Source organism: Vigna angularis, chromosome 1, assembly GCF_016808095.1.
Source record: "Vigna angularis cultivar LongXiaoDou No.4 chromosome 1, ASM1680809v1, whole genome shotgun sequence".
NCBI lineage: Eukaryota > Viridiplantae > Streptophyta > Magnoliopsida > Fabales > Fabaceae > Vigna > Vigna angularis.
The window spans coordinates 38,742,263-38,814,351 of NC_068970.1; the positions used below are offsets into that span (position 1 = coordinate 38,742,263).

Sequence of the window (72,089 nt, forward strand, 5' to 3'; positions counted from 1 at the left end):
TCCTCTTCCTAACTCCATTATTTACAATTTTTTTTTCTCATTTTTCTCTATTTTTTTTCTTTTCTCATCCTGTCTCTTTTCTTTTCTCTCTTTAGCACACAACTGCAAGAGACAAGATATAAATCATATTCCCAAAACCAAAACAAAAAGAGGAACCAACTAGCCAACTCATCAGAATCCCCAGGGAGACCACAGTTGTTCCCAAGACACTTCCAAAGCTCCAAAATTCCCTAAGGTTAAGATAATCATGGTTTTTCACTTAGGGCTAGTGTATGAGCTTCAAAACAAAGAAATGGGGAAAGTATAGGCTCAAAAGGGGTTATCAAAGGATTAGAACAAGGTAGGCTTATTTGGCTAGAGAGGCTCAAGAACAAAACTGCCTTTATCACTTCCAAACATGCATATCGATCAAGAATTATCAACAAGAGTCAAGCCAAGGCATATGTGCAAGCAATCAAGAGACATATCACACACAAGAAAGAACATAAAGTGGCTCAAATCTCACACAGGGTATTTGTCACAATCAAATCAACCTCTCAAACATCATAATCATCTTTCCAAACAAAGAAAAGCAAAGGATTTCAAACCGTGAAGGAAATGACAAGTCTACAACCCAAACAAAGTCCAGAAAGCAAGAGAAACAGGAAAAACTGTACACAAGACAGAACAAAAACTACCTAGAAAACAAGACCTAAACAAAGAAAAATCTCCCCTAATACACCACACTTAAACTACACAATGTCCTCAGTGTGTCACAATCATCAGATTAACAAACAGAACAGTCAAAAGATATAGATAAGTGCAATAAACGTGAGGAGGGAAGGAGAAAAGAGAACTCCCTGAGTCAGAGGGGAAAAGAGGCGGGGTCAACCAAAGACATCTCCTCCACCACTGCATCCAACAAAGAAGGATTGCTGAGGAAAGGCTTTAGTCTGTGCCCATTAACTTTGAAGCTTTCAACTGTGGATGGACCTTGGATCTCAACTGCACCATAAGGATAAACATTAGTCACAACAAAAGGTCCAGTCCACTTTGATCTCAGCTTAACCCCCATGAGTCCGAGCCTAGAGTTATACAATAAAACCTGTTGGCCAACCTCGAAGTCCTTTCTAACAATTGAACTATCATGGAAATTCTTTGTCTTTTCCTTATAGAACTTCGAGTTTGCATAGGCCTCCAACCGGATCTCATCCAATTCATTCAGTTGCAACTTTCTTTCCTTTCCAACTTGGTCCATGGAGGAGTTGCAAGACTTCACAGCCTAGTATGCCCGATGCTCAATCTCAACTGGTAAATGACATGCCTTTCCAAAGACAACCCGATAAAGAGATATCCCTATAGGTGCTTTGTAGGCAGTCCTGTGGGCCCAAAGAGCATCATCCAACCTATTACTCCAATCTTTCCTATTGGGTTGGACAATCTTCTCCAAAATCCTCTTTATCTTCCTGTTTGAGATCTCAGCTTGCCCATTTGTTTGGGGGGTGGTATGGTATAGAGACTCTATACAGCACGCCATATTTCTTGAGCAAAGCTTGCATGGATCTGTTGTAGAAATGGGTTCCTTGGTCACTAACAATTGCTCCGGGCACTCCAAACCTGCAAAAGAGGTGAGATCTAACAAAATCTACAACAACCCGAGCATCACACTTTTCCTGGCAAAGTTGTTCTCTTGGCAAAAATTATATGACTTGTCCAATTAGTTGGCAAGCTGAGCCAATAAGAGACTGCCACATGTCATTCTCCTTTTCACTCAAAAGCTTTATCACACTTCTTCATCTTCTTTCATCACTGTAATCATCGTCACCATTAACCAATTACACTTCTTCATCTCCTTCCATCTTCTTCGGTTTCTTTGTTGCTTGAATCAAGTGTTGACGCAAATTGAGAAGAAGAATTTAACGTTCTCTGCTGTGAAATCCATAATGGCACGCTGCTTCCCAAGCCCCAATACCCTTTTCCCCTTTCTGTGTTCACCGTTGAGGTTTTGAGATCAAAGAAATGAACTTCGCTTGGGTTTTTTAAGCTCTATATGTAGCTTCAGTTCAAAAATAATTTAACCGATTTTTATTTGTTTACTCAATTGTGTTTTACTAGGATAAAAAACCTCACTATCTTCCAATCTTAGTGTCACACCCTTGCCGTAAACCAATATCGCCGCCGTCACTTGCGCCTCTGCTCTCTCCACTACTGCGCCGCGCCCCATCTTCCTGCCATTCCGCACGATCGCCACACACCCGCTCACGTTCACTCCCATCGCACCAACGCCTGGTAGAGGAGTGTGGTGTAGGTCGCCGTGTGGGTGAGGGCATCAAAACAGTTTCAATCAATACAATCTCTACGCATATACGAGAAAGAGAAGAGTATTACATGATCTGGAAATATACAATGGCACAAGATCTAAGGAAATACAGTATTACAAGATCTGGAAATATACAATGACACAAGTTCCTTTTTCCAAATTTAAATTCAATCTCAACCTCGCTTTAATCATGCGCCACTAAGATGAACTGAAACTATATCAGAAGAACAAAAATGGAAAGTCGGGAAGGACTACTTCCACTCTAGCAATTGCAGCTCTACCTATGTTTATGTCTCTCTCCTCCCTCAACACTTCCTTGTGCCTCTTCTCTTTCACATGTTTGTCTCCTAATACCTTTTAACTAAATTTGAAAATTAAGTAAATAATTTCCTTTTAAAACACAATTTTGTTCCGGCGAGGTGAGGGTGCAAGGTGAGGGCACAGAGGTAGGAAGAAATGGTGGAGTTTGAGGAAGTGGAGAGAAAAATCTTTTCCACCAGAGAGAGGTTTTCAGAGGAGGAGAAGGAGGAAGGTGTAGAAGAGTAAGGGAAATGCAAAGCAATGCCACGTAATAAGAAACTGTACAGCTCATTAAGGTTTTGCCGGGTAGGCAACTCTGCTGTTAATTTTTTTGATACCGTAAGAAAAAAGAACTAACGTGAACGGTTTTTGCAAAATATAGGACAGTTGTGAACTTTTGAAAAAAAGGAGGACAACTTTGAATACACCTTACAAACTGATGAACCAAAATAGGTATTAAACCTTTTTTTTTATTTAAGATCAAAAGTGTTTTTACGTAGACATTAATACCGTATATTCATATTTAATATGACAATCAAATCATTAATGTCGTATATTCATATTTGATATGACAATCAAATCATTAATGTCGTATATTCATATTTGATATGACAATCAAACCATTAATCATTAATACCGTATATTCATATTTAATATGACAATCAAATCATTAATGTCGTATATTCATATTTGATATGACAATCAAACCATTAATGTTCTATATTTATATTTGATATGGCAATCAAACCATTAATTAATCATTAATATCTGCTAATATACCTGCTAACTACCCATAAATGACCGTTGCTCTCTTAATTAGACTTTAATTACCTAAAGTTGTTGCCTTGATCGATCGGCTACCCCCTATCGGTAAGTTGATTCTCATTGTAACTTCGACCGATATTTTTCATATAGTACAATTGTATTGAATCAAATACTTTGTAATTTTTCTTTTTATACACTAAATGAAATTATATTTTTTTTTACAAAGATTCAAGAATCATGCACCAATGCGCACGAGAAGTCTATACAATGCAAAATATATAATTGAAATGTTCAATATGAAACATTTATTTGTAAATTGTTTAAAGTGTAATGATATATAATTGTAATTTATATACTATTGTATATAGATTATGGCTAATTCTCATTGTCATTTATATAATATGTTAGTTCTTGTATAAATTTTGTCTAGATTTGATATTTAAACAGAAAAAAAATAATTCAAAAAACATTTACACTAGATTTCACCTATTACTAAAACTAAAGCATAAGGATTAGACTTCGATTATGATAATAATTAAAGTTTAATCCCTTTTTAATTTTAAAAGTAATTTAAGTTTAAGGATATTAGATTTCTTTTATATAAAAAACTGAAACTTAATATACCTTTAAAATTAAATTATTTTTAAAATAAAAGAAGTATTAAGTTTCCATTATTAAAATAATCAAAATCTAATATTTTTTGTCATTATTTAATTATAATGTCATGTTTCGGTTTCTTGCAAAATCAAAGTCTATAAAAATTTAGAATTCGATTCAAAAATCTACATGTTTCTACTTCCCGTAAATATGCTTTAGTTGTTATAACTCATAATTTTTTCTCCAATGTATATTCATTACCTGGTTAAGTGGTTCCAATTAGTAAGAATGAAAAGTTGTTCACACCATGCAAAACGTCCCCACTCCTAAATGCAATAATTCATTGCTGAACCTTATATTTATGAAAAGAAAAATATGATTCTGTAACTACAATAGGTTATTATATATATATATATATATATATATATATATATATATATATATATATATATATATATATATATATATATATATATATATATATATATAACGATAGATTATGGAGCCCACGTTTTTTATATTCATAATCGCAAGAGTCTATCTTTACACATTGAAATGCACCAGAATCAAGATGGTTCTGTTTCATAAGTGTTCAGATAAACGCAAATATCCATTTTTTATTTCAGTGGTGAAAGTGCTTAACTGATAGGGAAAAAAATTGAGGAATGAAAAAAGAAATTATATGTAAAAGCAAAAAAAAAAAAAATATTTTATAAGCTAAGAGTAGATTACACTATTTGTAAAACATGAGCAATGTTTGCAAAAGGGGACAGTTAATTTGAACTATTGAATTAAATTTATGCCCTGTAAATCAATAATCACATCAGTAAAGACCATGCGACAACCTAGCTGTTCTTTCCTGAATGAATACCACCATGCCATGCTTAACTTGTTCATAACCTAATAATAACCTAAATAATGGGTATAAGTGGTAGTTGCTTAAAATAAGGTTATAAACAACCAAAGGCTCCTTCAACCTCTGACAAAACTGTAAGCCTCCCGAAGATCATACAAAAACTAGGAGATAATGGATACAATGAGAGAGGAAAAGAAAACAAAAAACCATGTGGCTGTGGCTTCTAATGGTGCTCTAGAACTGTCAGGGAATGGAGTGCTCATTCCAGGGGTTAGTCCACCGCTATTGCCCCCACCGTAGAGTGGTGTTGTTGTTGTAGATGATGGCACATTAGGGTTGTTCATAGGAGGTGTTGTTATTGGTGTATTTGGTCCTCCCGCAGTACTGAAAATCAAATAATAAATTTTTTTTGTTAAAAGTTTGACTAACATATTCAGCTATCAATGCAAAGCATTTTCATGGCTTAACACAAAATTCAGTTCCCTAAATCTAGTTTGGAGTTAACCTTTCCCACTATGGAAAACTGTTTTAGTTAACATTTCAACTTATCATTTGAAGGAAAGTTGTGATGCATCTAACTTCTACATTGTAATAACCATGTGGGTGTGATCCCTCTACAAAGAAAATAAAGATTCATCAGGACACGTGAGAGGACAAAAGAACTAGACCAGCATGCCATATAGTTGTCCCTGGTCTTGATCAGCAGTTTTTTTACGCGTTGAAACATGAGAAATCAACACAAAAGGGGTCAAACACATCCCAAGCAATGATTAGATCACACCCGGCATCTTCATGTGATCTCCTATTGTGTACAACAGGCATGATTCCCTTTTTGCTCTGTCTAGGTGAATACTTTTTTACCACATCAATTAATTAAACTTGCTAATCAAATAAACATTTAATTGATTATTCACATAGTTCATAATAAATCACCCGTTATGTATCTAAATGTGATTATCCATCTAAATATTCCTTTCATGTAATGTAAGTCACCTTACTACCAAACTTTACCTAACTGTGTCATGTCAAATCCTACTAGGTACTCTATCTTCTTTTAGGCTTTCTTTCTTTCTTTTATCAGTTAAATTTTGATGGGCTAAAGGTATATGGAAATTAATCTCAGACACATTTGTTTTTATTAAATTGCGTTTCAATAAAGTTGATGTTTTTACAATCAATATATTTTTACCAAACAAAGATTGTTTTTTTTTTTTATTTCAATTGGATCTGTGACTCCACTACACAGTTCTGATTTCTAGTAAAAATAAAAAATCAATTATATCTTTTCTTATCATTCGCTAATGGATTGATGCTATAGTTGCTATAAAGACAAAAACCTGAGCAACTAGAATCAAATATATGAAAAGTGTTGGTGAGTTTATTTCACCCATTGATGCAAAGTACTCATCTAACAATGTCCATAGAATCATGTGTGGATGAGTCAATTTCAGGATCGAGAAAGAACATCCGAACAAGGTACTGGTATGGTATACCATTTTCCTTAGATTATTTATTAATGTCCGAAAACAACATCTGACATAAAAATCAATTACTGAAACACTAAAATGTTGCATCAGATACACTCACTTTACCACACCATAAAGCAAATACCGCATTCTTTTTTAAAAGCAAATACCATAGATAATGCATGATTCATGATTATGAAGCTCAACAGCGTACGATAATGGTGAACCTGAGCCGTTGGATGAAGTGGGCCACGCAGAAGACTTATCCAACGGTCCAATGACAAAATGGAGAAAAAGTAACCAACACATTCTGGGAGCACACAGTGTGTCAGTAAAATAGTACCATCAATATTGTGCAGCCCAAGATTTTGAAAATTTGAAGAAGCAAGAGCACAGATGCCGTTTGGTTCCAAAATTAAAATTAATTCGACGCTTTTTTTTGAAAGCTTTTACACGGTAATATATATATATATATATATATATATATATAATATTAAATTATTTTTAGAAGTGAATTTTAATACAAAATTAAATTTTTGATAAAATTTTATTTAAAAATTTAGAAAGTAAATAAACATAATATTTTAATTTAATTATATTAAATTTTTTAAAATAACAAATACATTTTATACCAAAAAAAAACAGATTTAATATATACCCACATTTTCAACATTCAATTTGAGTACTAGAAGAAAATTATTGTTAATAATCAAATTTCAATTAAAATGGTTTTTAAAATAGATAATTATAATTGTATAAAATTTTGCTTTTTAGTCGCATGCTTTAACATAAGTTCTTTTAGACCTTATTTATAATAATAAGGTTAAATAAGAAATAACATGATAGAGAACAAAATGTTGATATGCATGGCTATTAAAATAAATAATTTTTAAATAAATGAACCCAAATGTAGAGTTTACAAAATAAAATTATAGCTAATAAAATATGTCTAAAATAATTTAGTTTGAAATTTCATATAAAATTGATTGAAAGATGAAAACTTCAAAAAGGATATTTTTATTCTTAAATATGAATTTATCTTTTATTTCTAAAAGAATTCAACAATCATGCTACTTTTCTTACCGAGAAACTGTTAGTTAAAAAAACACTGGGTTAGTGAATGCAGCACAGATACAACAAATTTTGAACAGAAAAGAGGAAAATTAGGCTACCATACGACAGGAGTCACAGACCCATCTTCCTCAATCCACTCATGCATTCCCATTCAATCCACTCATTCATTCCCACTCAAACAAAGAAATCCTCTCTCTCTCTCAAAACAGCCATTTTCTCCACCACCATTACGTGTTCCATGTCCTCTCTATCGTATCAGACACGCCATATCAACCAGACAGACGAAAAGGTACCAAAGAGAATGAATGAATGAAAGAAAGAAAGAAAGGTGAAAATAAACCGCAAAAAATACTGACAACAACAAGAATGAGAATCCACTTACTTCAATGTCAAGAAACACAAACGGCTTCACTTTCACCAATTGTAAATAAATACACTCTCCAAACCATAATAAAGTAAAACTCTTCGTACCATATAATAATATCAGCAGTAGACACATTTTTTATTAACATATCTTTAATATTAATATAATATTAGTAACACAGTGAATTTAAACCATACAGAAAAGGCCATACCTTGCAGTAGAAGGATACACACAAGATCCATAACCTGCAAACACCGACACAAATCCGAGAAACAAATGAAACTATTAAAAAAAACAGCTTAAGAGTAAAAACATGTAAAATCTCATCGATGTGAGATGCCCTTGTCAAACTCAGGAGTAATCGATGTGGGATTCCAACCCAAAATAGAATGACTGAGTAATAGAAAAGAATGTAAATGAGAACAAGAGAGGAGAGATACTGGGATCACTGGTGGCGATGGTGGCAGTGCCAGCAAAATCACAGGACCCAGGAGCTCTGGCTCTGCGCTGATAGTAGCTGTTGAAAGCATAAGAAGCGTGGGCCTGAATGGTGTTAGGGAGAAAACAGAGTCCCTCAGCCTGAAGAGGAAGACAATCAGCACCAGCCCCACATGCATAGTCCAACGCCGTTTGCAGTGCATCATTGCTAGCATCACTCCTGGCCACACACCAACTCGCTGTACCTTGACCAACCACATTCTGGACTCCCACCATCGTGGTTAATAATAGCAGATAAACAAACTTTGCTACTGCCATTGGAGAAAGTTATAGCTGAGTGTTTTGCTTTGCTTAGTTGGTAAAGGTTGAGAGAGAGAAAGAAGAGGGAAGAAGTCTTTGGAGAAAAAGAAGAGATTATATTATGGTGAGTGAGAGAATGGGGAGATGAGAATAGAAGCCACTTTCGATTTCTTTTTCGACTCTCTTTTTCTTATTATCACTACACAACGCATCATAGTGCATCTCGGGTTTCTGTGTTCTAACGTTAATGTCTGCCCCCATCATCAAAATCAAACCTCGCTTCGTATCTTGTGAAACCACTATCAGCTAGTCCTTTTTCTTTTCTCTTTATTCAGGAGAAAAAACAAATGTCATTTACCCGAAACCTGTTTCCTAATAAATACTGTCAGCTTTTATATTTTTTTCTCTTTGGTGCAATCGCTCTATGGAATTATGTTTTTATAAATTTTGACATAATTATGAACATATCAAAAATTAATTGTATATTAATATTTATTATTAGACAATATTTAAGATAAAAGTAAATAAATATTTATAATAATCTGATTATTAGTGATGAAATGAAATGATTTTAAAAGTTTACAAGATGTTTCAAAAATAGTGTCTTTAGTTTTCCTTAATTTGTAGGTTTAAATTACGTTTGAAATTAACATGCGATTTAGCTTTAAAATTAAAAGGTTTAAATTAAATAAAACCAAATCAAGTTGTATACTTCAATTTGAATTGGTTTTGCATTTTTATTTTATAACTTTTATTTCAATTTTATCATTTTGTTTTTATGATAAATAGTTTTAGTTTTAATTAGTTTTTTCATCCTAATATTTTTTATATTTATTTAATATGATTTTTTTTAATTCAATCTTCATAAGTATTAAAAAAATATTAATGTAGTCGTTATATATATATATATATATATATATATATATATATATATATATATATATATATATATATATATATATATATATAAGAAGTGAAATTAATTTTTAGTATTTGTTTTCATAAGTCAAGTGAGTGTAAACTCAGAGACTAGGACTAGACTTGACACCAAACAAGTAGGATGTGTATGGTGATCATGAAGAGTTGACCTTCTCTTATAATAGGCGTATAAGAATGTTAGGAGATCAAGTTAGGGTCTTCTCCTTTTCAAGACATCTCATTTTGATTTAGTTTCTAGAATCTTATTTGTGCTTTTGCTTGTATACCCTTTAGCTTTGTGGTTTTGCTAAGAGACCATTTACCATCACCTATAAAAGAGGCTATTTTATGTAGAGGTTGAATATTTGGAGCAAGATTACCTTATATTTGACTATCTTTGTGAGTATGCCCTGTAACATTCCTTCAGAATGCTACTAAAAACTTAAATATTTTACATGCATATACTAAAAGTAATTATTTTTTTATCATTAAAAAAAATATTAAAACGCTCATTTATTTGATAAAATAAATGTTTTACTCATTAAAGTTTATTCCAATAATAAGAAAAAATGTAAGAATACTCAATCATTAACGTTTGTCTAGACAGTAGTGCAAGAAAATGTGCTTCCAAAGCAATTCCCATGCTTCTCACTATTGTGCATCTAAACTACCATATACAACATTATCTACTTGCGAATAACACAAGTCATACAATTATCACTGGTGGAAACCACAACCATAAACATACAAGGATGAGCTAACTTAAAAGAAACACAATAATTAAAGCTTATAAATAAATAATAATAACATGTCCTAATACAACTTATTTAATCTTTCGTTAATTTATAAATAGCACATTATCAAATATCATCCAACAACAATGAATCCATGCATAGACTCGGCCCAAGAGGTTCAATTATCAACATAGTCCTCGCTTGTAGCTTACCATCCAAAATCAGTTTTTAAGTGTCATTTCCCATCACTCTTCTAGAGAGCTTCCCTAAGCAAGTACACCTTTAGAACTACTATGTCGAGTCCACCACTCCCTACTACTTGTTTAGAGACCACAATTGGAGTCATCAAGGTCAGCTCCCAAAGCCTCCTCACCTCTAGCAGAGACACATGTTTCTCATCTGCCCCATCACATCACATATGCAGGCAATATGTTCATAATAACACATATTTTATATCATATTATCCAACAACTACATAATTTATACCTACATTATTACTACATGCAATATAGAAATCAAATCATATCCTTCAACATATTTTAACTTGTTAAAAAATGAGTGCTTAGTTTCTCACACCAAGAGGGCGGTGAATTGGTGATGCGTAAAAACGTTCACTTTCAAAATCTTTTTCGCAAAGAAGGATGTCTTTGAACTTTTCTTGAAACGCAAGCAAGTTTGTATGTAACGCAACAATAAGCTTAATCGAATACAATGACAGATTAATCGATTATATGCAAAGATAGGGATCAGAGAAATCAAACACTGATTTTTATACCGGTTCGGCCAAGCCTACATCTAGTGTCCTTCCAATCAACCTGAGTTAGAAGTCAATGCACTATAAAGATCTATATTTTTACAACAAGGTTTTTACAGCGACCTCATGTCAAAATGTAAAACACCTCTCTAACCCACTAATCTAAATATAGGCAGTAAACAATACAGAAACGCAACAAGAACACCCTCTTCTGTTGTCAAACCCTTTGAGTTACCCTCAAAGTCAAGAACACAATTCTTCTTCCTGTAATCACAACAGGGAACACCAGCCAATCTTCATGATTGCAGATTTCCTGATCATGCAGTCCACACCTCTTTGTGTAGATAGATCAGACGTTCAAATCCAGTAAACCTTGCTTCGCAAGAAACCTTCAAGTCTTTAATCACCATGGTCAATCTTTGGTTCTTGGAGCTTTTCTTTTCTCTGTAAGATCACATAGCATTTTCTGAAATATATGAAAGTGTTAATTCCCAAAAGTTCTTACAGAATTCAAATCAGCGTCAATTTATAGTATTACACACATCAGACGCATTTTAATCGATTTAGCTATTAATGTAGTCGAATACATTTGACAGTTGTAACAGAATAATAGTAGTCAAAAGCATTAATTGAATACACATTTAATATAATCGATTTGTCATAAATGCTTGGTCAACATATTCAAAAATATGATCGTTGTTACAGTTATGTCAGGCATTTAAACAGTTTTCAAATCAACAACAAACTTAGTTGAATACACATTGCATGCAATCGATTAAGTGAAAACACTTAGCACACTTTTTGAAAACTTTTTGATAGAAGCGTCCTCCATCTTCAAGAATGGAGTGGCTTCTCGGTCCAGAAGTGGCAGCGGAATGAAGAATGGATGGAGATATTCTGGTGCTTGCAAGGTGTTCGATGGAATGTCTGGCAGTGTTTGGATGTGGTGTGGTGAGGAATTCTAACTCAGACGGCCTTCCAAAGGGGAAGGGAGCTAGAGGGAGACAAGCTAAATCAACTATCAGCAATGAACTTGAGAGAATGGCCGGATTTCAGCAGCATTTCATTATCAAACTCAAGTTATCTTTTACAGTGAATCAAGCTCTCTTTTATAAAAGAAGAGAAGCTTGGAGAAGTACAAGGAAAGCTACATATTGAACACGTGCATGAATCTAGAAGAAGTGTGCAGGAGAAGTGTCACGGTTGGGTTGCATGTTTCATGTGCAAAGCATTCAAAACGTGTTCAAGGTGATGAAGTTGGTCTACTGTCGTTGAGCGGCAGGTGCGCTGTGCGCTATGCGGTGGCAGCAGATGCACTCTTCATTGCTTCCTTTGTTCTCCTTTGCTTGGCTAGCCTATCAAGGTGTATAGGCATGGTTCTCCACCTTTATTAGTAACTACAAAACAAGGTAAAGATATTTAGTTTAAAGAAGAACATGCTAAGACTTAGAAAGAAAAGATCCTTTTGTTTATTGAACTTCCCTTTCTTAATCTTAAGTTGATATTTCTTTGGATGGGAAGTCCCTAAAGGGGTTGCCATCATTCCCTTCCTCTTTAAAAACGATTTGTCCTCAAATCGGGTAGAAAGAAAGAAGCACAATTGTGGTTTTTATTTTCCACCTGGGTCAAAAATATATCTACAAAAAATAGCAACAATTAGTATGATTAAAAGGATGTATGCAAAGATGAGAAGAGAAAATGAAGGCCTTTTGACAAAAAATTTATTAGAAGAAGTCTTGGCCTTTAATATAGTTTTGGTTTCACTTTGTTTTGAACATTCCCCATGAGAAAATGAAGAAACAAAGTGATGTTTTTGAGAAGAAGAGTCAAGGTATTTACCTGTTAATGAAGAAGTTAACAACATGCATACCTTTGTCTCCTTCTTCTTTTCTTGAGAAGGTTGCTTGTCCAACCTATTTTCTTGTATTCTTTCTTTTTCAATTTTTTCTTTGATTTTTATCTCATCCTCTTTCACTTGTTCAGGTGTTAGAGGAATCAATGTGATTTTATTTCCTTTATGGAGGAAAGTTATTTTGTTGGTATAGCCATCATGAGTGGAGTTATGATCATATAGTCATGGCCTACCAAGTAATACATGCCCAGCATCCATTGGAACAACATCACATAAAACATTTTCTTCATAGTTGCCAATGGATATTGGTATGGTTACCTGTGTATTCACTACTATTTCTTCATCCTCTGTTATCCACTGAAGCTTATAAGGCTTGGGATGAGAAATAGTAAGTAAGGCCAATTTGTTCACCACTCTAGAACTACAATAATTGCAAGAGGAACCACTATCCACAATCAATGAACAAGTGTTTTCAAAGATTTTGCATCTTGTTCTGAATAGGTTTTCCCTTTGTGATTGTTCTAGTTCTTGGGATTGACTTCCAAGAAGTCTTCTTACCAATAATAACTCACCTTCACAAGGTAAGGCTTCTTCCTCAGATATAGAAGTATCTGAGTCACTAGAAGAATCTTCACTTTCATTTTGATGGTCTAAGAGATAAGTAGACCGTTTATGAGGACACTCAAAAGAATAATGTCCTCTTTCTCCACACTTAAAGCATCTGGTCTCTCTACCCCTTGTTTCTTTTGAAGATTCTTTGTGAAAGGTATTTCTTTCTCGCTCTCTCTCTTTTTCTTTACCTCTAACTTTCTCTTTCTCTTTTTCTTGAGGTTTTTCATACCTTATAGGATTACCCTTCCTCTTAGGATCTTTCCTATACTCGGAGGTGGTAGGATAATTCCTTTTAGTGGAAGTTTTTCTTCTAATTTGTTCTTCCACTCTCACACATTGCTGCACAAAGTCATTGAGATCTAAATAAGGTAAAAGCTCTACCTTATCTCTGATATCATAGTTAAGACCGCTTTGGAACCTAGCTATGGTGAATCTCTCTTCCTCTTTGATTCCAGCTCTTAACATGAGTAATTCCGACTTTTGTCTATATTCCTCAACACTCATGTTTCTTTGTTAAAGTCTATGGAGCTTGTCCATGACCTCTCTAGCATAGTAGGCTGGAACATGCCTCCGATGCAAGGCTGCCTTTAACTCATTCCAATATTGGATGGTATAGTCGCCATGCATCTTTTGATCTCTAATTATGGAGGTCCACCAATAGAGGGCTGCACCTTGAAAAGTCAAGGTGGCTAGGGTCACTCTCGTCCTATCATCTATGTGGTAACACTCAAATATTTGTTCAACCTTCATCTCCCACTCAAAATATTCTTCCACATTGTCTCTGCCATAGAATGTGGGAAGGTCTAATTTGGGTTCCACATGATGGTCTCTATGATGGTGGTGTCTCCTAGGAGGGTGTTGATAGTGATCATAAGGATGAAAACTATTGTGATCACTATGTTGGGAATGATCACCATGATCATGGTGTTGCCTATGAGAGTGTTCCTCATGATTTTGTCCTCTCTGATTGAGAGTGAGGTTATTAACCATCTGTTTGAGTTCATTTAACTCAACTTTAGTTTTATTAAGTTCCTCTCTCAATTGCATATTGTCTTGATCATGATGAAAGGTACCTTGAACACTAGAGTTACTCATACTTGTGAAGTAGAGAAAAGATTTTCAAAAGAGTTTTGAAAGGCTTCACAAGTGTTGAGTCAAAAACTTTTCAAAGATTTGTTTTTGTATTTTTGGTGAATGACTTCTAGAGAGATTCTAAAGGTGAAGAAACCGAATAGCTTCTAGGAAGGAGAGGTGAGTCTCAACGAACAAGCTTAAAAACCTTGTCCTTCCTTAGCCAGAGTTTCTCCTGTTTCTTACCCAAGTTTCAATGGAGAAGTCTTTCAAAAACTTTTGGAATGCAACAGTGAGATGTGCCTAGAAACCAAAAGAAGGCTTATCTATATGAGCGCGCACCTAGATATCACGGAGACTTAAAACAGAAATTAAACATCAAGCAAAATTATAAGAAAGAATGCAAGTGGAAAGAAGGAATAAGACACGACCCTAAGTGAAAGTGTAAGTGACACTTGGAGCCACTTGACACACTTTCACACTAAGATGCGTGCTATTACAATGTTTAATGGAGTACTTGGAATTGCTAGCTAAGCATTTTTCCAAGCCACTCAAGTTTTAAAAGTAAAAGAAAGTTGAACTCAAATGTTCTGTGATATAAAGCAAAGTACAATTAAAAAGTGTTTGCAAATGAAGAACCAAATGTGGCTGTTGTTTCAGGGTGCAAGAATGGCCAATTTGCTGCGTTTAGCTGCAGAAGAATAGGTGCTGGAACTGGGTGTTGGCCAGCAAAAGAATGTGCTCTTTGGAGTCCAAGCTTGTAGCCACTTTAACAAGTCTTCCACTCCTTAATATGCTACCCCTTTGGAGAAGCCATCTGGATGTTTAAGACTTCACCACAACATCACACCAAACATACAAAACCAGCAAAACAGTGAGCATCAACACACTTTACTGCACCAGAGTTTTTCAGTGAAAACCAGTTTTATAGCACAATGGAAAGCCAACAAAGTTGAATTCTAATAAATTTGGGGCTGGAAAAAGAGATAGCACTCAAAGGAAACCTAAGAGAGGATCTAGAACAGATTATAAAAGCAATAAAAACTCAAAAACAGTGATGGAGTTGTGTGCTTCGAAACTGTTTGATAAAACTCAAAACTGTTTGATAAAATGCCACAAAGAATAGCAGATTATTGTGTTTTCTGGTTTGTACTTTCAAAACTGGATTGCTGGGAGTAATTGGCTTTTTATATCATTTATTTTCATTGGTATAAGGAGTGAAAAGTATATGGAAACAGAATCCCAGCTCTTGCCAATCCAGAAATGTAAATCAAACAAATGAACAATATCAAACATCAAAGAATTTTGTGACTGCACCAGAAACAAAGGCTGGAAAAAATTGGAAACAATAGTGGTCAACTTGAATGCTGCTGTGGTTAATGCTTAATTGATAGTTCCAGCAAGTGTATATGATGAAATTGAATGTGTGCAATCACTTAGGCAGCAAAGAAAGTAACCACAACAAAATATCACTGGTTCACTTCCAATTTTAGTCAAAATTGATGGTTTAAGAAGTGATTTTGCATATTGTCTGGAAAAGAACCAAATGAACAGTGCACACAAGTTTAAAATGGTAAAATAAACTTGCACAAACGGTAAGAATGCATTGAAACAATCCTATTCATCAAATCACATCAGCTGTAGCCAAAAATGCAGCAAAATTTGGTGGTTTAAAGGTGAATTCTGCATATAGGCATCTTAATGACCATTTGACCAGTGCACACAAGTTTCAAATGACAAAATACACTTGCTCAATTGTTGAGAATGCATAGAAACAGCCAGTAGCTTCGTATGACAGTAGCAGTTGCCAAAATTCAAGAAAATTGGACCAAAACTGCATCAGATTTGAAAACTAAGTGGAATCAAAGCTGGAAAGCACAAACAAAGGTTATGGAAGTCCTAATTGACTAGATCTAGGTTTAAAATATGAGCTAGCAGAGATTAGGTGACCTAAAACACAGCAAGGAAATGAAGCACGGTGCATAACTTGGATGAAACAGTAACAACACTTTGTTGCAACATTTGAACGACTCAACCATACTTTTTGCAATACAATGATTAATATGAGTTGCTACACCTTTAGCAATGCTTAACAACACCAAAGAGACTTGCACAAGGCTTAAGAAGCAAGAAATTTGCACTGTAACAGATTCAAACTAGTGCACCAGAGTTGGAAAGTTATGCAAAATTTGTAAAACAGAATCAACTTGTTGTCAATGCTTTAGCTCATGTGATCAAAGCTAGACAATGTCTCATTGCTTTATATGATCCATGTATAGCTATCAGTGCACTGAACTCATTTAAAACGAAAAAAATTAAAGGCTGAACAGAATCAAACATTTGACAGAATGAAAACTGCAACACTTTTGCACATGACAGTGGACAAACTGGAAAATTACAATGCAGGCTGAATTGAACCAAACACAAATGATTTGCACCGATTAAAATGATTGAAAAACTCTAAGGAACAGTGAACGAAAACAATTATTCACTCAAACATAAAATCAAATCACAGAATATCAGAAAAAAAAAAATCAAACAGTTGGTGACAGAGAACGGCACAACATGGACAAAACTGGGAATGAATGAAAGAGAAACTTAGCTCGTTGAAGCACAGCAAGGAACCTGGATCTGGATGCCAAATGATAGAAGCGTCCTCCACCTTCAAGAATGGAGTGGCTTCTCGGTCCAGAAGTGGCAGCGGAATGAAGAATGGATGGAGATATTCTAGTGCTTGCAAGGTGTTCGATGGAATGTCTGGCAGTTTTTGGATGTGGTGTGGTGAGGAATTCTAACTCAGACGGCGTTCCAAAGGGGAAGGGAGCTAGAGGGAGACAAGATAAATAAGCTATCAACAATGAACTTGAGAGAATGGCTGGATTTTAGCAGCATTTCATGATCAAACTCAAGTTATCTTTTACAATGAATCAAGCTCTCTTTTATAGATGAAGAGAAGCTTGGAGAAGTACAAGGAAAGCTACATATTGAACACGTGCATGAATCTAGAAGAAGTGTGCAGGAGAAGTGTCATGGCTGGGTTGCAAGTTTCATGTGCAAAGCATTCAAAACGTGTTCAAGGTGATGAAGCTGGTCTGCTGCGGCAGGTGCGCTATGCGCTATGCGGTGGCAGCAAATGCACTCTTCATTGCTTTTTGTTCTTCTTTGCTTGGCTAGCATCTCAAGGTGTATAAGCATGGTTCTCCACCTTTATTGGTAACCTACAAAACAAGGTAAAGATATTTAGTTTAAAGAAGAACATGCTAAGACTTAGAAAGAAAAGATCCTTTTGTTTATTGAACTTCCCTTTCTTAATCTTAAGTTGATATTTCTTTGGATGGGAAGTCCCTAATGGGGTTGCCATTACTTTTCTTCTCAAAATATCTCACAACACACTTGTAAAGTATTTGTGCAAACCCACGAGTTTTAATCGATTTTACCCATAATGTAATCGACTTAAAAACTGTTGTTTTGCCACACTTTAAAGTTAAACATAAGTGCTTGTGATTTTTCATATCTGAAAACATATGTTATGCATACGCAGATAAAATCACATATCAATCACAGTGGTATGCTTTAATCAACACAATAATGTTCACATATATGCTTTTAACAGATATAACACAATAATCAAAAGCATATTACATGTATAACACTGCATACATGTGTTATTATTAATTATGTGTTGTCATCATCAAAAACACAGTTATCACTGAGATTGTGGGTTCAGCTAAACTTGTGCTTCCCCTATCAACAATCTCAACAATATCCCCCTTTTTTGATTATGCACAACCATGATTAATAAAACCATGTTGTACAAGCACAAGCAAAGATTGTTCACAATTACAATTCTCCAATTTCATCAAAATTCTTCCCCTTTGGGCATTATCAAAAAAGGTATACAGAGTAATTGAAACACAAATAACCAAACATATAGAGATGCATGAGTTAAGATAACAAAATTAATTTGATGCCCCCTATCAATGATATTCACATGAACTAAATATTTTCTCCCCCTTAATGGAAACATGTGAACAACTTAGCAATATGCAATGCTTCCCCTGTTATTATGCATTGTTTCAACTTCAATTCACAGATGCACAATGCAGTACAATTAGAGTATTATCAGAGCATATAATAGCATATTCAAGTAATGTATCAAAGCAGATATACAACAGTAATATCAAAGCAGATATACAACAGTAATATCAAAGCATAATTGATATATTTTCAATGACCAAAACAGTTTTAACACTTAATATCTCATGAACATATTCACAACGGATAAACACAGAGATATAAAATGCATAAACATTCAACTGATAGTAAGAGGTTAGAAGATATAAGATAATAGCAGTTTGGAATCTTCAAACTCAGTTACGAAACACAATCGATTAGATTTCTATCGTAATCGATTTCTTTGCTGCCGAGTCTTGTAGATTTCCCATTCTAGCTCAGTCAGCAAACAATGTTCCTACATAACCTTTTAGGCTTAACTAGATCAAGTATTTTATTAACAATGCAGTACAATAATCAACACAGATAATGTATGAGTATGCAATGATGTAAATGTAATAGTGAAATATATCAAGTTGCATACATACACAATGTAATCGATTTCGTTATTGATTAATTCATCATTTGCAACAAGTCATCCACACACAGATTGAAAAACAAAAAAAATTGATTTCATTCATGATCAAACAATTATTACAATCAGATTTAACCCAAAACTATGTGGCATATAATGCCAATCATTACAAGTAGAACAAAGCAAAAAATCACAGAACAAAATTATGGCCTTAAACAATCCTAATCTGAGTTAGACATGTCCATGGAATCCTTTTCAGAATTTTCAGTTGATGATTCCTTCCTATCCTTCTTCTCAAGCTTCGTAAGTCTTTCAGATATATTTTTGAATTGTTCTACAACAAATCTTTCAAAATTTGTTTCAGGAATGAAGGTTGTGCGATCCTCAATGAAGGCAGGTGTGCTTCTAGAACTTTGAACCAAATTTTCTTCATCTTTGAAGCACCATCCCTTCATGGTCTTCACCAAGCCTATGGAGGTAAGGGTATTTCTGTTAATCACATTAGAACCATTACAGGAGCACTTATTTTCCCATTTACATCCACACCTTGAAGCGTCAGGATTTTGTTGATTAACACAACATATGGTAGATATCTTGCATGTTTGGTTCCTGTTTCAATCATATGATCCTCTTCCACCCAATTTGCAGGAACATCATTCTTGATGGCATATAGCAGGAAGACATCTTCAGTCGTCATTCTGTCTTGCAACAGCCTTCCCGGTAGAATCACCTATGCAAGGATGTGAATTGTCATCCTCTCTTCCTTGTTTAATCCTTCATGTACATACAATCTTTCAATCGTGTATCTACCTGGAAATCTTAACCATTTTCTGTAAACATCTTTCTTTTTCAACCACATATTAGTCTCAGAGTTGCGTAGGTGGGACAATAAACCTTCATCTTTCAACCCAGCTACTTGCAACCAAACACTATTGTCAATGTAGATATTGACCCCTTTCACTCTAGACAGAATAACTCCAATTACGCTTTTCAGATTATTGTAAAATACCCTCACCAAGTCAGGGAACCAGTCACCCTTCATCTGTACCAGTGTGGAAAGCCCATGTGTTTCGATCCATTTTGTATAGTGGAAGCCCTCTTTTTCAAATAGTTTGAGGTTCAGATATTTGTGATGAACAATATGTTTAAACTTCGTCCATCTCAGAAATTCTTGACGAGTCTCTTCATCACTGATCCATCCGGCGAGATCAGCATTTCTTGCAGTCACAACAACCATTCCTCTGTTTCTTGAAGGATGAGATGAAGAAGCCATTTGATTTTTGGATTCCACTGACAGAACACACTAAATTGTGTACAGGACTTTCAAACATAACACTTATAAAGGCGGGAAGAAGAATCTTACAAAATCAGTCTCATCTAAATCTTCCAAAATATAAATCCCATAGTAGAGAATTTTAATCGATTTTATTAAAGTCATAGTCGACTTTGTGTATGACAGAGTTATAAAAAAACAGAGAAACACATACACAGAACATAATCAACTCTATACATAACACAATCGATTAAAAATCGTGCAATCAGACTTTCATACAAACAGATCAATCAATTAACACACTCATCAAACATGCATATAACAATCATTCATACAAATACTTATAATGCATGAGTGCATGAAAAAGATCAGTTACCACATTCAGAGACTCGTCCTTGAGCACTGTTTTTGCTTCAGCAACAACTTATTTACCAGCAAAACAATTAAACGGTTTTGTAGCTGGTACCCAGATGAACTTGGGTCCTTTCTTGTCAGTTGCTGAGGGTTGTTCCTTAGGAATCCACTTATATTTTCCCTTTGGAACCCTAACCTTTCTGTAGTAGCAATTTCTAACATTATGACCAATAGTATTGCAGTAAAAACAAGAATTTGTAATAGGCTTACTGAGATCAATAAACTTATTTGAATTAATCCTATTACTCTTTGCTTTGTAGCCAATACCTTATATTTTAATTGCTCTTCCAGATTATCTTAACACAACATCTAGATTTTCTTTTCCTTGAGTGAATTTAGCTAAAGTACTGGTTAAGTAATCAATTTTTTCTATGTGCACAGGACAGTTATCACAATTCTTTTCAACAATCTTTATTTCAGTTTTAACATTTTTTTAGCAGATTGTAATGCAACTTCTAATTTACTTTCTAGCTTTTCATTATCCTTTATAAGGTTATCAATTCTATATTCATAATCTTTCCTTTCAGAAGATAATCAATTCACCTTGCATTGGAGTCGCATGGCCTTTACATGTATTTCTTGAAATGCATCCAGTAGCAAGTGGTACTTGTCTTCGATCAGTTCATTCTCGAAATCACTATCACTGTCATCATCAGAGTGTGTAGAGCCTACCATGAAACATAAATTTGACTCCTCTTCAACACTACAATCATCATCACTTGAAGAATCTCCATCACTGTTTTCCCAGGCTATGTAGGCTTTCTTTTGCTTGCTCTTTTTTTCCTGAGGATACTTGGTGGTTGCTTTCTGGTTATTCTTCAAGTCTGGACAGTCAGGCTTTATGTGGCCATCCTTTCCGCATTCATAACATGGCACAATGTTGCTTCTTGAACTTTTCTTTCCTCCTTTTGAAAAACCTGCATTGTCAGTCACAAAATTTCTATTCTTCATGAATCTATTAAATTTTCTCATCATCATATTCATGATTTCCTTTTCTGATACTTCTACATCTGATTCAACTTCAGATTCAGCCTTCTTTGAGGATTTCTTGCTTGTGACTTTGAGGGAATCGATTTCTTTTCTTTGATTTCTTTTTCCCCTTTCAACCTTTCGAGTTCTAATTCATGCTCGCTAAGCTTGCCAAAAAGGGTTGCCATATTCATGTTAGTTAAATCTCTATATTCTGATATAGCAGTTACCTTTGGCTGCTGATATAGCAGTTACCTTTGGCTGCTAGCTTCTGTTTAAACTCTTCAGGATTTTGATGTTAATCTCTTCTTTCTCAAAATATTTCCCGAGAGCCATTAGATGGTTGAAAATGTGTGTAAACCTCTTCTGCACATCATAGATGGTCTCCCCGACCTTCATCCTGAACAACTCATATTCCTGCACAAGAGAGTTCTTTCTAGCACGTTTTACCTCGTCAGTACCTTCATGTGTCACTTCAAGAACTTCCCACATTTCTTTGGTAGTTTTGCATTGGGAAATCTTGAAAAACTCATCCATAGTTAGTGCATAAGCAATTACATTTCTAGCTTTAACATCGTACTGTGCTCTCCGGTTCTCATCTTGAGTCCACTTAGAAAAAATTTTCAAAACAGTTTTTCCATTTACAACATGAGTGGGTTCAAATGGACCATTGAGTGTAGCATCCCATACACCTTTTTCCACAGATTCAAGAAAAAATTTCATCCTAATTTTCCATAATGCATAGTTTTCACCAACAAATAGAGGTGGTCTATTTGTTGATGCACCTTCACCAAAAGTTTGAGAAACAAAAGTAATTTTTCTCGATCGAATCGATTAGACAAAAATCTTAATTGATTTATTTTTCAAATATCTTATGAAAACCAGCTCTGATGCCACTTGTTAAAAAAGGAGTGCTTAGTTTCTCACACTAAGAGGAGGTGAATTGGTGATGCGTAAAAACATTCACTTTCAAAATCTTTTTCGCAAAGAAGAATGTCTTTGTACTTTTCTTGAAACGCAAGAAAGTTTGTATGTAATGCAACAATAAGATTAATCGAATGCAATGATAGATTAATTGATTATATGCAGAGATAGGGATAAGAGACATCAAACACTGAATTTTATACTGGTTCGGCCAAGCCTACATCTAGTGTCCTTCCAATCAACCTAAGTTAGCAGCCAATGCACTATAAAGATCTAGGTTTTTACAACAAGGTTTTTACAACGACCTCACGTCAAAATGTAAAACACCTCTATAACCCACTAATCTAAATATACAGACATGCAGCAAGAACATCGTCTTCTGCTGCAAACCCTTTGAGCCACCCTCAAAGTCAAGAACACAATTCTTCTTCCTATATTCACAACAGGGAACACCAACCAATCTTCACGATTGCAGATTTCCTGATCATGCAGTATACACCTCTTTGTGTAGATAGATCAGACGTTCAAACCCAGTAAACCTTGCTTCGCAAGAAACCTTCAAGTCTTTAATCACCACGGTCAATCTTTGGTTCTTGGAGCTTTTCTTTCCTCTGTAAGATCACACAACGTTTTCTGAAAGATATGAAAGTTTTAATTCCCAAAAGTTCTTACAGAATTCAAATCAGCGTCAATTTATAGTATTACACACATCAAACACATTTTAATCAATTTAGCTATTAACGTAGTCGAATACATTTGACAGTTGTAACAGAATAATAACAGTCAAATGCATTATTTGAATATGCATTTAATATAATCAATTTCTCATAAATGCTTGGTCACCATATTCAAAAATATGACCGTTGTTACAGTTATGTCAAGCATTTAAACAGTTTTCAAATCAACAACAGACTTAGTTGAATACACATTGCATGCAATCGATTAAGTGAAAACACTTAGAACACTTTTTTAAAACTTTTCTTCTCGAAATATCTCACAACACACTTGTAAAGTATTTGTGCAAACCCACGAGTTTTAATCAATTTCACCCCTAATGTAATCGACTTAAAAATTGTTGTTTTGCCACACTTTAAAGTTCAACAAAAGTGCGTGTGGTTTTTCATCTCTGAAAACATATGTTATGCATACACAGATAAAATCACATATTAATCACAGTGGTATGCTTTAATCAACACAATAATGTTCACATATATGCTTTTAACAGATATAACACAGTAATCAATAGCATATTACATGTATAACACAGTAGATACATGTGTTATTATTAATTATGTGTTGTCATCATCAAAAACATAGTTATCACTAAGATTATGGGTTCAACTAAACATATGCTCCTCTTATCAACAATCTCAACATAACTCAAAACATGTTATCAAACCAACAACACAATCAGGCATTGTTTCACACCCTAGTTCATCACCACATCGTTCAAACTAACAATTGCAATCCATAAACCAAGGCCACATATATGTGAATAACCAAGTCATATTACCACAATGTAATAATCCAATCAGTATGTGTTTCTCACATAACTTCCTATCAGACATGGTTTCACACCCTATTTCATCACCCACATCGTTCAAACAAACAATTGTAATCCATAAACTAATGCTAAATTCATGAGAATAACCAAGTCATATTATCACAATGTAATAATACAATCAGTATGCCTTTCCCACATAAACTTCCTATCACCTTGCCTGTTCACCAAAGCCTTATAGACATGGCCCTTTCCCTTGCTTTCCAAAAGCCTTATGATTAAAAACTTTATATGTTCACCAAAGCCTTATGGTCAAAGAACACTTACTCAACTTTTCCAAGACCCTACGAGCAAAAACTATGTCTCCTCACCAAAGCTTTATAGATAAAACACATTTACTTAGCTAACACTAAGAGCCTTACAAGTAAAACTCTATCTGCTCACCAAACCCTTACGGATAGAGCGCATTTACTTAGCTTAACAAAACTACTACAAAATTATGAATAAATAACATTTTTTTTTCTAATAGACAATGTTTTTCAAGCGTTGTTTATTGGCATGTTATCTATTAATATATAACGCTTCCCAAAAAGTGTTATCTAATGGTTACCTATAGAAAGTACTTTTTACAAAAAGCATTCTTTTTTAGGCCACCAATAAAAAATGCTTTTTCGAACAAGTGTTGTCTATTGGTTCAATTTTTTTTAATAATTTATTTAAGGTTAAAACTCTCGGATGATCCTCGTATGTGTATTAGAATCTTAATTCAGTCTTATCGTTTTAATTTGTCTTAATTAGGTCCTCATTTTTTAAAATGTGATGCGATTTAGCCATTTTCGTTAGTATAGTATTAATGACATTAACTCAGTGCCATGTGTAAGTTTGGAGTTTTTTTTTGTGTTTTTCTTAATTTTTTTAATTCTTTTTTTCAAAAAGAAACTTTGGCACATGTCAAATGAGGGTCCTACCACGTGGCAAAGATAGTGTGATATGGTAATGACAGTACCACGTGTTACTAATGGAAAAAATGTCATGTGAAAAATCTCAATTTAGTCAATTTATTTGTATTTTATCTCAATTTATTCCTAATTTTTTTTTAAAGTAGAGTAATTTCATCTCTCTTCAAAGTAAGACCAAACTTAACTGTTATATAAATATATAATGATATTTTCATTAAAATTGATATTTTTACTAAATATTTTTAATAATATTAAATTTATTTAATTTTATATTTTATATTGAACTTTATTTAAATTTGGTTTTAAATATTTATATATTAATAATTTCTATATAAATGTTAGAGTTTGTTTAAAAATAACAATATTATAAATTCAAATATACAATTTTAAAATAGTTTTATAACAATTTAAAATTAAAAAAAAATTAAATAAAATTCAAAGTAAAATATTAATTTAAATAAACTTAATCTTATTAAAATATTAATTTTACTAAAAATATCATTATTAAAATTATAACATTTATTAAGGATAGAAAAATGGATCAACCTGACTCGTTTAACCCTAGCTCAATATTAGCCTGCCAAAGAGGGTTGGGTTGTGGTGAAAAGTTAAATTTTAATGAAAATATCATTATACATTTATATAAAAGCTAAATTGGTCTTCATTTGTAAAGGGATGAAATTACTTCAATTTTAAAAAATGTGGGCCTGAATTGAGACAAAATACAAATAAAAGGACTAAATTAAGACATTTTACGACACTTTCCCCAATAGTGACACATGACACTGTCATGACAATGTCACATTATCTCTACCACGTGGTAGAATCCTCAATTAACACATGGAAATTTTTTTTAAAAAAAATTTAATTTTTTTAAAACTTAAAAAAACACAAAAAAGATAACTATACCAAATATAAACTTATCCTAACTTCACATTAAGGTTCGTGTCTCACAACTTCTCTGTCACCTCCGACTCCTTGAACATCAAAGCAGACATATGCACTCGCCTTCTGCTCAAAACATTCGTTCTAACATTTGCTTTTCTTGGATGATATTACAGTTCAAAGTCATAGTCTTTTAGATATTTCATCCACCTCTGTTGTCGCATGTTTAAATCCTTCTGGTCAAACAGGTATTTTAGACTTTTGTGTTCACTGAAAACCTGAAATTTTGTCCCATAAAGGTGGTGTCGCCAAGTCTTCAAAGCAAACACCACCACCACCAGCTCTATATCATGGGTCAGATAGTTTCTTTCATGGACTGTCAACTGGCGAGATGCATGCTGATGAATCAATATTTTTCTACTATTCACTTAGCTTTTTGTACTACATTTGATTAGCTAATTGTGCTTAATTTGACCAGAAATTCTTATTTTAATTAATTTAAATCATCTGAGGCTAATTATTTTAATTATTAATTGTAGGGAAATTTTTGAAATATTATTTTGGGACATCAAGAGGGAGGTCACATCATTTTCGTTCATCCACATCAGCATTGTAGTTTAAATTAAAATGTAATTTCATTTTTAGGTATTTTTGGACAGATTTAGGTTTTGGGCCATTTTTGGCCATTTAGGATTAGGCCCATTTGACAATTCTGACCTAGATAGGTGCGCCAAACAGGGAGACAGACCCACACACTCTCCCTCATTCTGGTTTTCACGTTTCTAGCTTCTAAGGAGAGCTCCCATGGAGGTCCATTTTCATTTTCTCTTATCTTTTGTTATGAACTCGATTTTGGACTAATAAAATTCGTTTTTGCCCCTTAGTTGTTTCCCCATTTATGTTTTTGCACCTTAGTTGTCTCTCCATTCCCAATTTCGAATTTCCATTTGAATACATTTTGTGTTCGGTTTGTTGTGGTTAATTTGCGTTTTCCAACACTATTTCATTCCCCATTTTGATTACAGTTTTCGTTTTAGGGTTATGGTTTTTGTTTCTGGGTTGCATTTCGAATTAGAATCATTTGCGTTTTGTAGGTTCTGTTCCACATTTCAATTATGTTTTCCAGCGTTTAATAATTAATTCCATATCATTTTGGTGTTTATATTTCGTTCTAATGATAGATTAAATCTGTCTTGGTTGGTTGTTGTGAGATTGAATTGTTCCATGAGATTTCTGCACTCTGAACTGCCATCTACTGCCTTGCGTTGTGCATTGTTCAATGAGTTTTTGCACTTCCAATTAGGACACGCTTAGTGTCTAATTGCTGTTTGATTTTCGCTTAGTTAATTGGACTGTGTTTGTAGAATTGATAGGGACATGTGCAATGTGTTTGCTTAATTCACGTTTTTTAAGACCGGATTAACTTTCGCCTAATTGGTTAATTCGTGTTGGACTAAGGGTGAGAGTAGCGTTTAATAATTGTTAATCTGTGATTGGAACATTGATATCAAAGTAGTGACTTTATTTTTGTTCACACAAAACTGTCCAATTCCCCTCGCTACGTCTTTGACTTATTGCCTGAACCACATTTAGTCCTTGAGAGACGACCTAGGAATCATTTTCTAGTCTATACTGCACTTAGTTGCATATTAATTTGATTTGGGTATAGCCTTAATTAAATTTGGCGTCGTTGCCGAGGACTAACGGTTTAATATTAGGTTAATGTGTTGTGTTCTGTCTTGTGTGTTTGAGTGTGTGCGTTTTGTTTTTAGGTTGTTTTAAGTTAATATTTGGATAATTGGATATTGTTTGCCATGTGTTCACAGAAAATACGATGCTCATGATTCTTGCAATGAGCGTGGCAATGAATAAGATTTTTCAAAAGGAGGCCATTTTCTATTTATTTTTTAATTTTCAAGTTTAATTTCCCAATCCTTCCAAACTTTCTTAAATTCGTAAAAATAGTTATCCTCTGAATTTTTCTTTGCCAATTTTTGTGCTATCATTTCATGATTGCAGGGCGTTGCTCACAAAACTTTAGCCCATTTGGATAAGCTTTGGATATGCTTGCAGTTCTACCCTACTATGTTTGCTTATGTTGACTTTTGCTGATAGAGTTGAGTTAGTATATGACTAGAGGCAATCTTAGGCAACTACCATCCTTTGATCCTGAAATTGATAGGACTTTTCATAGGTTAACTAGGTATTCTAAGAATTTGTCTTTAGAGTCAGTCCTACCATTTGAGTTTATACCATTAAAGTCTCAACATCCTACTTCTGATTCAATGTCTAATGTTCCATACTTTGTGCATACTACGGTTAACTAGGTATTCTAAGAATTTGTCTTTAGAGTCAGTCCTACCATTTGAGTTTATACCATTAAAGTCTCAACATCCTACTTCTGATTCAATGTCTAATGTTCCATACTTTGTGCATACTACGTCTGATTCTGCATTTATATCTTCATCTTCATCTCTATCTACATTGGCATATTTTCATCATATTAAGAACAATATGGCCCAACCTCCACCTCGCGAAAAGACTCTTAAGGAAATGACTGCACTTTATTCCAAGTCATAGTTTTCATGAATTTATGTAGTCCATGATTCTCTTTCCACACCCTGATGCGACAATCTAACATGATTATTGTTCTTAAAAGACAATCGTTTGAAACTAGCATTTCAAAAGTTTCTGCCGACAAAGTTTCCAAATCTTAGACAAACAAAAACGAAAAAAAAAATTTTGTCAAGACATGTTTAATTTTCTAAACAATGAAAATGTCGGAAGTAAAACCTCTCAAGCCAGTTGACATAGAAATAAAAGGTCATGCCTTTGTTGTTTTACTTTAGTCACGTGCACATAAACCTGCATTTCCATGCAGAAACCAAAGAGAGAAGGGAAGAAAGAAAATATAACAAGCAAGAAAGGGTAAAGCTCGTAAATATAGAGACAACATTAAAGTCATGAAACATGATGAGCTACTGTCTCTCAAGTAATCATGCCCAATTCAAGACAGATGAAGGGTTATGCAGTGCCACCTCGCTCTCATGGCCATAACTATAAATACACATGAAATAGTGTACATAATAGATTAATACAGGAACTTGATTGTGTCACAGCCAATTTTTTTATCTATTTAGGCCAATAGTTATAATATTCTAACATTAGTACAACAGTGGACATTCTTCTCTGCTACTTTAAGACAGCATCACTACTAGCACACATCATGATTTTCAAGTCAATATTGCAGCACACCCTGCAGACAATAAGCAATATTTAATAACAACTGAGAGTAAAAAGAAAGAAACAAAAAATCAAATAAGGAGTAGAGGCATCACCACCATTACTTTCAATCGACAAATAAGGTGTAAAGATATGACTCACTTATATACAATAATAAGACATAACAAGAAATTGCTTAAACTCATCAAGCATAACACTCAGCTGTGTATGATTTAAAATGGCAAGAACTGGCTTTAACAATGAAAATAGATAAGCTCAATTCTGAAAAATATAACTCCTACCGGCATTACATCCTTCACTCTTTTGGTTAACCATCCATCATTATCTTGCTACAGTGAATTAGAATTTGGTAACATTTTCATGCTTCTGATAGCAATATAAAGAGAAAATCAAACAATATCAAAGAAGTGAAATCCAGTCTTATCTAGTTCCAAGACAGTGAAACTGCAGATTCTATTAAAGAGAATTCCAGTAGAATGCTATGTAAAATACCATGTCTTAGAGGATAAAGATTGCTTACTTTGGTGCAATAACTTCCCACTGCCTTGCTCCTATGCAGATGCATTGGGTGGAAACTATCTTCACCGTGTCTTGCAAAGGAAGGTCCAGAACATGTGACTGCAGATTGGTTGGCGCCAGCTACTTCTGTACTTGCAACAGGAGCGCCCTCAGTTAATGAAAAGCCAAAGACTCTGCATCGACTTTTACAAGTGGGAACCAACTCTTGACTAGCCCGAAGTGCTGAAATAGAATCGTGTGAACGTGAACTTTCTAACTGATTATGCAAGTTTGAGACACCACAAGAACTTGTGCCTTCCTGAACTAGTCCACGAAGAGGCTCATAAGGGACTGATAGAAATTTTCCGCCTTTAGCTTCAGAAGTGTATGAAAGTTGTTGATGGACTTTACCTTCCATCATCAGACTGATTTTGCTGTTATAATCAGAGTTTGAAACTGGATTGACTGCTTGCTGGAACACTAACACAGATGATGGAGATGAAACTTGCCCAGATGGAACAGGTGGATGCAAATGTGAAGAATTGTTACTCAAGTGGGAAGACCATCCATTGCTGGGTCCCAGTGTGCGGTAACCATCAAAAGGTCCAAAGCTACCATTTCCACAAGCCTCATCAACAGACAGGGCCCTTCCATATGGTTGGCTTGGAAGTATTTCTTGACCTTGCAAGACCTTCTGGAATATGAAAGATTCCCTAAAGCCTATGCCATTGCAGGAAACATTGGAACTCACTTGTGGAATTCCAATGCTATTTCCAGTTGCAGCAATCCTAGGACAGTTTGAGCCAGGATAGCATCTCCTCAAATCAGATAGCTGGTGATTCTGACCACTAATACTATCAAAAGTAGTATTAACACCCAACATTTCTTGACCTTGCAAGACCTTCTGGAACCTTAGTGATTCGCCAAAGTCTGATGATCCAATTGCATCTGTCAAAAGAATGGAACAACTCAACAACAAAGCTGTCATTGGTAGAACAGCGCAAAGTAAATAAAAAATAAAGACATACTGGAAACTTGAAAATCTAGCATGGTTGAAGGCAATCCAATCTTGGTCCTCTTCAAACCAGCTGATATCAATTTATTTGAAGTAGATGCAGAACCAGATGGCTCAATCTCCCAAGGTGAAACCCTATTATGCCTTGAGGCTTCTAGGTCATCCCACCTTACCTGCAAATATATGAAAATCACAAGTTAACTTAAAAAGACGTTATATAACCAATTGATCAGATTTCCATATATGTATAAAAATCATTTTAGTTTTTAACCTTTTTAGGCTTATGAGCCAAACACCAAAAAGTACTCATGGTTCATAATACTTGAGAAGTTTCTAAATAAACTGGGTAAATGTACTAGAAGAATGATCATTGATCTGAATTGTAATTTCAAATATTAATTAATTAAAGTATACTAAAAAAATAAAGGAATAAATTCTACCAGCATACAAAGCCTTTTTAAATGGCATACTAAGCTTCAAAAACGACAGGAAAATTAACCACTATATTCAATACTAACAAAACATATGAAGAAAAATCCATGTTGAAGAAACAATTTTAACTATAAACAAGAATTATTACAAGCTCATGATTGATATTGTTTTAGCACTCAGCATATTGATATTCAACTTCTTTATCTTTACAACTGTATACTCGCTTCAACTGCACATCAATCAATTGTCTCTACACTAGTATTTAGTAAAGTGGATTTGCTTTTCCTTTGCAATAAAGACATATTGTCACCGTACTCCAGCACGCAAATGTGAAGAAAAGAGCAAAATGAGTTCAAACATAAGTAAACACATAATAATGCAACAAAAACAAATAAATAATAAATTTGAAATTTTATTAGTTAAAATAGAAGGGTAAAAAATCCAAAATCCAGGTCCATATGTGGTTTTTAAGTTTGAAGTTCAAATTAAAAATCGGAAAGGACTGCAAAAATGCAGATGACAAAGAAGGGTTTGTGAAAAACAACACAATGCATAGTGAGCCATGTGCAGAGACATTTGAAAGTAGGGTTTGCGAGGGTGGAAAGTGGGTTAGCGTTTCAAAGAGAGCAAACCATTTTCAACTATATTGCAGCATGATTTTGGAAAACCTTGAGAGGAAAGATGGATCACCATATATAACAATTACCCATTCGCACACATTTGAAATCAGTGTTTGCAATAGTGGAAAGTAGATTAGGGTTTCAAAGAGAGCAAACCATTTTAGACAATATAGATAGGAATAAAGGAGAAAAAGTGGAAGGGCAGAGTAGGAAAATCCACCAAGTCTATGAGAGGAAGAAGTAAAAATCCATCACTTGGGACCCACAAGCACACGTCCTTAATTCTGTAATAACAGAATGGCTGACGGAGAGGGTATAAAGATAGGAGAGGGAGATTTGCAGGGGCGAGAGGACTGACCTGGGAACTTTTGGGAGTAGAGAGACTTATAATATCTGGTTTTGGTTCTTTTCTTATTTGTATGAACTCTGAAATACTGAATATAGAAAGGAATACTTTCATTTCCATTGTTTGTGTTCTTATACGAGGATACTTAAAAATTGGTATCAAACCACTTGCTTCTTGGAGTGCATGGTACTTACTTGTCGCACAATGGAGCAACGCTCAGAAGGACTCGAGCAACAACTAGTTAAGTTGAAAAATCTCATCATCTCTCACAGCAATCACGACAAGGGCGGCCTCGCGGCCTCACAAGCACCGTTTGAATAGGAGGAGGGTGAAGCACAATGCTACTGATGGTGATGTTGAGAGTGAAGACCTCATAAGCCACATGACCTGAACTAGTGTCGTGAGCCATCACATGATTTTGGAGGGTGAAAACTTAAGATTCCAATACTTTGAGGAGATGATGTGTATGACTGAATCGTGAGGGCTGAAAGGTTTCAAAAATCTGGTCGAAGAAGCTGAAAAACTGGACGTGTTGATAGCCTTGGAAGATAAGGCTTAGTTGGTACCATTGGTGGACAAACCAGAGTCAAGAACTCAGTTGGGAGGAGTTTAAAGGTGCATTGATTTGATGCTTTCAACCGTGGCCGGTACAAAATCCGTTTGGCCCGTTGTTGAGTCTGCAACATACTAGCTCTATAATGAAATACAAGTTTGAACATGAGTCTACACCGCTAAAGAAAGAGAAAATAATGCTGAAGCAAACTTCCTCAACATCTTGAAGGAAGAGATTCAAGCCAAATTTAAGTTATATACGACTGGGTCCCTTCACGAGTTGATGGATTAGGCCTTGTTCCTTGAAGAGAATAATACTCCTCTACAGAAATTGGGACTAAATTGATGGAGAAGACAGTGGGAAGGCAAATTCACGGTTTCTCTAGGTGGGAGAGAGAGGAGGAAATAAGAAGGGAACAAGCAACAAGATAAATGATGTGGATCATTGGCAGAAGAAATCCTTCAGTGGAGGAAAACTTTCTCAAGCCGAATTGAGAGAAAGAAGTATGAAGGGGCTCTGTTTTAAATGTGGAGAAATTTAGGGTCGAGATCATGTTTGCAAATTGAAACACTATCAATTTGTACTCATTTAAGGATCACAAGATGAAGAATTGGAAAGTAAAGAAGAGGAGGAAGATAAGAGAGAGCCTCTGACCAGCAAAGTATTGCAGATTTGTCAAAAAAGCAAAGGATTAATGTTATGTACCTGAGGTACGTAAACTAGCCAAATACAACCTTTCACACTCTCTCACACATAACAGAACAATAAACGAATGACAATGGATGAATGAATCTCTTTTATTGATGGTAATATCTGAATAAACAAGGGTAAACAATAATTGGGAGCATAACCTCCTTCAATTACTTTGAGAGCATAACCTCCCTCACAAGACAATAATGTCTGTCACAAAACTCAATAATCAAAAACATACCTTTAACCCTAGACTCTAACTTTATTTATACTAATTATTTCCCGCACATCTCTTATTAAATATTTCCCTAGAATATATCTGCATTTAATATAAATATCCCTATATTTAATATAAATATCTCCCCATATATTATCCTAGCATATATCCTTAATTATAAATATCTTATATTGAATATTTGCCTGAATATATATTTATTTACTCTAATTAACTTATACTGAATATTCTCTCTGCTTTCCACCGTTCGGCTTGGTCGCTCCCTGCCTCCCACCGTTCGGTCTGGTCGCTCCCCGTTGTCCACCGTTCGGCCTAACCTCTCCATGCCTTCCACCGTTCGGCCTTTACGGTCAATATCGTTCGACCTCACTTCTCCTTTTGTCCACCGTTCGGCCTAACCTCTCCATGCCTTCCACCGTTCGACCTCACTTCCCCTTCTCATTACCTCCCACCTTATACCCTAACAATTAACTTCCAATAGATCTTCCAAGGTGGTGGGATTGATTAAGGGAAAGGATGTGCTAATATTGGTGAATTGCAATGCTTTGACTAATTTCATTTCCAAGGAATTAGTGAAGTAGCTCAACTTAAAAGTGAATGACACACATGACTATGAGGTGGAGGTAGGAACTATTGACAAAGTGAGGAATCAAGGAATATGCAAGCACTTAGAAATTGAACTGCAAGGAATTCCTATCAACATTTCTTCATCATGGAGTTAGGAGGGACAAATTGGTGTTAGGGGTGGATTGGTTGGCTAGATTGGGGAATGCCAAGGCAAATTTCAAAAACTTGATTCTTACTTTGGGAGATAAAGGTGAGAAGAAAAGCATGCGAGTTGATCCTTCACTATGCAAATGTCAAGCGTCATGGAAAGCGATGGTGAAAGCTTTAACCAATCAAGAAGGATGTGTTGTGATTTCAAGCCACTATGATGTTAGATACAAAGGAAAGGACACTCTCCGCCTTGCCTTGGAAGATGTACTTGCAGCTTAGGAAGATCTATTTAGAGAACCTACTTAATTGCCTCCAAAAAGGGACTGTGACCATGCCATCTATCTCAAAGACAACACCAATATTCCAAAAATCAAGTCGTATAGGTATCCTTACTATCAAAAGACTAAGGTTGAAAAGTTTGTGCAAGAAATGATGATGGCAGGATTCTTAAGACCCAATAACAACCCTTGCAGTAGCCCAATTATTTAAGGGAAAAAATTGGAGGATAGAGGTTTTATGTGGACTACCGAGCCTTAAACAAGCTCTTCGTAGTAGACAAGTTCCCCATAGATGAGTTGTTGGATGAATTGGGAGGAGCTCACATCTTTACAAAGTTGGACCTAGAATCTAGATATCACAAGGTTCGAATGAGAGAAGATATAGCCAAAACTTCTTTAACGACTCATGAGGGTCACTATGAGTTTTTAGTAATGTCATTTAGCTCTGTCTATCATCCGCAAACAGACAGACAGACTAAAGTGGTGAAGATTGTTTGGAAATGTATCTGATGATAGGATTGAGACCCAAGCAATGGCTTAAATGGCTCAGTTGGGACAAATTTTGGGACAATACCACCTGTCATGAGTCCACCAAGATGACACCATTAAAGGCCTTATATGGAAGAGATCCTCCTCTAGTAGTTTGAGGTGATGTACCAACAACTGCTATGGAAGAGGTGGTTGTGATGTTGCAGGAGAGAAATGAAGTGTTGGTGCTTTTGAAGGACCAATTGGTGCAAGCTCAAAATCAGATGACACAGCAAGCCAAAAAAAATCAAAGGGAGGTGGAGTATAACGTGAGAGATATGGTCTACTTGAAAATACAACCATATAAGTTGAAGAAATTGGCTAAGCGAGTGAACTAAAAGCTCAGCTTAAGGTACTACATTCCTTATGAGATCATGGAAAGGATTGGTGCAATAGCTTATAAATTGAAATTTCCTCGAGATAGCAGAGTGCAACCACTGTTTCATGTGTCCTTAATGAAACCAATGGTGGTTGATGAAGTTGTTGTCCAACAACTACCCCCTTGTGTGACTGAAGAATTGGAGCTCGAAGTCCAACCTGAAGAAGTCTTAGGAGTAAGGAGAGACGAAGAACAAACCATAGAAGTGTTAGTGAAGTGGAAGAATCTACCAGGCTGTGAAAATTCATGGGAACCTTTGAGCAAGAAAAGGGAATCATTTCCTAAATTTCACCTTGAGGACAAGGTGAATCTTGGTAGGTGTTGATAAGAATGAAGGACAAAGAGTGGAAGGGTAGAGTAGGAAAATCCACTAGGTCTATGAAAGAAAGAAATGGAAACCCATCACTTGGGGAACCACAAGCACACGTCCTTGATTCTGTAATAACAGAATGGCTAATATGGTGGATGTGAAAGCATGATGGAATAAAGATAGCAGAGGGAGATTTACATAAAGGGCAAGAGGAATGACCTAGGAACTTTTGGTAGGAGAGAGACTCATTCTCTCTTGTTTTGGTTCTTTTCTTATTTGTATGAACTCATAAATACTAAATATAGAAAGAATACTTTCATTTCCATTGAATTTGTGTTCTTATAACCGATATAAGCACCACATACAGCAACATACCATGCCTTAGGGTTCTAGCTTGTTGTGGAATAGAGGCAGCTTCTATGGGGAAACAAAGGGAAGATACATGGTGTGATGTAGAGTGAGAGAGCAAAGGTATGCTGCAAAGTGAGAAAGCAAAGGTGTGATGCAAACTAAGAGAAGTTTAGGGGACATGTTTGGAGGAAGAGAGTTAGATTGGGAGAGGATGCACACCGAGGACACAACAGGTGAGAAGACGCATTTTGGTGCCATGCATCAGCGCTATACTAATGGATGTGTATAGTGGAGGGTGAGCCACGTGTCGTATTGATGTTGTTCCACCTTTTGGTGTTTTCCTTCTATTTGAAGCAAAGAAGAGGACAACTTTATTTTTTCAATTTTCTTGTTGAAATCGTTGTGCATTGACAAGTGTAAAAAAACTGAATTGCTATTTGTGCTCCGTCTTTAATTATATTTACAAGATACCAAGTATAGATGCTCTCAATCAAAAATAATATGATGTGATATGTTTAGTTCAAAATCCAACTATTCTGAGTACATAAATATAATATTTAGTGCACAAAACAGTCAACAACCCATGTAGTTTTTTTACAACTCCAGATTAAGTGAATTCAATTCAATCACTGAATTATTAGACTGTAAAATTGAATAAAGAAGCTTGTAATTTTGAGAGTATTCCCCTTTAATGTAACATTAGATGTTAGGCACAAAGATTTATGCATATCACATGCCTGATTTCACCAAATAACCATCTGGCAGGTAAGTGTAACAAAGTGTAGCCACAATATTACTAAAACGGCTAAGACAGAAAAAGGCAAAGTATCTACTGACACAATTCAAGCATACACATGATAGTTATATTATACCATTAGGCATCTCCATTTTGATCCAGGCCATCTAACAGGATCCACATCAGTAATTCCAACAATCAATCCTGTAAATCTGCCCAATATAAAACTGAGTAAGATTCTTTATTAATAAGGTCACCAAAACGGAAAACCCATTAGCATGAACAAACCTTCGCTCTGCTGCCTCTTCAGTTTCAAAACGCATCCTGAATCTTGTTCCAACTGAATAAGAATAATCAAGGCTCCTCAAGAATTTCTTAATTGGTATAATGAACTCAGATGAGCTGACCCTATAGAAGCCACCAATCAGATAGCATGCTTGAAAAGAAAGAAAGAAAAATCCATGGAGACTTAAGACCACAGCAATACATACAATTAAATCATGTACTAGAGGAAATCATTTAAACATCGGTAAGTTGCACTAGCATAATAGAACTCTGTAGTCTAATTCCTTGAAAGTTTTTACAAAAGTCTGTTTGTTTGAGAAGTGACTTTACTACGGGGTGCACTATGGCAGAATTCATTGGACTGCAGAGGTGAGTATACAAATGAACGCAACATTAAAATGGAAGGGAAGGATGCATATGCTGTTAGGATATTCACATAATAATAATGTATTTAAGAATTTGAAAGGGAAATTATTCACCAAGGTAAAAATATCTGTCTGCTATAAGCTAAAAAAAATATAATGAAAGCATGGAAACCTATTGCAAAAATAAATAAATATAAGATCCAAGGAAAACTTGAGGTTCTAAGCACACACAGGAATAGACTAAAGCATATGCTTGACTTTTATGTGCCTATCTCAGTTCAACTCATACAACAAAGTATATGGAACCAACTAAAAGAGCCTGAAAACCTTGGGAAGTAGCAAAGATTTTGTGGCGGTTTTATTTACTGCTATCACACCAAATCTCATTTCATGTATATAACAAGAATTTTAGGCTAATAATAATGTGGACAGGCTGATTTAGTAATTGTTTTGCTTCGTAACTAAAGCTAAACCGTAAGCATCGATTTGAATAGCATAAGGTGTATCAAATCGTAGCTAATACAATAGAAACAATGAATTGTTGATAGAAATCGATAGTTTCCCTTCAATTAAGTACCTAGGAAAGTATAACAGAATAACTAGAAAAAATACCTTGGATTATAGTGAACACTAAAGGCACGTCTTGCTGATAAAGCATTAACCACATCCAGAAGACTGCTAAGATTCAATTGCTCGGCAGCAAAAGTTGAAATTGCACTGCCACTTTTTAATTGAGCAGCCCTACGAATTCCCAATCTTAGTTCTCCATCCTCGCCCCTGCCATTTAAGTATAAAATGTTGGTCCTGTCTCTGTTATGCTTACTAGATAATATATGATGGAATCGAGGTCTTCATACCTAAGAAACAGAACAGCATCTCCAGATACAAGTTTCTTCTTGTTCACAAATGCACTCCACCCAGTGGTAAGCAAGTGTCGTCGTGGTTGCCCTGCTCATGAGAAACAGTAAATATAAACCCAAACAACCATGAACTATTCTAATTGATTTGTCCATTAATATTAAAACAACAGAGGACATACCCCTATAAATATGTCGAAACCTCCATTCTTGACCATGCAGATCCTTCGCCACAAGCTCCTGCGAAGGTCTCTGTTGACTGTATTCCTAAAGTAACAACGGATTTAAATTCAAGACGCTAAGAAAGAGTCATACAGCATAATTCAATGCCATTTGTTACGATGAAATATATCTCCCAAAGTGGACTCGGGGGTGTGGTGTGTGTCAATTCAAAAACATATACGAGGTAAGGAGTAACTTTAACTATATCACATAAAAAATAAAAATGATAAAACAGATTAGAGCAATCTAAGAACCACTCAATAAGGTTCAGAGTGCCACAAGAGGAAAAGGAATGCATCGTCATTCGTAATTGTTACCAGAGGTGGAAAGCAATCTTCCGCAGCACGACGAGGCACAGAAAATCCACCGTGGGTGCTAGTATCAGAAGCTGTCAAAGTCTTGCAGAACATGTGGGGTGTGGTGGACTTCATCACAGCTTCAGCATCCTCCTCCTCACCATCAGCATCAATTTCCGCTTCCCGCAACTTCTGATGCACTTGCTGGAGGCAACGACCAAATTAATCACTTCACATACTTTCACATACACATCTTCTGTCTTTTCACAACTCAACAACTTAAAATTTTGTAGTTCCCTTTTTCTCTAGTATAACATTGAGAGACAGAAAACAAAGCAACCAACTAAAATTAAGCAACTACAAAGATAATTATACTTTGATAACATTTTAAAGTATCGTGATTAGTGTTTATTATTATTATTATTGATTATAGATTAATTTTGACCTATGATGTTAAAATAATGTAAAAGTATCATTATCCATACAAATAATATCAATTGCTGACATTTCACTTATTAGCCCCTAAGATTTAGCTGCTAAAGAAGCCAAGATGCTGAGATAAAATTTGTTTCCTTTTTTTAGCACACTCTCCAAGACCAAACTGTAAAAAGAAGCCTCACCTCACTTTTAGGAACCAACACCACCTGGCAATACACTTCATCGCTCCCTTCCTCAGCCTGCGAAAAACATAAACAAAACAACAAAACACAAATACGTTCAATGTAAATCAGCAAACATGAAAGGAAGAAAACCCGACAGCATTTCTATTAGTGCGATGTTTAAAGAAAGGAATGAAGAAAGACCCACATGGAGCTTGACATCGAGAACGCGACAGAAGAGATGGGAAGGGATGTTAGCAGAAGCAGGAAGCGGAAAATCGTGAAGGTGTTGTTCTAAGTGTCCTTGAGGGAAGTACACGACAAGTGTTCCTTTCTTGGGCAAGGAGATCATAGGACCCGCGCAGGCATGCCAGAGTTCGAGGCAGACGGAGGAAGGGCGAGACGATGGCGTTTCATGGTCCTCGGTGGCGCTGTTAAGATCGATGAGGGCAGGCATGAGGAGGAGGAAAGAGGGAGACAGAGAGAGAAGGAGCAGAGACAGAGGAGGAGGAAGAAGCACAGGAGTAGTGAGTGGGGGGAGATATTTGAAGGAGTGGTTTCATGCCTTCTGCATTTTCAGTGAGCGTGACCAACTTTGGCATTGCCAAAAGAACCTGACCCAATACTCCAAAAAGAAAGAGACCCGCTTTCTGTGTCTGTCTTTCTCTCCCACTGACCAATCACTCTCTCTTCATTTTTCCCACCCTTTTTGGGCTCTTCACTACACACAATTATGGGGTTTGCTTTTTGGGAAACCCTTTCATTCCCACTCTCTTACCAACTCACTCTACTATTATCCTTCACATTTAACCATCTCTCTTAACTAAAACACTCTCAAATTCAATTTTCTTACTTACAGACTAACACCACCAATGAAGTTGGATGTAATGATGAAAACAATTAGTAATACTTTATAAGGAAAATAAAATTTCAACATTTATCATGGGATTGGCACGTGAAACATAAAAATAACAGCAACGGTTAAAAAAGTGATGTGCTTATTTTATCTTTTATGTGTGTAATGAAAGATTCAATTTTTAAACTAGTGTGCATACAAGCATTCAATTAACGAGATCGTTTGCATGATAGGTATTGTTACCCAATAAAAGGGTTGATCTTTGGGTCACTTCCCGCAAGATACTTTCGTTGATATAAGAAAAGCTAGAACTTTTTTCGGTATTATTTAATTGTTTTTATTGATATGATATTATTTTTTCTTTTTGCCCTTTTTCTTGTCTGCAGGCTGAGGCGGGAGCAGTGGTGCAGTTGCTGCAATGCTTAGACTGTTGGGTGTGATGTGTGGCAGGGTGAGAGAGATAGAAAGAAAGAAGGGTAGAGGAGAGAGAAGAAAAGAAAGTAACAACAACAAAGACTGTACTGTAGTTGGAGTGACTCACCTTTGTTTGTGGAGGTTATTTTGCTGTCTTGGACTGTACGGTCTCCCTTTATTTCCGGGCGGATGTCTATTTTGTCCCCTTCTATTTCACCAAATCTCACACCTATCCTTCTGCTTATTACTAATAACTATAATCCACTCAAATAACTTTTTTTACTATTATCTTCGGAATTTGGAGTTAAGGTCATCATTTTCTCACTTGCAAATTAGATCTCATTTTCTAATTCAGTGTCGGTTCTGTGATGATTTTATTTGTTGACCATGCCATTAATTGAATGTTCTATGTAGAATGTAAATGTTAGATTTGTTAGATTCTCCCACCATGAGTGAGCTGTTTCTAGTACGGAGTTTGGGGGCCTATACACCAGTTAGTATTGCACTATTTTCAGCATTATGAAGTATGCGTTTTAACATCTACCACTTAACTATATTGTCATTATAACTTCATATAATGTTGTATTTTTAAAGGAATAAAATATGGGAAATGATACTTCGACAACCAGTTTTGACAACATTTTGACACGGGCCACGTGTCAAAATGCCATTGGTCTAGGTGGAAAATGATTTCAGAATTTTATATGACGTGGAAATGCACTCAAGTGGCAGAGAGGTTTGAAATTGGAGGGTTTCATTTTCAGTTTTGGCAATTTGAATTTGGGGCATTGGGAGAGAGAGAAGAGAAGGTTGAGAGAGAGCGGGAACCCTAGAGCGAGAGTGTCGTCGGAGTCCGTCTTCCTCGGACCAGTTCCTCCGACCACCCACGAGTTCCGCCGGAGTACTTCTTCCTCGGACCATCTAGGTGTGCCGCTGGAGTCCGTCATCGCCCGACCAGGCACGAGTTCCGCCGGAGTCCGTGTTGGGGCATTGGGAGAGAGAGAAGAGAAGGTTGAGAGAGAGCGGGTACCCTAGAGCGAGAGTGTCGTCGGAGTCCGTCTTCCTCCGACCAGTTCCTCCGACCACCCACGAGTTCCGCCGGAGTCCGTCTTCGTCCGACCTATAGCGTTCCCATTGAGGGTCGACGCAGCTCCGTCTTCGTCTTCCGTTCGACCCAGCCACGACTGCCGTCGGAGCTCGTCTTCTTCGACGTATACCGTTCCGATTGAGGGTCGCCGTAGCTCCGTCTTCGTCTTCCGTTCGACCCAGCCAACCAAGCGCGCGTTTTCAGCGTCCGTTCCTCCCACCCTCTTCGTTCGACCTATAGCGTTCCCATTGAGGGTCGTCGCACCTCATTCCGTTCGACCCAGCCAACCAAGCGCCCGTTTTCAGCGTCCGTTCCTCCCACCCGCTTCGTTCGACCTATACCGTTCCCATTGACGGTCGCCGCACCTCCTTCCGTTCGACCCAGCCAACCAAGCGCCCGTTTTCAACGTTCGTTCCTCCTACCCTCTTCGTTCCCTGTGTCGGACCCACTGGCAATCGTGTTCATTAAAGGTTGGTTTATTTGTATTGAGTGGAATGAATTTGTAATAGATGTATGATGTTGTTTATGTACGATGTTGCTTATGTATGATATGGTGTTTGTAAGGTGTACAAATATGACATGTTGGATGGCGGTGGAATGTGATTTATGTATGATGTTGGTGGTTTGTTAATACCCTTTGTTGAATAAATAAATTGTGTGGTGATTGATACTATGGACATGAGAACATAAACATTATTGGTACGACGATACTGAAAATGTTTGTCCCAAGTGCCAAAATTTATGGAATAGAGGACCCTTGCGGTGGCTGCCGGAGCATCGCCGGAGTGTCGCCGGACCCTTTCAAGGTATGGTTAAGTGTGGGTTGAAGTTGTGTAGAAGATTTAGTGGTTGATGGCGTTTTTGGGTGGAAAGTATGAAGTTTTTTTCTAATTTTTTTGACCATTTACTGGTTTAGTTCTTTTGACACAATCATTATGTCATTTATATACAATTCCATGTCCAAGGAACCATTTTTTTGTAAAACTCATGGTGCAGAAACTGCAGTGGTAGCAAAGACAAAATAAGTGAGGACTGCAGGCAAATGTTTTGCACAACCAGGTCAACTACGTTGCAGGTACAACACTTGCACACTCCAAGCCAACCAAACTTGTAAGTTTTTAATGCTTATTTCTGCAAAAAAATTATTGTTTCATTGATATGTTAAATAACATTATTTGTATTTTGGACTTTGTTTGATGTAAGTATGATTGTGGAGTTATTGTTTTGAGATTTATGGAGTTGTGGCTATTGGCTTTTTTTGACGTCACATTTTATTTGCAGTTTCATTGGAAACCCTGGTCTATGTGGCTATTGGCTGGATTCATCTTATCAAGGGTCTCACGCTACCGAGCGAGGTCAATTGAACTTTCTAGCAGAATACCATATTGCTCGTTCACATTTTTGTTTTATGGTTATATAGTAATTAGAAAATCTCTAGTCTTCAAAAGATCTTCCCATGTTAATTTTGGTTGTTATTCTTGTGAGAATATGTTGGGTAATGTAAGGGATTGATAATGTTGGAACTCTAAGATGGGAGAATATGTCCCCTTCCATCTATGTTTTGTTGTATGGTTCTATTGTATAGTTCTATAAGCACCTAAAAGTCTGTAGTTCCTCCCTTGAAAGATATTCTCATCAATGTTTTGTTTTTATAGTTTTGTGTTGTCTAGGTTGCTAATCTGATTCTTCCGCATTTCCTGTGTAAGTAAAAGATTTATAATGTCGTAGTTCCTGTCTTCATTGAGATTGAAAATCATGGGCATTTTCCTACAATGTTGTTATTTATATTTTTTCCCAAATTTCTCTCAGTTGCTCTATCTGTCGGCATGTTTAGTAGCATCCGTTAATTAACTCCCCCATCCATCATGTTATCCTATGTACTATTTTATATAGCAGTAATAGATCATGTAACTGTAATCTATATTTGGAAGTTGGTATTATTGCTTCTCCACCCATGGTGCAGCTATAGTCTCGAGTAAACTTTAAAATGAACTTGTAGAAGATTTAGCAATGAAGAATATCTCTATTTCTATATTTATTCTACTTTATTTCTATCTGTCAATCAATTGTTGAATTATATATGTTTTCAGAATAATAATAATCCTTTAATCACTCAGTAACGATGCCTTTCAAATTGTTAAGATGCTCATGTTTTATGGAAGACATGATTTTATGGAACTAATTTTTAATTTGATTTACTTCCCCCTTTAAATTAAGTTATTTGATAACATGCAGATGCCCTTGTGGTTCATGAAGAGACAAGATCATTTGAAGTGAACCTTTTCTCTATAACAAGACTAATTGATTCAAGTCAAACTTCAACAAAGCAAGTGAAACCTTTTTGTCAGCTTCACAAGATTCTCAAGTTCAAACTATCACCTAATTCTGAAATCCACAGCATCATCATAGATGAGGAGGTCAAGTGAATTTAAAGCTTACGACAGAACATGGGAATGGGTGCCAATTGTGTACCTTTTTGAAAAATTACCCATTCCCTTGGATTTTCTTTTAGATTTGTACATAGAACAAAACCTTTTTCAAACATTGTTCTTTCGTAGGTGTATATATATACATATGTTTAAGGATTATACCTCCAGTTTATCAAACAGTAAGTTAATGTGTTTGATTTGATAATTTTTTCTGATTATAAAGGGTGAGTTATATGTTGTTATTAAAATTGGAAAAAGAAATAAAATAATCGAGATATGGTTAGAATATCTACATTCAACTGCAATGAAATTACAAAATTATTTCTGATGTATTTTCTGTTTGTAATATGATTTCAAAATCATTCTTTAGACCTTAGATTATGGAAGTATTTTTTTCTTCACGTGTGTGTAGAAATTAAAAAGGCTAGAAAAGTCACCTAAGTCGAGTATTCTACAAGTAGCTAGCTAGCCATGTGACGACTTTGTTCCCTAAGCATTCCTTTTTGTAATGAATGACTTTTTTCATAGAGAAAATTTAATATCCAAATTGCCTAAACTGTACAATCATTATGATGATGACTTTCAAATTAAGCATAATGAAAATGTGACGAAATTGTGGATTTTTTTATTAATTTGTTTAGTAATAGGACTGTTTGTTTAAGTTTTATTTTTTAATAATATCATCACATATTAGCGATTTTGATATGCTTAGATAGACTTAAAAGAAATAGAAAATCGAGATTATGAAGTTATGGGAGCATAGTTCAAATAAGTGGAGAGTTACGTTAGTAGTTATGCACACCAGGGTAGACTCACTTCAACATAAATGTTTCCAACTTCAAATATTGAGTATCATGTACAAACACCTTTAGTTTGAACAAGGACACCCCATCATGATCAAAACATACTGCCTAAGTAACCAAATGATGTTAAAAATAAAGAAATATACCTTCAATATAGGTGTGGGAGCATAGTTCAAATAAGTAGAGAGTTACGTTAAATATTGAGTATCAACACTGACTTGAACATAAATGTTTCCAACTTTAAATATTGAGTATCATGTCCAAACACCTTTAATTTGAATAACTGGGTACTTCAGGAAAAAGTTTTGTATAGACAGGTCAACTACGAAGATGACACTCATTTTGGACTGCCTAATTTATTTCTCATCATTTCTTCAACTTAAAAGTGATGTGAAACCACATAGTATGCCATTTATATAGAAGTTCATGACCAAGGAACCATATTTAGTAAAACTCATGTTGCACAAACAACACTGGTACCAAAAGCAAAATAAGCGGGTACTTAAGGCAAAAGTCTTGCACATGCAGGTCAACGACGAAGATGACACTCATTTTGGACTACCTGATTTATTTCTCATCATTTCTTCAACTTAAAAGTGATGTGAAACCACATAGTATGCCATTTATATAGAAGTTCATGGCCAAGGAACCATATTTAGTAAAACTCATGTTGCACAAACAACATTGGTACCAAAAGCAAAATAAGCGGGTACTTAAGGCAAAGGTCTTGCACAGGCAGGTCAACGACGAAGATGACACTCATTTTGGACTACCTAATTTATTTCTCATCATTTTTTAAACTTATAAGTGATGTGAAATCAATTATTATGTCATTTATATAGAATTCCATGGCAAAGGAACCATATTTAGTAAAACTCATGGTGCAGAAACAACAGTGGTAGTAAAGGCAAAATAAGTGGGTACTTTAGGCAAAAGTTTTGCATAGGCAGGTCAACGACGAAGATTACACTCATTTTGGACTGTCTAATTTATTTCTCATCATTTCTTCAATTTAAAAGTCATGTGAAACCAATTATTATGTATTTATATAGAAGTTCATGACCAAGGAACCATATTTAGTAAAACTCATGGTGTAGAAACAGTAGTGGTAGCAAAGACAAAATAAGTGGATACTTGAGGCAAAAGTTTTGCACAGAAAAACCAACTATGAAAATGACATTGATTTTGAAGTGGATAATTAATAAAATAAAAATAGTGAAATTTATTTCAAATATCTTAAATGGTTATATTTTTAAATTTCTATTTTTATAATTCTTCTTAAATAAATTTGTATATATATTTTTTATTTTTAAAATTTTATGAATTTCAATTAAAAATTCTATATTTTTACTATTTTTTTAATTTTTTACTTTCTATTTTAAAACTCTTATAAATTTTCAATTAAAAATTTGACATTTTGTTATATTTTTAATTTTCTATGTTTTAAATATAATTTTTAATGATTTTAAGTGGTGTTTTATATTTTTTACAAATAAAAATTTATTTATTTATCAATAAAAAAATAATTAAAGTGCATTACAGTAAAATAAAATTCTAGTGTAGAAAATAAAATGACGTGATATTAAAAATGTGAAAAAGTCTAGAAAAAAATTTTATATTATTATCAAGTTAACGCTATCGTGCTTCAAACTACAAATTGAGACATTTATACAAATTTTGGATAGTCAATGGAATAACAAAAAATTTAATAAAATCATTAATGATATATGTTAACAAAAATGAAATATATATATATATATATATATATATATATATATATATATATATATATATATATATATATATAGTGTGTGTGTGTGAACATCCATGCAGAATGAAGACAAAGAGTGACATTTAAAGTTGTAAAATTATTGGTATGAAAATATTTCAGAGCGGTATTTCTCGAATAAAATCAAAAGAAGGTGAAAGCAAACTAGAATGTAGAAACACTTGCGTGCAATGCTACTAAGGAAGCATAATCACCTTCATTGCTCACTAATGCTTCATGTGTTCCCTTCTATGCTATCACACAACTTTTTACTACTACAATTAAACCAACATCCTTTGTAGTGGATAACCTGTGAGCCACTACTATTATGGTTCGATTCACCATAACACGCTCTAGTGCATCTTGAACCACTTTTTCAGATGCATCAAATGCACTAATGGCCTCATATAGTAGTAATATTTTTTGTATTCTTCACTATTCTCGTGCAATTTCCACCCATTGTTTCTGCCCTCCAGATAGTTCAATCTTTCTTTCCACTACTATTGTGTCGTAATCCTGCACATATAAATATTGATCAGACCAATGCATACATTATTCATAACATCCTACGGTGTCTTAAAAAACTAGTACAATTTTTTATTTTTGTGCATATGGTTGCAATAGTCTTAAGAGATGTGAGGTTATAAGACACTCTACATTACATTTTATAAACATTTGCTTACTATTTCAAAGAGGGGAGGGGAGAGGCAAATGTATAGTGTTATAACTAAGTCTTCGTAAGTCATTTTTCTATGCCTAAGAAATCTTCTTTAAAATTTAACATGATGCACCTTATCTTCCTTATACCCAAAGGCTAAAAAATCACATCAATGAAACTGGTTAATAATTTAAAGTTGTAAATAAAACATTATTAGAAACAAAATATTTTAATATCTTTATAATAAATATGTTGTGTATTCCATCCACTACGGCATGAATGACTTTAAGAAAATAAAATTCTTCACTCTTATCACAAGACTCACATGCTTTCTAGACATTAAACAAAACCCCAGTAAGAAGCAAAAAAACAAACCAAACAATTTCAAATGAACCCATGTTGTTAAAACAGTTCAAGACATCATAAGTGTTAATAATATTAAATCTACTTACATTCTTGTAATCTTCTTCTTTTGTGCAATCCATGACTACCAATCCAACAAAATTACAAAAACAATGTAAGAATAACCAAACAACATCTATACAAAACAATAACACTACAAAATGCAATACAGTTCAATTATACGTGAAATTGGAAAGGATTAACAAGAAATGGACAACCACACAATATCATTATTTATATCAAAGGACCTTCTAATAAATCAAAGTCATCCAACCAGATTTCTTTCATCTATTAACTTATCAAATATCTATATTACAACAAAGGCAAAAAAAGTACATTACATTATTTTTGGAGGTCCTCTATTCCATAAATTTTGGCACTTGGGACAAACATTTTCAGTATCGTCGTACCAATAATGTTTATGTTCTCATGTCCATAGTATCAATCACCACACAATTTATTTATTCAACAAAGGGTATTAACAAACCACAGACATCATACATAAATCACATTCCACCGCCATCCAACATGTCATATTTGTACACCTTACAAACACCATATCATACATAAGCAACATCGTACATAAACCACATCATACATCTATTACAAATTCATTCCACTCAATACAAATAAACCAACCTTTAATGAACACGATTGCCAGTGGGTCCGACACAGGGAACGAAGAGGGTGGGAGGAACGGACGCTGAAAACGGGCGCTTGGTTGGCTGGGTCGAACGGAAGGAGGTGCGGCGACCGTCAATGGGAACGGTATAGGTCGAACGAAGCGGGTGGGAGGAACGGACGCTGAAAACGGGCGCTTGGTTGGCTGGGTCGAACGGAATGAGGTGCGACGACCCTCAATGGGAACGCTATAGGTCGAACGAAGAGGGTGGGAGGAACGGACGCTGAAAACGCGCGCTTGGTTGGCTGGGTCGAACGGAAGACGAAGACGGAGCTGCGGCGACCCTCAATCGGAACGGTATACGTCGAAGAAGACGAGCTCCGACAGCAGTCGTGGCTGGGTCGAACGGAAGACGAAGACGGAGCTGCGGCGACCCTCAATGGGAACGCTATAGGTCGGACGAAGACGGACTCCGGCGGAACTCGTGGGTGGTCGGAGGAACTGGTCGGAGGAACTGGTCGGAGGAAGACGGACTCCGACGGCACTCTCGCTCTAGGGTACCCGCTCTCTCTCAACCTTCTCTTCTCTCTCTCCCAATGCCCCAACACGGACTCCGGCGGAACTCGTGCCTGGTCGGGCGATGACGGACTCCGGCGGCACACCTAGATGGTCCGAGGAAGAAGTACTCCGGCGGAACTCGTGGGTGGTCGGAGGAACTGGTCCGAGGAAGACGGACTCCGACGACACTCTCGCTCTAGGGTTCCCGCTCTCTCTCAACCTTCTCTTCTCTCTCTCCCAATGCCCCAAATTCAAATTCCCAAAACTGAAAATGAAACCCTCTAATTTCAAACCTCTCTGCCACTTGACTGCATTTCCACGTCATATAAAATTCTGAAATCATTTTCCACCTGAACCAATGGCATTTTGACACATGGCCCGTGTCAAAATGTTGTCAAAATTGGTTGTCGAAGTATCATTTCCCATAAAATATAAAGAACTTGAGCCAAAATGTGTCCATTATATAAAGCTAATGTGAAATGTCAGAGCTTCAGGTGTCACTAGTGTAGAAAATTATGTTCCCAAGAAAGTGGGTTTAATTGAAATCATGGAGAAGCTGAATCTGTGAGGGCACAGTTTAGTACCTATTACCGCTCGTATTGGGGAGCCAAGGGAAGTTAACGTCGACAATTAACCAAAAGACTGAGACACGTGCAAGAGAGACAAGGTTGGATATAGAAAGTTGCATGCTGCTTTAAAGCTTTTCTCTTTCCTCATTAGAAACACTTCGAATTACTTTGGCTACCCGAGTTTTGACTTTATGGTTAGTGTCATGTCATAATTATTAGTTGTCTTCTTAGACATAACGAATAATAGGGGGAATTAGTAAATTATTTATTTATATACTCGTTACAGTCTGGAAAGACTAAGACAAAAATAATTTTTTATACCAACTTTTTATAGGCTATAATTTATTTTTTTATAAAAAATAGGTTTAATAATTGAGATTTATGTGTACGTAGAATAGTTTCGAGTATGTCTTTCTATTTTTCATGTTTTTTTTTTAAATTGAATTTATTGGATCCTTTCATCAATTTGAATAAACAACGTTAAGATTATAGTAAGGTGACATGCTTACTTGACAAATATAAAGCAGTGGCACATTAAAGGTGGTAGTGATGTGGGTTTGTAATTTAATATAAAATATAATTTCTTTTCTCTTCTTCTTCGCCAACTCAAATAGATTCTTCCTCTCTTAGAACATACCATTTTCTTTTTCCCCCACAGTTTTGGCGAGACTCGGACGGGCCTTGACCATCAATGGCGTCAACGAGAAAGGAGGTCCAAGGCCTAAATCTCTCTCCCGCACCAGAGCTGGTGCAAGGAGTGGGTTGTGTTAACCACGTTCTTAATTGCCGCAAAAAGGGCGTCCAGGTGGTGAGCAACACTCTTCTACGCTTAAGCCTCCAAAAAGGGCGCGCAAGCTTCGAGTATTTCTCCCTTTTGGTGCTTTTCCAGGCCTTTATGAGCTCATCTCTTTGGCACTTCATCTCTGTTTTCCATATTATCTCATTTCCTGCCAAAACAAGGGAATTTAGTCATAAATTCATCAAATTCAACCTCAACTCTCTTATTCACACAACTTAACAGAAAAACATGATTCCAAGCAAGTTTCTAAGTAGAAAATGGTGCATTTATTATCAAAATTACATCACAGATAACGGTATTTTCAACGGTTATCAGTCAGCCGTAATTGTTTCTTCACACAACTATATAAAATGGTTCCACTCTCTAAAATCAACTAACTAAGGTTAACTATTCTATTTCCTATAACTAGAAAATCTACTTTAACTAACTAGTCTAGTAACTAAACATAGTAGAGTCAGTCTTGATTAGGTGCAATAATTCTTTTGAAAGCTCTTTAATTATTTCTTCAGCTTTTAATATGTGCAAACAAGTTATGTATAGGGTCTCCAACATTCAAAACATGAATTAAAGCTTTTACTTGAAAATTCAATCTTTGGGTAAATTATGCATCTTTAGCCCTTTTGAATTTTGGTTCAAATTACACCCTTGGTGGGTTTCTCTTGATAAACCACTAACCACCTTTAATTCACTATATTAGAGTTGTTGAATTGCATAGAAGTTACACCATACAAGTTAGTATATTAGTTCTCTAAAAAATAATAAACTAGGCTAAATTAACTACACTAATTAACTAAACAAGTGTAAAATGAGATGCTTGGTTAAGTCAGCTTCTAACCCTCTTTCCAAGGTTTTCGAGCTCCCAACAAGTGTATTTTGATGTCCGATGAAATTTTCCACAACTGATTTAAGTAAAGGATTTGATTTGCAAAAGGTCAACTAAAAAGTCTAATGTGTAGAAAATTAGTCAAAATGCTCTCACATCCAACTTCAGCTACCTTTTTTTTCATTTATTTGCTCTTTATTAGTCGTCAACCAACTCCATTTTGCTATCCTTCGTTAAATTTTGTTGTATCAATTCAAGTTACACAAATTAGCTATACAAAAACAATGAAAAACACCTCAACTACGTTAGTAACCTAGTTTATTTTTAACAAAATCTAAAAACTTTTTCCACTACTTTTGTAACTAGTCTAAGTTATCTATATTTTCTAACTATGATTTTATTTGAAGAAAACATATACTAACATAATTGTCATGTATAAACTAATGCTACACTCTTAAGACAATGAAGATTAAGATTCATGATGGTATTTGGTTCAGTGGATATCCTAATCTGTTGAGTTTTGGAAACAAGGGAAGTAGACTTGTAAAGAGTATCAAATACATTTACACATTTACTTTACGTTTACTTAATTTATCAGAAAGAGATTATTCCCCACCTTGTCACCGTTTTAAAATTGCTTACTGTTTCACTCATTAAATTTATTAAATAGAATGGCACTGCATAACTATTAAAGTGTAATGCAAATTCTAGAAGAATGAAGAAAATCCTAAGATAGAAGAATTGAAATGTAATACAAATTCTAGAATATTGTAAAGAAGCCTAAGATAGTAAGAAAAAATCAAGAACATTCTACATAGGTAAAAATTTTGGACATTCCACATAAGTTGTGCCTAACATGTTCTAGAATAATCTATGGGTCTCTAAATACCCATGTACTCTATTGATGACAATGCTCTAGCTAGGACAAACAAAATCTAGAAGCAACCAAGCCATGTTCATGGTGCTCACGGTTTTGATGAAGGAGTGCAGAATTTGTAGTGGTGTGCATGGATGAACGTGTCACGGTTTTGGATGGTTATATGGTGAAAGATGAAGTGTTTAAGGGTTCTCTAAAAGAGGTTGGGCCAACTCTTGGAGGAAGGGGGCTAGAGGAGGCCACTTGGGTTCTCTAGCCTAGAGTGACCTTAGAAGAGGTTGTGTGCACAAAATGAAAGCATAACTTTACTATAATTTCCAAGGTGATTACATGATGGAGAACACCTCTATTTATAGGCTAAGGTGTCTCAAAATGGGCTGAAACTTTAACTTAGAATATCCATCTTGGTTGACTTGGAGAGCAAGGAGAAATCCTTTCCAATAGGAGAGAGACAAGTGGCAAAAATCCTCTCAAATGAGAGAGTGACATATGGTCAGTACCTAAGGAAAAAATCTTTATTCCTAAAGTGACTCATGTCCACTAACTAAGAGGAAAAACTCTCGAATAGGGTGCTTCCATATGTCTTGGATGAAAATGACTCCTTGGCCTCCAAGCTTGTCCAAAAAGTTGACCTCTTGGTCAACTCACCAAAAAGAACGTCCAAGCAAGGTCAACATTGGGCCTTGACCCTTTATTGACTTGGTTGGTCAAAACCCTTCTTCTTGGCCCAAAATACAAGGCCCAATCAAACCTATACCACTAGGCCCAAGGCCCAAATAAAATCCTACACTACTAGGCTCAAATACAAGCGCAAAAGTTATTCAATGATCGTCCATGAAAAGAAAAGTTTTTGACTTTGATTTCACCTTCTTTGTTTGACTCTTCTTTTATTTGTTTGGTCATGCTTCTTGTGATGGGACCTTTGGTGAGATGGTTGCCATCATCTACCATTTGATGCAAGCCAACATCTACAACAACTAAGACAACTACAATACTTCTTCCAACTACTACTTCTACATTCCACTATCTCCACATTTTTTCTACATTCTACTATCTCCACATTTTCTCTACATTTCACTATTTCTACATTTTCTCTACCCCATCAACTACTCCTTTGACAACCTCAAAATACTAACAATAACATTGTTTGGTTTCCATATCAGCCTTCGCCTGAATATCTATAAGCATGTTACCGGCTTAAGGGTTTACTTGGCTATTAGATACTTGAGCTTCTTTATAGACATTAGAATGCAAGTCTTATGAATTTTTTTTACTAGATTTGGATATTTGCACAAGTTCTACTGGCCTAAGTTTACGGGTTTTTAACTGGGTATTCCATAAATTCCTCTTTTGAACTCTATACCCATGAAATTTTAAAACTTTAGAAGTGTCAACAATAGCACACTTAGCGTATAAAATTTATTGAAAAGTGCAAAATTTATGATTTTCAATGAATTTCACTCAGTAATAAGGAATGTTCAGAATAGTATGATGTTAGCCTTTTTCGAATCTTACCTTTTCGATTAAAACACACACCCTCGTTTTTCTTCTTCTTTTCTGCTGATAAAAAAAAAACACCTTAGTTCTTCTCTAACAGATTTTATTTCGTTCTTAAGCTATATTTGGATGGAGACTTAGTCTTATCAAGGCAAAATCTTAGGAAGCTATCAATGTTTTGAGCTCTTGCGGAACCTAATATGCTAATTGCAATACTGTGTTTGTGCTCTACCTGTACTTTAGTGAATTACGATATCTTTGTGTTTCTTTTTCCCAATAATGGTGTCACTGCTTTAGATCCAGAATATTTTTCAAATTGATCATACTTGACTGTTCAGGTTGACTTTTTCTACCTAAATGTGTTCAAACCAAATAAAATTTTAGGCAATGGATTCAATTGAACTTATATGGTTTCATATAAATGTTGTAATGATTTGTTAAGAACTAAAAAGTGATAAAAAAAACTGTGTTCAAGAGCCTTGGTTTAACAACTATTGCGGCATAATTTTTGTGATGTTTATACCTTGTCAAAATATCTTGAATGAGAGTAGCTTTATTTCTCTCGAGCTTGGGTGGCACCACCACATTGTGTTGATTGCATTTCATCTTCATATCGTACATAGTTCGCTGTTCTTGCTTGTACTTGCCGATCACATGTCACTTGCAGTTCTCAGTATTTGGGGTTTGAAAAATTCGTGGCAAGCTTAGAAACTAGTCTAATGTTTTTCCTATTTTGTCTTATCATGTATATTTTAGTCCATTGTTTTAGAAACAAAAAGACTATGGGATTGGGTTGAGAAGTGACTATTTGAAGTGAACCAAAATCAAGTGCACGACTCAAGGTTATCAGGCAGACTCATTTATTCACATTCGTTGGTGTTTGATCTTTTCTTTAAAATCTAATCAAGCTACATCCTAAATAAGACACCATTATCTAGTAAAAACATCACAAAAGATGTACTTAACAATTACACACACCTAAATTTGAAAGTTAACTAGTTCAACACGGAAAAGACTGTAGTCACGGTGGATGATGTGTTCTTGAATAACTGTAAGGCAGAATACAGTGCTAGGCAGTTACATTCATCAATGTAGAACTTTAGCATAGTAATGAGGCATGAACTTTGGAGTTGTCGTTCAATCATAAAACAGAGAATTTAACGAAATTCCTAATTCAAGCTAGAATATAAAAGGTAATGTACATGAATGAGTGGAAATCTGTAAAATGCATGTAAAGGTATAATTCTTGATACCAACATGAATCAAAACACCAAACGAACATGTTGAGATGCTAAAATCACTACTTATTCTATGCAACCTTGCATAAATTAAAGAAAGGGATGAAATACACTATCATATCCCACTCAATATTTGGACAACCTTGCATAAATTACATAGGTTAATATATAATGTACAGTGGAAAAGCAATATCACTGGACTTATTCTATGCAACAGAGAAATTCATGTTTGGGGAATGAGGAACATATTCAAACATGGTTTCTGATGTTAACATTCTTTGTTCGTTAGCTGTTTGACTAGAAAACAACATTCAATTGCTGAACATGATTCCTCCTTTTAAATGGAGAATAATAGAGAATCAGGGTTAAGATAGGTGTATAAATAATTACTCAAATACCTTAACGACTTGATATAAAATTTGTAGACAATGACTTGAACAACTTCAATTTTTCAAAAGAAATTAATTACTAAGTCTAAGTCAAATTTTAACTTACATGAGTTCTGATATTACCCAGCAAGTTTTTAGTACAAACTGAGAATACTACAAAGACAATTCATGAGTTCTGGTTTATTGTTCACAGCTGATGTGTTCTTTTGTATCCTGGATCTGTTTCTGCTTTGATTAATTGGAAATAGAGTAGGAAGATGATTCTTTTAATGTTACTGAATACTTTAATACGTAAATGTTGTTGTTTTGTGAATCTCGTAGTCTAGTCACTTTGCTTTGTACATTTTACTTGTTTTAAAGTAAGCATAATGCAGACTTGGGAATTTTAACTCTGTTTGATAATTTGAAGATAAACTTACACCCTTTTTGTGTCTGAATTAATGTTGTTCTTGGCAGTTGTAGGTTCTGTACATTCCTGTTAATACCCAATAGTTCTAGGCTTTCTAGCTCGGTTCATTCGGTTAGTTTCTACCTATACGAATATGTTTCAGTGTTCCTTTTCTCCATTTTCTTTGCATGGTCATATTTCTGATTTTAGATAGGTTCATTAGGATAGTTATGCCCTTAAATACCATGTTTCAGTTTTCCGTTTTCCATTTGCTTTGTATGAGCTTGTTTCCGGTTTCCTGTTTTGAATAGGAATCTAGGATGGTCATTTTAACATTTGAACAAGTGAATGCGAATTGCCATGCTTATGTTTCTGAAACAATAACCACAAGACACCAAATTTCGCTTGAATTTCCTAAAAGGTCTTTTTGAGTTGTAATTGGGATTCACTTGAGCAATTGTTTGGAATGTCCATCTCTGACTTCCTTTCCTTGCTGTTTCCTTTGAAATGTGTTCCATTTATCAAGTGCATAGAATTAGTCCTTTAACTTCTTTGGTTTTCAGTTTGTTACGAGACCTTGTGTGCATAGTATTTTCCTTTTACTTTCTGTTTTAGATTATTGTTAGCTTAGTAGCTTACCAACAATTATCCTAGTGCTTGACTCACTTCCTTTGCACATAGATGACACCAAGTTACGTTCTGGTTTAGTTTGTTTTGCACAAGTGGTCATAAGCATAAATCTAGGTTCACATTCCTGCCCTATTGCATCATGATTAGGTTGAATTAAATAGTGCATCTGCATTTCATTCATTAGCATACATTGTCCTTTATTTCTCACCTTTGCATACTCCGGTATCTTTCAGCATTGTTTAGTCATGCAAAACTATACTATACTTTAACTTCACTCCTACTAAAAAATGCATAAAACCTCCCCCTCTTTTACGTGCCCATTTAAGCAAATAAAGCAACAGCTGATAATGAACTACACTTTCTAATTCACTTGTGCAATTTTTTTGTTCTCCTCTTTATCTCTTTGCCAAAGCAAAATGAAGCTCTATTGTGAATATGTAAGTATATGTCTTATAACCACATCAGAATTGGACTTAACTATGTATCCATCCAGGTTTCATTCTTCTTATCATTACTCATGTACAATTATTTTATCACATCTTTTCATTCATCTTTTCAGTCATATGTCGCCTACTTCCATGCACTTAATTGCCTCTGAATCAAATGTTGTTGACCATGCTATTCATGTATTTTGTTCATGTAGATGGCATCACCTAGTTCTGACCCTCCTCCTCCACCTTCAACACAATCAACAAGGGCAAGGGTAAAAAAGAATATGTCGTGAAATCGTTATCACGCTTAAATAATCAAAATGCATCGTCCAACCAACCAAGTACCCCAACCTCAACCTCTACTTGTACATCCATCCCACCTACATTGTCATTGAAATGAAATACTAATTCATCTCATTTTGTTTTGTTAACTAGGGAAGAAGTGTTCATCAAGAAGCAATGACATTAACAATGGGGAGAAGAAAGAATGATATTACCTAGGGAAGGCATATTCATCAAAGAGAAATGACAACAACAATGAAAGGAAGAAAGGATGATAGAGAAATGATATTCATGGAAGGAAAAAGAGAAATTTAAGAAGGATAAAGCTACTTCTAACCCTACCAAACCTAAGGAGAATTGATGGAAACACATTTAGGGAACCAAATGGATATCCATCCAAGGAGCATCAACTTAAGCTAAGGTTAGAAGATTGGAAGTAGAAAAAACACTTCAAGATTACTCTTGCTTTTCTTCAAGACTTAAAAGACATTAAACCTTTCACAACCATGGTCAAGAAGATGGAACTTCAAGAGGATCACAATTTTTAATCTTTTTCTTTAATCTTGAATATCTTTATAAATATGTAAAATAGTTTCTTTAGGTCTTTTATTTGGCCAAAACACTTTTTTATCTTTGAATTAGGAGTTAAGTAGCTTAAGGAGTAAAATAGTGCACCAATAGGACATGTCCTAGGGGATTAGTGACTAAATGCTCTTGAAATGGGTCTTGGAAGCCTTTGGCAACATGTCAACATCAAAGGGAGGCTCTTAGACATTGAACTTGGACAGTAGTTAGAGGGGGGAAGGCTTTCATTCCTCTCCCCTTACCATAGGAATCTTCTAGTTCCTTTCTAGTGCATTGAATGCTAGCCTACTCTTTCACTTATAAAATGAGAGGCAACCTTGTGTAATTCTTTATAACTTAGTTGAATGTAAAGTTAGTTTACTAACATTGCAAGTCCTTTCTTCCTTAGATCTCACCTAATGAAATGTCTTCTTCTAGACCTCTTCATACCTTATCCTTCATGGTTGTCCTTACCTCCTTGAAAGACATCTACCAACACCACTCAACACCAGGATCTTTATCTCTTCATCTCTTCATCTAACAGACTACAACTTTGGTTGTTTATTTCCTCCTGCCGGACAAAGATGTACTTGCAGTATCCATCAAACAAAAGTTGAATAAGTTTCTGTACCAGAGTAAAAGTATATCCAAAGTAAAGAACAAATGAATAAAGCCTTTTGGTATTTTTGTAATGATTTTCTATAATAAAAATTATTTTCTCTATAGAATCTAAAACTTTTTCTTCACTAGGTGAATAATAAGAGTCATTGAGGCTTCGAGTGTGTTGATCTTTTAAAAGCATTATTCTTTTGTGAGGAAATTCAAAAGAAACTTTCCTTTTTCAAAACACTTGAAGCATTGAACACCTATTGTTCTAGTTTCTTTAGATTTTTCTTTAAAAGTAATAAGACCTACTTTACAAAAATATTTTTGTTCACCTTGAGTTATTTTTAATTTGTTAGGCAAAAACAACTCAAAATGTGATTTTTCAAAAGTTATTGAGGAGTTTAAAACTATGAGAAGTGGAAATGGAGTTAAAAATTCTTCAAGAGTTAAGGCTGGAATTAAGAAATGAGAATCATTAATGCAATTATAAGAGTTTAAAGATGGGAGAACTCCCTTTAAAATTCTTGACTCAATTATGATTGGGGGAGTGAGAGGCTCCTTGAGTAGCACTTCTTCTTTGAGTAAAACTTTTTTCCTCTTCTTTTCTCTCTTCTTAATCTCTTTTTTCTCTTTCTTTTGTCTCTCCTCCCTTTCTCTTCTTTCATTTACTTCTTTCTCGTTCTTTTCTCTCTCCTCCCTTTCTCTTCTATCATTTTCTAATATCTCCTTCTTTTCTTTCTCCTCCATTTCTCTTCTAGCTTCCTCCTCTCTAACTCTTTTAGCTTCTTTAAATCTTGCTCTTCGAATTTCTTCTTCTCTAGATCTTAGAGCTTCTTCATTTCTAGCTCTTATTTCCTCTTCTCTAGTTCTTAAAGCTTCTTCAACTTTAGCTTTTAATATTTCTTCAATTCTAGCACTTTTTAACCCTTTTATCCCAACCCAAGTATGACACTGGATCAACTTTACTACTAAAATGTGGAATGTCCTTCTCAACTCTTAAATACAACTCATCCTTACTATCTACAATATAAACTACTATGATCCCAAAAACTACCATGCAAACTAAAATGATGTGAATGATCGCTCATGTTGTTATGAAGAAGAAATTTTTTCACAAAGGTTTTCAAAATTTTCACGACTATGAATGATAAAGATTTTCACAAAATGATTTTCCGTTTTGGTGGAGGATTTCTAGAAAGAAACTAATGATGAAAGTTTTCCAAGTAGCTCCCGGGAAGGAGAGGTGAGTCACAAATGGACTGTTGAGACCTCGGCAAGTGTACCGAATCGTCCAAGTAATAAACCGGTAAGTCCGGAAATCGTTTTCCCAAGAGATTTGTTTTGATTCACAGAATGATTAAAGTTTACTAATTTAGCGATTAATTTTACAACACAAGTAAGATTTGCATACAGATGAAATTAAAGTGGTAAAAACAGATGAATTAAAGTTCACTGGGGTTGATTTTCAAGTTCATCACTCAAGTAATTTTTCTACTAACACAATTCCTCAAAATTAAGCATCAACATCCTAGGCGCATGCAGTCCTGATCTCTCAGATGCCCGTTCAGAATCATTCAAACTAAATCCTAATCTCTTAGATAATTTAGTTATCAGATTTGCCTTAATCACAATGTCACAGATGACTAAAAATTTCCTCCTATGTCTAGGACTCGAAATCCTTTAGCAGTTCTATCCTAGGTCCGCGGTCTCATACATTTCTCAATGATTTAACCGTTCAAATAGCTCAGATTCTCATCATAGGCATGAATAATAAAGATAGAACACAAAATTCATACAAGATCATGCATTAATATAGAAATTACAAAGAGTTTCAGAAATGTACTCTCAACCCCAGTGAAATGGAGTTCTAGCTACACATATACATCATAGAAGCGATAAAGGATGGATTGGATGGTAGAAAGTGTTGAAATTCCACTCCGGAGCACCCAAAACGAGCATGAACGTGAGCTGCAGAGTCTCCCCTAGCTTCTCCCCTCCAGAACTGACTGGTTTCTGCCTCTGGATCGCGTTTTTAAAGAAAGGACCATAAGTGATTTTTCGCTGGGCGACGAACGTACGCTCGCTGGGCGAGCGTCCGTCGCTGGGCGAGCGTCCTCTGATCGCTGGGCGAGCGTCCACTTTTTGACCTCGCTGGACGAACGTCTAAAGCTCGCTGGACGAACGTCCTCGCTGGGCGACGAACGTCCACTCGCTGGAAGAGCGTCCACTTTTTATCCTCGCTGGACGAACGTCCACTATTCGCTGGACGAGCGTTCTCGCTGGGCGAGCGTTCGCTCTCTCGCAAGGCGAGCGTCTACTTTTGGGTCACGGGCGTGCACTCGCTGGACGAACGTGGACGAGCGTCCTCTCCTATTCTGGACGAGCATCCTATGCTGGACGAGCGTCCTCTGCTGGACGAGCGTTGGACGAGCGCTGGACGAGCGTCCTCACTCTGGATGAGCGTCCTCTGCCTGCTGGGCGAGCGTCCTCTGCCGCTCTGGACGAGCGTCCTCTGACGAACGTCCTCTGCACTCTGGACGAGCGTCCTCTGACGAACGTCCTCTGCGCTGGACGAGCCTCTCTGCACGCTGAACGAACGTCCTCGCTGGGCGACGAGCGTCCGTCCGCTGGGCGAGCGTTCGTTCTGGCAGTTTGATCCTTCTGGCTTCGACAATTGACGCTCTCCAAGTCTGTGATAGTATCCAATCCTTATTCTACTGCGAAATAACACGCAAAAACACTCAAAAACATAATTAAACAATCAAAACTATTTTTACACCACAAATATATACTTTTCATGAGAATTAACACTAAAACTTACTCAAAAGCACGACAATTTAAGCAACAAATATAAGCAAAGTTCACACCTATCAAACTCCCCCAAACTTATATATTTTCGTGTCCTCATGAAAATACACAAAAACAACAGAAAAACGAACCCAACAAAGCAGTTAGTATTCCATCACAAAATCTCTGTCACAAAAGTAAGGATTGTACCTACACCTCCAAATATTCAGATCAAATGTTATAACTTCTATATTGACAAGTTCTTGAATCCAAAATGATAAGACATCCAGAAAAAGAATAGTACAAATGTGCTCAATCAGTGTTTACCTCAACCTGCAAGTGTTTACACTCAAATTCACGCTCAAAGTGTTATCAACTACTTCATCAACTTTTGCAAGTCATCTCATATACACATCAAACATTCTGATTTAAATCAAAAGGACTTTCTCAGGTTATAACTTGGCTTGGCTAGAAGAAACATGGTTTTACAGGGAAACAAAACAACACTAAAGAAGAGGAGAACAAGAACATAACAACATTGAAACTTTATTTATCAACTTCCTCTTCATTCATCACATAACACATTTTTTTTTCTCTAACTTTGATATAATTTTTTTTTTTTTCATATTGCTTTTCATCAGTTTAAGACTCAACTGATTATGATTTCCCCCAAACTTAATTTCTACCTATCATCTTGACAAATATGTTTCTTGTTCTCTTCTCCTAGAGTGTTGGATAAGGTAGATTGTTCTGTAATAAGCTCAAGGTTCACAAAAAATATATATAAGGCTCAAACAGGATAACAATGGATGAATATTCACATATGGGTAGTCATCTGGCCAAGTAGCTAATTTCAACAACAAATAATTGCCTTTCTCATTTCTAAACCAGAATGAATCTGTATTAATAAGAATTATGCAAAAATCAAATTCATAGTAATAACAACTTCTCACTTGCTTTCAAAGTTGTCTCAGTACACTCAGATATTCAACTTCTGGGTCACAATCAATCAGATTCAAGAACAACTCATATATAATCATAACACAAGTTCTAAAACTCAGATTTTGTAATAACAATCTCACAATCATGCCAATTATCATGGACAGAATTCAAAATTCAAATTCAAACTTCAAACACACATTTCACAATCAAATCATTGCAGAAACATAATTCAATCCACACAACCAAACAGATTCAGCTTCAATCCACACAACCAAAATAACTGAAAACATAAATAGATAGAGTTAGAAAGCTGGGTTGCCTCCCCGTAAGCGCTTGTTTAACGTCTTTAGCTTGACACTAAGAAGCTCTCTGTGGTTGAGCCAACGGTTTGAAATCATCCTTCATGAATATTATATGCATGGAATAAGAAGAAGGACTTATTCCGTTCAGATCAGAATTTGAACAACCTACAGCTCCTTTGTCCACTTTCAAGAATTCAATCAACTTTTCTCCCTCCAGAGTGGATACAGCCTTACTGATGATCACAGGTTTATTGTCATCTTTGTCAAGAAAAGCATACTTCAAATGTGAAAGTAGCAACTTCAAGTCCAGCTTCTTTTCTTTTATCTCTTTTTCATCAGATGGAATCTCCTTCAAAGCATCTAGACTCTGTATACATTCATCAATTAACTTCTCTTCATCTACAAGTAAAAATTCACAAGCATCAACAAGAGTTCTTTCAAGAGGTGATGATATGTGCATCGTCTTCTGTTCCATCATGCAGACTTCCTCAAGCTCATCAGTTTGAAAGCATGTATCTTCATCATTTGGGTGAGACATTGCTTCAAAAACATTGAAATTTACTTCTTCATTCTCAACCCTCAATTTAAGCTTTCCATCATCAACATCAATCAATACTTGAGCAGTCTTCATGAATGGCCTTCCCAAAATCAAAGGAATTTCTTTATCCTCTTCCATCTCCATGACAACAAAATCCACTGGAAATAAGAATTTGTCTACCTTTACCAACACATCTTCTACTACTCCATGCGGATATTTGATTGATCTGTCTGCCAATTGTAGAGTCATGCGTGTGGGCTTCAACTCTAATTCTCCAACCTTCTTAAACATTGACAGAGGCATAAGATTGATGCTGGCTCCAAGATCAATTAACGCTTTCCCAATAGCCAGTTTACCAATGGTGCATGGAATTGTAAAACTGCCTGGATCTTTAAACTTTGGTGGAAGCAACTTCTGAATGATAGCACTGCACTGGCCCTGTACTTCTATAGTTTCTTCCTCAATATACTTTCTCTTCTTTGTGAGCAAATCTTTCATGAATTTTGAGTAAGCAGGTATTTGTTTCAGTGCTTCTGAGAAGGGCATCTTGATTTCCAGCTTCTTGAAAATATCAATGAAACTCCTGAACTGTTTTTCCTTCTCGTTTCTAGAGAAAACCTTTGGATAAGGAAGAGGTTTCTCATACATCTGTTCTTTCTTTTTCTCTCCCTCTCTCTCTTTTTCACTTTCTCTATCCTCTTTCTCTTCTTCTTCATCTCCCTGTTTACTCATCTCATCTTTTTCTTCACTCACTTTTTTCTCAATCCCTCTTTCTTCCAGCATTCTTCCAGTTCTTGTAGTAATAACATTGCAGTCTTCCTTTGGATTTACTTCAGTGTTCGCCCCAAAGTCCTTCACTGGTTTTTCTTCCAACTTCTTAGCTAATTGACCCACCTGAATCTCCAAATTCCTAAGTGAGGCTTCTGTGCTTTTATGGTTGGAAATTGATACCTGCATAAACTGCTGAAGAGTTTCTTCCAGTTTTGAAGTTCTGTCTGTCAGAGTAGGTTGTTGCTGAAAGTTCTGTGGAGGTGGTCTATTGAAAGGAACAGCTTGTCCCATACTCGGATGAGGTCTCCATCCTTGATTAAAACTCTGACCTTGATTATAATTCGTCTGAAGACCTTGATTTCCCATATAATTCACTTCTTCATGAGACATTCTTTGCACTACACATTGACCATTATTATGATTTCCTCCGCATAATTCACAACTTTGAACCATCTGATGTTGAGTTTGAGAAACATTCTGCAGTTCTTTAGGTAGCTGAGATAACTTCTTCATTAATGTCTCAAGTTGCTGAGTCATAATCTTGTTCTGAGCTAATAAAGCATCTTGAGATTGAAGCTGAAGAACACCTTTTTGTTGAAATTGGGCTCTTTCACTCTGAACTTCATTATCATTCGCAGCCATGTTTTCAATCAGATCATGTGCTTCTTCAGGCGTCTTCCATCTGATACTACCTCCAGCTGATGCATCTAACATTAACTTTGTTTGAGATTTCAGCCCTCCAAGAAATAGATTTAACATTGTAGGCTCATCAAATCCATGAGTAGGAGTTTTTCTCAGTAGGCCTTTGAATCTATCCCATGCTTGACCTAGAGTTTCATCAGCATCTTGTTGGAAAGAAGAGATCTCCTGTTTTCCCTTATTGACTTTGGACTGAGGGAAGAATTTATTCAGAAATTTAGCAAGCACATCATCCCAAACTGTCAGACTATTCTCTGGAAAGGAATTCAGCCACATTTTTGCATTACCAGCCAATGAGAATGGAAATAAGCTGAGTCGAATTGCTTCATCTGGAACCTGATGAATCCTCACTGTATTACAGATCTCCATGAAAGTAGCCAAGTGAGTGTATGGATTCTCGTGGGATAATCCATGAAATTGATTGTTCTGCACCAGATGAATAAGAGCTGGCTTCATCTCCATGTTAGCAGCATTCACCACTGGTCTTGCAATACTGTTGAAGTGCAGAGGTCCTGAGAAAGTATTATAATCTGCAAGAGTACGTCTTCCTTGCCCAGAACCTTCTCCTGTACGATTATCTTCCATTTCTTCTTTGTCTTGACCAGATGAAAAGTTAAGATTTTCTTCAGAAATAGCAGAGGCTTCTCTGGATTCTCTACTTTGTCTCCTTCTTCTACTGTTGTTCCTGCGAGCAGTTCTTTCAATTTCCGGATCAAAAAGTAGATTTTCAACCTGTTCTCTGCTTCTCATACAAAACACAAACAAAAAAGAACAATCCAAAAAGACACAATTTCTAAAGATGATAACAATTATGCACAAGAATTCAAATACGATCACAATAAAAACTTAAACAACAGATAGCAAAAATCAACTAAACCAGATAAACAACAAACAATCAACGAAAACAAAAACAAATCCCCGGCAGCGGCGCCAAAAACTTGTTGAGACCTCGGCAAGTGTACCGAATCGTACAAGTAATAAACCGGTAAGTCCGGAAATCGTTTTCCAAAGAGATTTGTTTTGATTCACAGAATGATTAAAGTTTACTAATTTAGCGATTAATTTTACAACACAAGTAAGATTTGCATACAGATGAAATTAAAGTGGTAAAAACAGATGAATTAAAGTTCACTGGGGTTGATTTTCAAGTTCATCACTCAAGTAATTTTTCTACTAACACAATTCCTCAAAATTAAGCATCAACATCCTAGGCTCATGCAGTCCTGATCTCTCAGATGACCGTTTAGAATCATTCAAACTAAATCCTAATCTCTTAGATAATTTAGTTATCAGATTTGCCTTAATCACAATGTCACAGATGACTAAAAATTTCCTCCTATGTCTAGGACTCGAAATCCTTTAGCAGTTCTATCCTAGGTCCGCGGTCTCATACATTTCTCAATGATTTAACCGTTCAAATAGCTCAGATTCTCATCATAGGCATGAATAATAAAGATAGAACACAAAATTCATACAAGATCATGCATTAATATAGAAATTACAAAGAGTTTCAGAAATGTACTCTCAACCCCAGTGAAATGGAGTTCTAGCTACACATATACATCATAGAAGCGATAAAGGATGGATTGGATGGTAGAAAGTGTTGAAATTCCACTCCGGAGCACCCAAAACGAGCATGAACGTGAGCTGCAGAGTCTCCCCTAGCTTCTCCCCTCCAGAACTGACTGGTTTCTGCCTCTGGATCGCGTTTTTAAAGAAAGGACCATAAGTGATTTTTCGCTGGGCGACGAACGTACGCTCGCTGGGCGAGCGTCCGTCGCTGGGCGAGCGTCCTCTGATCGCTGGGCGAGCGTCCACTTTTTGACCTCGCTGGACGAACGTCTAAAGCTCGCTGGACGAACGTCCTCGCTGGGCGACGAACGTCCACTCGCTGGACGAGCGTCCACTTTTTATCCTCGCTGGACGAACGTCCACTATTCGCTGGACGAGCGTTCTCGCTGGGCGAGCGTTCGCTCTCTCGCAAGGCGAGCGTCTACTTTTGGGTCACGGGCGTGCACTCGCTGGACGAACGTGGATGAGCGTCCTCTCCTATTCTGGACGAGCGTCCTGTGCTGGACGAGCGTCCTCTACTGGATGAGCGTTGGACGAGCGCTGGACGAGCGTCCTCACTCTGGACGAGCGTCCTCTGCCTGCTGGGCGAGCGTCCTCTGCCGCTCTGGACGAGCGTCCTCTGACGAACGTCCTCTGCGCTCTGGACGAGCGTCCTCTGACGAACGTCCTCTGCGCTGGACGAGCCTCTCTGCACGCTGGACGAACGTCCTCGCTGGGCGACGAGCGTCCGTCCGCTGGGCGAGCGTTCGTTCTGGTAGTTTGATCCTTCTGGCTTCGACAATTGACGCTCTCCAAGTCTGTGATAGTATCCAATCCTTATTCTACTGCGAAATAACACGCAAAAACACTCAAAAACATAATTAAACAATCAAAACTATTTTTACACCACAAATATATACTTTTCATGAGAATTAACACTAAAACTTACTCAAAAGCACGACAATTTAAGCAACAAATATAAGCAAAGTTCACACCTATCATGGACAAACTTAGAAACTAAATCCTTCTTAGACAAAGTTTCCTTAGATTACTTTTATCAAAACTTCTAAGTAAAAATCTCCCAAAATAATGTTTCCTAATTGTTGATAGGGGAGCAATGTGATCGTTGAACCCAATTCCTGTTATGTTGTTTTTGATGATGACAACACATTAATAGCAACAACACATGAATGTTGTCATGTCACAACGTAAAAGTGTTTCTGCGTTGTGTTATACATATGTGGAATATGTACATGCTTTCTGTGTTATATGCACATACTGTGATAAATGCATATGTTGGACATACTGTGTTGGTTATGCATACTATTGTGATTATGATGTGATTATATTTGTGTATGCACATTGTATGTTTCTATTAATGAAAACCACAAGCATTGTTTTGAAATGTGGTAAAACAGCTAGTTTGAATCGATTACATTAGTTGTTAAATCGACTAAACTCGTGTGTTTGCATATATATTTTTCAAATGTGTTGTGATGAGTTTTTGAGAAGAAAAGTTTTCAAAATATGTTTAAGTGTTAAGCTTAATCGATTACATGTGTTGCGTATTCAATTAAGTTCGTTAAGTTTTGAAAACTGATTTCATGCTAGTCATATTTTAAATATGTTTGACCAACATTAATTGCAAATCGATTACATTAATTGAGCATTAAATTAAGAGCTGAGTTTGTTGTAATATTGTTACATCTGGTTTAATGTAACCGATTACACAAATAACGTAATCGATTGTTTTGTGTCTGAACTGATAAAAGCTATATATTGACGCATTGTTTGTAATTCTCTAAGAAAAAGAAAAAAAAAAGAAAAAATTTTGATCATTCAAACAATTTCATATCTTACAGTTTTGATCTTAGAAAGATTTACAGGTTGCATATATACGCTCCAAGAATCAAGAACATGAAAAATTGGAAGAATCTTGAGGCATTCTTGAGAGGCATTTTCGTGGACTACATTGGCTTATCACATTAACACTACTGGAGGTGTATCTGGTTTTGATTAGAAGAAGTTTCTACAATCTTTGATTTGTTGTTTCCCTAGACGTGCGCGTCAGGAAGAAGAGTGAGGAGCTCTTGGACTTTGAGAGGGGATTCTCAAAGGGTTTATGCAACAAGGAAAAGTGGTTCTATGTGTGCAAGTGTATTTTGTTTCTATATTTGATTGAGAGTTTGGAAGGTGTTTGCATTTGAGAGAGCTCTATAAAACCTTTGTTGTAATACTCAGATAATTATAGTGAAATACTCTCCAATCTAAGGTTGATTGGGAAAGTGACTGGATGTAGGTATTGAGGCCGAACCAGGATAAAAATCTTGAGTTTGATCTTCTCTCCTTATCTCTTTACATTTTTATTGCATACATACTTTGCTTACTACTCAAGAAAGATTTCAAGATCATTCTATTTCTGCAAAAATATTTTAAAAGTGCAAGTTTTTATAAAACACCAATTCACCCCTTCTCTTGGTGTTGAGAAACAACCTTCCTTATTTCTAACACTAATAATGTGTGTAGAATGTTCCTAGAAACCAAAGAAAGGTTTATCTACTTTGCAAACAAGGAACACCCTATATACCACGGAGACCTAAAAAGGAAACAAGAATTAAAAGCATAAAAGAAATGTAAAGGAAAGGTAAAATGCTTCACTAAACTAGGCGGCTCTTATGTGAAAGTGCAAGTGATAGTTAAAGTCCTTTGACACACTTCCACTTCAAGTGTGTGTGTAACTATTACAAAGTTTTAACCAATGAGATGGGATTACACCAAAGTCATTTTCACAACACACCAAATCAAAGAAGCAAATGAACAAAGCTTACAAAAATAGTAAAGTAAATACACAAATGTTTCGTGATATACACGAAAGAAACAATGGTCAAAACATGTCTTTTTATTCAATCTTTAAGTGTTTAATCTCTCTTTATGTCACTCTGAAATGCCTCTCTGTAGCCTCATTTGTCAAGTCTACTAGGATCCTCTCTGTAGCCTCATTTGTCAAGTCTACTAGGATAGAACTTATTTCAAGCTTCTTCCTACCTTTAGGATGATACCTTGAAAAGTTAGTCAAACTCTAAAAGAAACACAATTCTAAAGATGTAAGCCACTCACAAGGCCAAGAAAGAAAAGTAACAAAAGCACAGTTGGGAAAGGTTAAACTCAAAAATACTTTAGATGAGATAAGACGGATTGAATACCAAAGAAAAGGCAAACTAAAAATTCAAATGTGGTACTCAAAAGGAAATCTTAAGAATGGGTCTACAATGGAGGAGAAAAACCAAAACAAACTAAGAATGCAAATGAGGTTGAAGTATTTATTCTTTTAATGTTTCAAATGTGAAGGAACAAAAAATTCAAGGAAGATCCTCACTGGACACAAATTTAACCAAGAAAGGTTATATAAGTGTTGTGGTTCACTTCCAACAAGAAGTTCATTTTTAATTGGTTTTTAGTTGTTATTTTAATCGATTGTCTATTTTTGTTAATCAATTAAATTTCTTCTTTTCAAATTTCTAGAGGGGATTTTGTGTTTCTATACATCAATTTCAAAAACAACACACAAATTTCTAACATGGCTCAATGATGAGAAATCTAGAGGGGTCGATACATTTTTTTAGAGATCTATCTAGGTTGGAATGCTAATAAGCAAGAAATTTGGACAAAATTAGTTTTCTAAAATTCTTTTGAAGAAAAGGAAAGAGGTGAATATGAAAGGTAGAAGGAAATAATCACTCCTTCCAAGGGAGACAACACACAAAGGATGGGAAAATCCCTTTATACAACCAAGGGTTCTTGAATCCTTCAAGAACTTAGGAGAATCACTGTCATTAAGATAAAAGAGATAAAACTTTACTATTTTTGAATAAAATTCAACTCATATTCATTTGATCAAAATTGTTTTGGTTATATAGAATCTTAAACCATCATAATTACAAAAAATCACTAATTACATTTCACTTAAGCTAATAATTATCCCACAAGCTAATAAGGATCCACTAAGCTAATAATAATCCCACTAAGCTAATGGTTGATTATAATTGGAATTATTGTAACCCAAAAGTCACATTAAAGCATTCAACTATGCATTCTTTTGGTCTCCCAAAGGCTGATAACTAAGTTGTCAATTGGACCCTTATTAAAACTTGAAATAAAACCAAACTAAAGTCCATTAATTGATCAAACCAAAACATAATTTGATTAACCAATTTTACAAAGGATAGGGTCATTAATTAAATAAACAAGTTACTTAAAAACTACAACAAAGTGGCACATCCCCATTAATGATTGGATTCACATCACTAAATCAAGAACACTTATCTCTTGAAGACCCATAAATGAAACCCATGGTAGGAGGTATCATTTGCTCTTGATATCAAAATGATGGCAAAGGTTGTAACCATAGCTCTAAATACCAAATTATTGAAAACTGATTTGGTGCAAATCCAAATGAAGGAGGTGGACCAAGTCAATCTTCATTAATCTGCGCAATAGACACCAACGGTGGAGTATGATCCAAAGGATGGGTCAAAACACACATGAAGGAAAAAGTCTTGGTGTCAAGATAATGGAAAACCTCTTCACTCAAGTTGAAGGAGAATCCATGGAGATGATGCACTACACGGGGAAGCATAAAAAGATGAAGGATGTTGTGTTTGGTGAATAGGCTTGGATGTGTATCTTGAAGGAGGTTGGGCTAACCTTCAAGGAAAGGTTAGGAGAAGTCAAGAAGATGACTATCCTAATGGACTTAGAAAAAGTTAGAGCTGAAAAATTTGGGTAGAAATCTCTCTATATTTCAAGTCTTAACAAAGAAGAAAACACACATTGGTTAAATCAGCAAAGGTGCATTGAACTAAAAAGCATCTTGAACCTTCTTCAAGAGTAGATGCAATGTATGTTAGCCTTCTCATTTAAACCATGTTCTAGAAAGTTCCTTAAGGCCTAAGCAAGTCCAAAAACATGTTAGATGGCATCCCCACTCAAGAAGTAAGTTAAAAAGCCAGAACTGCACTTTCTAACGTAGTTTGTCTGTTTTAACCGATTACTAGCTTTCTTAATCGATTAAATAAGAACAAAATGTTGTTTTCCAGAAAAGTTATCTGATTTAATCGATTATGAGTTTTTTTGTAATCGATTTAAATAGTACCTAAACAAAAAAAATTGTTCAAAATGCAAGCCCAAATGAAATGTAACCTTGGCCTCAAATACAAGGCCTAAAGAAGTGACTTATTTACATATTTAAAAAGCTAAGAGAAAAGAACATTATCTTTCACAAGAGTAAAAGTCCTTGAAGTCCTTCTTCTTCTTCAATTCTTCAAGCCTTGGTTCAAGTTGTGGATCTTTGGATGGGCCTCCCTTAAGCTCCCTAGATGTGTTTCCATCACAATAAGTATAAAGAAGAGAAAAAAATGAAGTTGGCAACAACTAAATTTTCCGATTATGCCTTAACTTGGTGGGAAAAGTACCAACAAGAAAGGATTAGAAATGTAGAACCCATGGTAGGCTCAACTTAAATGAAACAAATTATGAGAAAGAGGTATATTCTAACAAACTATAAGATGGATTTGTAACTCAAATTTATGGGAATGACTCAAGGAAATAAAAGTGTGGAAGAGTAGTTTAAGTAGATGGGGTTTACCATGATTTGAGCTAGAATGAATGAAGAAAATGAAACAACCCTCAAGAGATAAAAAAGATTCAAACTCAAGTTGAAGAATTTATGAAAAAAAGGATGGGTGCAAGAAAGCATGAGTCCATATGTTGTTCCAATCATTTTAGTATTTAAAAGGAATGGTTCTTGGAGGATGATCAAAGATTGTAGAGCATTGAATAACATCACCATCAAGTATGGACATCACATATTATTGTTAGATTATTTATTGGATGAATTGTATAGTGCTTGTATATCCTTAAAAATTGACTTAATAAGTGGGTACCATCAAATTAAGATTAGGGAGGGGGATTAATGCAAAACCATCTTCAAAACAAAAATATTGGTTGTATAAGTGGATTGTAATGCCCTTTTGCCTAACTAATGCCCCCAAGCACTTTTATAAGATAAATGAACCTTGTCTTAAGAGAATTTTAAGGCAAATTTTGATGATATCTTGACTTATAGCACTAGTCTATAATTTCAAGTGAAACATTTCTGTGTTGTTTTGATTATGCTTAGAAAGGAAAAGTTGTTTCCTAATCTTGAAAAATGCACATTTTTCATAAAACAAAAATGCATTCTTAGGCTATGTGGTGAGTGTCAAAGGGGTTCAAGTAGGGTTAGCATAAAGCTGATCAGAAGTTTTGATATGTCTCAAAGTCAAGTCTCAAGTGCTTTTATT

At 35.5% G+C, this 72,089-nt stretch overlaps 3 protein-coding genes, 1 long non-coding RNA gene and 1 other non-coding gene across 6 annotated transcripts; 2 read left to right on the forward strand and 3 right to left on the reverse strand.

Moving 5' to 3' along the window:
• Positions 1–844: 844 nt before the first annotated feature.
• Positions 845–1,237, reverse strand: LOC108327237 (uncharacterized). The gene has a single exon (XM_017560961.1). It carries the CDS (start codon positions 1,235–1,237, stop codon positions 845–847), a length of 393 nt encoding a protein of 130 aa, XP_017416450.1.
• Positions 1,238–4,725: 3,488 nt separating this feature from the next.
• Positions 4,726–8,753, reverse strand: LOC108337171 (PLASMODESMATA CALLOSE-BINDING PROTEIN 3). The gene is made up of 3 exons (XM_017573640.2): positions 8,162–8,753; positions 7,933–7,966; positions 4,726–5,201 (listed from the first exon to the last, which is right to left on the reverse strand). Exons 1-3 carry the CDS (start codon positions 8,475–8,477, stop codon positions 4,979–4,981), a joined length of 573 nt encoding a protein of 190 aa, XP_017429129.1. The 5' UTR covers positions 8,478–8,753; the 3' UTR covers positions 4,726–4,978.
• Positions 8,754–28,825: 20,072 nt separating this feature from the next.
• Positions 28,826–40,327, reverse strand: LOC108319990 (auxin response factor 3). 2 transcript variants are annotated; one of them, XM_017551337.2, is made up of 11 exons: positions 39,677–40,327; positions 39,490–39,546; positions 38,891–39,073; positions 38,534–38,618; positions 38,352–38,442; positions 38,107–38,271; positions 37,133–37,246; positions 36,981–37,056; positions 30,683–30,842; positions 29,677–30,602; positions 28,826–29,169 (listed from the first exon to the last, which is right to left on the reverse strand). In XM_017551337.2, exons 1-11 carry the CDS (start codon positions 39,923–39,925, stop codon positions 29,152–29,154), a joined length of 2,124 nt encoding a protein of 707 aa, XP_017406826.1. In that variant the 5' UTR covers positions 39,926–40,327; the 3' UTR covers positions 28,826–29,151. The 2 variants fall into 2 exon arrangements, with proteins under 2 accessions (XP_017406826.1, XP_017406820.1); XM_017551331.2 differs by having other exon boundaries at positions 37,133–37,252; positions 39,677–40,326.
• Positions 40,328–41,961: 1,634 nt separating this feature from the next.
• LOC128194950 (uncharacterized) lies at positions 41,962–43,146 on the forward strand. The gene is made up of 3 exons (XR_008246422.1): positions 41,962–42,631; positions 42,822–42,935; positions 43,107–43,146. It is a non-coding gene; the product is annotated as an uncharacterized LOC128194950 (long non-coding RNA).
• Positions 43,147–64,270: 21,124 nt separating this feature from the next.
• Positions 64,271–64,377, forward strand: LOC128195153 (small nucleolar RNA R71). Its single transcript, XR_008246725.1, has one exon. It is a non-coding gene; the product is annotated as a small nucleolar RNA R71 (small nucleolar RNA).
• Positions 64,378–72,089: the final 7,712 nt, after the last annotated feature.

Bases quoted from the DNA above. Each gene is read 5' to 3' on its own strand.
- LOC108327237 (XM_017560961.1), bottom strand. From the start codon at position 1,237: ATGGACCAAGTTGGAAAGGAAAGAAAGTTGCAACTGAATGAATTGGAT.
- LOC108337171 (XM_017573640.2), bottom strand. From the start codon at position 8,477: ATGGCAGTAGCAAAGTTTGTTTATCTGCTATTATTAACCACGATGGTG. The intron at 7,967-8,161 runs GTATCTCTCCTC...CGGTGTTTGCAG, and splicing joins CATCGCCACCAGTGATCCCA to GTTATGGATCTTGTGTGTAT. The intron at 5,202-7,932 runs GTATGGCCTTTT...TTTGATTTTCAG, and splicing joins GTGTATCCTTCTACTGCAAG to TACTGCGGGAGGACCAAATA.
- LOC108319990 (XM_017551331.2), bottom strand. From the start codon at position 39,925: ATGCCTGCCCTCATCGATCTTAACAGCGCCACCGAGGACCATGAAACG. The intron at 38,619-38,890 runs GTAACAATTACG...TTGTTACTTTAG, and splicing joins AAGATTGCTTTCCACCTCTG to GAATACAGTCAACAGAGACC. The intron at 37,253-38,106 runs GTATTTTTTCTA...TGGCTTCTATAG, and splicing joins AGTGTTCACTATAATCCAAG to GGTCAGCTCATCTGAGTTCA.